The 72,089-nt window shown below is 37.7% G+C and overlaps 1 pseudogene; it reads right to left on the reverse strand.

Moving 5' to 3' along the window:
- Positions 1–5,305: 5,305 nt before the first annotated feature.
- On the reverse strand, positions 5,306–44,821 carry LOC147501833 (putative ubiquitin conjugation factor E4; annotated as a pseudogene).
- Between the last annotated feature and the right edge of the window lie 27,268 nt (positions 44,822–72,089).

Raw genomic sequence — 72,089 nt, forward strand, 5'->3', positions numbered from 1 at the left:
AATTGTTTTCTTCATATCACTATCGGGTAAATCATGTACCACCTGATTCCAGTATCCATTGGAGATTAGAGAACTAACCTTTGCATCTAAGGGTAAATCTATAAGATTTCTGGCCTCTTCTGAATTAATGAGTGAGTCCTCGATGCACCATGGATCATGCCACAATAAAGTTTGGTCTCCGGTTGAAATGCTATATTTGATTAACTTGATGGCATATTTTCTATTCTTGAGAATGCATCTCCAAGTCCAAGAGCAGTCTCTGGGAATAGTCATAGTCCAGAAACATTTGTCTTTGATATGTTCTGCCCATGTCCAAGTGATCCAAAGACCTGAGTCTTTACAAGAAATCTTGTATATGAGACCACCATATGCTGCCCTGTTCCAAATAATAGGACCTTGAATCCCAAGCCCACCTGCCCTCAAGTTTAGGATAGAGAAGGTTCTCTCTACTAGACTGATGCATTTTGTTTTCCATCTGAGGGCCACTCCACAAGAATTTGATGCAAATCTTTGATACCATAAGAAGCACTCCTTTTGGAAGTATAAAGGTCTTGGCCTAATAAATGTGAAAGGTTGCTAAGACTAAGATTATAAGTTGTAACCTTCCAGCATGACTCAGAGCTCTGTTCTTCCAATTTTCAATTCTTGCAGTTGTTCGTTCCACCAAAGGTAGGCAGTCCTTGATACTTATCCTAGCTGAGACAAGAGGCAATCCCAAGTATTTTATGGGTGGAGCTACAAGTTGCATCCTCATGAGCTGAGTGAAGTGCTTTCATCATGTGAGAGTCCTCTTGTTATAAGAGTTGATTTGCTTAGGTTAAGTTTTATCCCTGTTGCCATTGAGAACTCTTGGAGAATAGCTTTTAGTGCAAGAATAGACTGCTCCTTTCCTTTAATGAATATTAAGATATCATCCGCAAAGCATAGATGTGAGACTTGAGTTCTCTTGCATGAGGGATGCGGTTGAATAGCTTTGTTTCTAAGTCCTTTTTGGAGTAAGGAACTTAGAATCTCCATTACCAATACAAAAAGATATGGTGACAAGGGGTAGTGCAGCACATGAGAATCCAGTTCTTTAGCTCTCTTGGGAATCCCAATCTATCCAGCATGTAGGTGATAGCTTCCCAGTTGACAGAATCGAAAGCCTTCTAAAGATCCACTTTTACAGTACATCTAGAAGTTCCATGTTGTCGTGAATAACTTCTTAATAGCTCATGAGCAAGTAAGAGATTGTCTTGAATGGTTCTTCCTGCAGGGACAAAAGCAAATTGGCTAGGAGCCACCAAGTCATGTATAACATGCTTTAGTCTGTTAGTAATAACCTTAGCTATGCATTTATAGATTACATTTGTGCATGCAATAGGTCTATACTCTCCTACTGTAGAAGGGTTTTTCACTTTAGGAATCAGACAATAAAAGTAGAATTTATGCATCTAGCTAGGAATAGTGGAGTGTAAGAACATATACTTGATGGCCTTTGTGAAGTCAGCTCCTACAATACTCCAACACTTTTTGAAGAAAAAAGCATTATACCCATCGGGTCCAGGTGCCTTGTTATCATCTTGTTCAAATAAAACTTCTTTTATCTTTTCTTCTGTAACCTCATCGATTAGGTTATCTTGTTGTACATGAGATAAGGTGCCTGTGACTTCAAGCTGTTGGTAGAAAACTTCTTCAGCTATATTAGTGTCTTGTTGACCCAGGAGAAGTGTATAGTATGCTAGAAATTCTGCCGAGACTTGAGACGAATCACTGAGTCTGTCACCTTGTTCACTTACAATTGACTAAATGCAGTTTCTGCCCTTTCTTTCTTTTATGACATTAAAGAAATAAGCATTGCATCTATCTCCGAACTCCAACGAGTCACAATCAGTCTTCTGTTTAAGATCCACCTGTTCCATCTTAGAAAGCTCTATGTATCTTCCCCCTGCTTCCTTTTCAAACTGTGCAAGTGTTGAGTTGTGTGGATCTGCCTGAATCTGTATCTGTAGATTATACATGTCTTCCCTTGCTTCTTTAACTCTGTCATAAAATCATGAGAATTTGCATTTTGACCATCCTTTAAGAGCCTTCTTCAATTCTGTAAGCTTAGAAAAAAGAATGTATACCGGGGTTCCATAGTGTTGCTTGTCCCATACAGATTTAATCAACTCATGGAAAGAAGGATGCATGAACCAAATGTTGCAAAATCTAAAAGGAAAATGCACTTTCTTGGAATTATACCAGCTTACCAACATGAGAGAGTGATCTGAAATGCCAGGAGGAGAGAATATGGCTTCGGTCATATAGAGATTGTTCCAAGCAGCATTTACAAGTACTCTATCGATCTTCGACATTTTTATGTGAATTCCTGCTGCATTGTTTGTCCATGTGTAGAAAAGCCCAGAAAATTTCATGTCTGCTAAACCTGTAGTGACTAAACAATCCATAAAGTCTTCTACTTCCTTTGGATGAACATCGCCACAACCCACTCTTTCATTAGTGTACAAAACATTATTAAAATCCCCCATTATGCATCATGGCTTTGCAAAAGTGTTCTGCATACTTCTGAGAGTGTTCCAAAGAACCTTCCTTCCATTTGGATCATTGCTAGCATAGATGATTGAGAGCTCAAACACATTGTCTGTAGAAAGGATTTTCACAGATACATGTATATATTGCCTACTCTCGGCTAGCTTTACTACATCCAAAAAACAAGGGTCCCAACATAACCAGACCCTCCCACTAGGATCACTATTGTAGTTATCATGAAATTTCCATCCAGGGCAGCATATATTTCTAATGAAATCAAAATTCTCCTTTTTTACTTTAGTTTCTAAAAGGCCAAAAAGGCATAAATTATTCTCTTTCCTAATCTTATTTACCTCATGTAATTTGGAAGGTAAATTAAGTCCCCTTACATTCCATGCTGCAATTTTATTCATCATTGTCATAAAAGATTAGGAGTGATTCTTACCTGCCCCTTTGGGCTTCCCTTTGGTTCGCTTCTTTTTAGCTTTCTGATTTCCGATGTTCAAACCAGTTAGTTCAGAGAGCTTCTTTGTCTCAACACAAGAACCTTTCACAGGTGGAGTTGCAATCATGCCAGCCATTAATGTTTCTTGTTCTTCATCAGTGCCTGGAATGTGGTCTAAAAAGTATTCCTTTTCAAATTCTTCTTCACTTGCACTGTAGCCCTGCTCCTGCTGGAACTGCCCCCTTTTGATACTGAAAGTGTTTCTCTCCTCAAGTTCTTCTTCTGGCAGATCGTCTTCACCTTCTATGATATAGGGCACCATTTCTTGAGGATCAAAGTCAGTTCGAACTTCCTCGAAAGTATCATCCTGATGCACTTCTATGTCCTTTCATGTGTTCCTCATGTATGGAATTAGTTCCATGTTGTTCAAGTGTGTCTCCTCTGCATCTTGCATTGTGTCATCATCATTGGAGCTTAAAACCTCAAACCTGTTTGCTGCCCGTACTTCCTCATGCACAACTATTTGTGACTCTGTAAGTATTTCTTCAACTGGTTCTAGTGGTCTCTCTTCTACTTCTTGTCTCTGGCCAATTTCACGTCTCTCTTCTATGGGTTCACTTGCTGTCCTGGAAGAGATGTTATTCACAGATTGGGGTCATCTGTTACAAGAACTGGTGAATCTTCACTGTGCCCGTTTGCAATCGGAGCACTAGTGTCATCTCTCGGGCAGCTAGTTTGGCCTTGCTGAACCATTTTCTTTGGAGTTCACCTCTGCTGTTGTGTTTTCTGATGAGGTTTTGCTGGTTTAAATGCTTGAGTGGGCTGTATTTCTACTGCCTTAGCTTTGTTCTTGTGACATTTGGCATCAGAATGTCCAAATATCTTACAAGTAGTACACTGCTCTGGTATCCAATCATAATCAAGACCAATATCAACTATATTTCCCTCACTTAGATCCACTGTTATATGAGTAGGAAAGTTGAATTTAGTATCTACCACTACGCATGCTCGTGCACAAGTGATTCTCGTACGGTTTGAAGTTTCCTCATCCATGCATATAGGCTCACCTAGTATGCTCGATACAAAATCTATCCCAGTTTTAGTTTGGTAGATCCATCTTGACCCAAATGGGTAAGGCAGTGAACCTGTTTCTATGATTTTCTACAGCAGCGGACCAAGCTCTCACTACAAATATCCTACCTGCTAGGAAAAGGGGGCCGTGATCTATCACCAATTGTTTATCATCTCCATTGAAGAATTTGAAATAAAATAGATCCTTGTCGACCATCATGTCGAATCCACCCTTTAATTTCCATTGCTTGTTCACAGCCTCCTTAACAAAAGGATAAGATAATCTCTTTCCGACAAAGAAACCGACAACATAATCTTTCCAAAAATTTACCCCTTCCTCTATTATCTCAAGAGGGACTTATGCAATGTTGTTGTTAAACTTGGGATAAACTTTTTTAAGATTAGGTTGGAGTCTACTGTTCTTACTTGTGCTAAAAAGCGAGCTCCAAGATCTTTCTCCAGAGGAGCTAGGGTGTTGTGGTTGCAAAGCTACCTGATCTGCCACCACCACTTGAGCAGCTTGAGATTCTACTGGGTCTTTGATTCCCATATCTTCCATGTTACTTTCAACTGAGAGTCAACGGCTTTTACCTGCCGGAGGGCATGGGTCAGACTTTGCCAAAAATGGGCAATTCCCTCCAAGAGAGGATTTTCGAACTAAAAATAGTTAAAATATGTGAAAGTTTAGATTTTTAGATTGGAGTAGTAGATTGTCCAATTGCAAGTTATCCTAGTGGAGATTGATTGGTATCGTTTTCCCCAACAGTAAGGAGCTAACAGAGTAACTGCCATATCTCTATATATTAAGAAACTACATGGTTTACTGTGAAGGCATTCTGTGAAGGCATTGCAGAAAGGATTGTGCTACTTGCACCCTTTTGAGAGCATACCTAATTATTTTGAGGGGTAACTTCATATGGCTGCATTGATACCTTAAAAGCGGATACCTTGTTACCATCCCTTGGGATAATGTACATTCAGCCAAAATTTTGAGTTTTGAAATATCTTCCAAACAAAAAACAAAAGAAATGTATCAATTACTTGATCAGTGCTTGGATATAAACTATTTACAACTACAGAATTATATGCTCAATGTAAGTAAACTATCACATGATGAACATTCATTACGAATTCTAATTACAGCCAGAATAGTTGATACAGGCCAACATTATCTTACAACTTCTAGTTTCCTGTATTTATCGCATCATCCAAGCTGAATAACTTCAACAGTACGATAATAACCGTGTGGTAAAGTCATCTTCAAGTTTGCCATCTACATTGCTACCTTCTCAATCTGCAGGGAAATATATAACACCTCGATGCTCCTTCAGTTAACTTCGTGGGACCTAACAAACTCCTCTATTCTGGCTTTCAGTTCAACATCGGGAATAAGCATGTCTGGAGTAAGATAACACCGATTAAACGGATCGGTATTCTAACTTAGAAGATGCCTTTGGATGACAGGCCGGTCTACTGTGACATTTGAAGAAGGTAGAATTACAGGATCCTTCGTAAGTGTAAATTGAATTGGGTCAAGGAATTCGTCTGGTATCTCCCCGAGAGCCTCCTCAACGTACATTGCTGCGGAAGCTGCAGCCTTGGCCTTAGCACCAAGCTCAAAAAGTCCATGTATCACACATTCACACCAACGTCTCCACGTATATTAAGCAGAATGTCTGCTGCAGCAGCAAACACTTGCTCATCGTATGATCTACCGTCTCTAGATATGGCACTGGGAAATATATTTTCTGTCTCCTCTTGCCAAGTGAACATATATGCGGGCAATCTGCTTAATCAATTCTTTTGGCTGAAACTGGTATCTTTCAGGGTGTTTTAGAGCAAGAGAATTGCGTTTGGTCCCCACGAGTTTTAGCATGAAGTAATTGAGCATGTTCGCCACCCTCTCAACCATTTCCGGAAGAAGGAAAGGGGCTGCAATCTTTTCTGATGTGAAGGCCAACATACGTATGTCTTCCATTGCGAGTTTCATGGCAGCACTTATAGTATCTTCCAGAGAGTGGAATTGTCGAGTTCTCTCCTGTTTCTTTCCAGCTGGCCATTGCTCCCATTCTGAAGTATTAGACATCTCAGCTTCTATTTTTTTGAGTTCAAGAATTTTGTTCTGACTCTCATCAAGAAGATATATGCTATCACTGATCAGGAAAGTCAGAAAGTTCAGATACAAGCACTTTTCTTCTTCCTTCGCGATGTGTCTCCACATATGGAAATGGGTTGGGGACTGCCAGAGATACTCTAGGAGTTCTGTAATACTGTGCCGTATCTTGAGTTTATCGTAGAACTGCGCGCATACCAGACTCGACCTCAACATAAATCTTCAAAAGATTTCGAACCAGATATGGCGAAGAGAGTTTGCCTTCAAAGAGGGTAGCCGTTGAAGATGAGCCACCTTTACTAGGCATCCAACAATTCAAAACTTTAACCATCTTTGCATTGCTTTCTAAAGTCGAGATGATCTTCACTAAAACGACTATCAGAAAATACATATCTTGGATCTATTTTGTTTCTTTTGGTCAAATTTGCATCTGATAAGTGTTGGGGTTAAACACCGATACCAATCGATCCCCACTACATAGATAATTTGTATTTGAGCACAATTCAACTCCAATCAATAATATAAATATTCCCTACAACTAAACTAACATGTCCAACTTGCTAAACAACTATTAACAATAGATAACAATGTAAAGCAGTAAAAGCAAACCATAACACAAAGATATACCGTGGTTCGGCCAATGGTGCCTACTTCTACAAGAGCTAGTCTTTTATAAAGTGGGAATGAAGATTACAATCACTCCTTGCAGTCTCTCACCTTACTAGATTACTCATCTCTCTTTATGGGTTATATCTCTATAAAGGTTATCTCTCAATTTTGATAGCTTTCAAGATTGAGTTTCTCTCTTTGTTCTTGTGTATTTTCGTGTCTCTTCTAAGTGTTATAAACTCGCGGTCCACAAAAATAGCTTTCTACTGAAAATAGACTTGGATGCAGGGCGCGCTTGGGGCAAGACCAAGTCGAGCGCGGGTCGCACTCAGGCTTATGCACGCAAGCATAAATCCTTTTTCTCCTCATGTGAGGGATAACGCCAACAATCTCCTCCTCCCGAACAGTGAGGGGGGATACCTCCATGCAATTTTCAAATCAACAGGAGGAGTCTGCTACCATTCCGGCAGTAGCACAGCAAACAACAAACATCAAACTTACTTTTCGGTAAGACTTTGGTCATCATATCCGACCCATTCTTGTCGGTATGGATCTTCTCGATACACAAATGTTTGTTTTCGAGTACTTCTCTAATCCAATGATAATGCACATGTATGTGGTTGGATCTAGAATGAAAACTTGGATTCTTGCTCAAATGGATGGCGCTCTGACTGCCACATAGAACTACAAACTGTTTCTGCTTTAGCCCTAGTTTGTCAAAGAACCTCTTCATCCATAGCATCTATTTGCAACACTCAATGGTTGCAATATACCGCTTCTGTAGTGGAGAGGGCAACACACTTTTGCAACTTTGATTGCCAAGAAACTGCTCCCCCTACAAAAGTAACCAGATAACCGAAGGTGGACTTCATCGAGTCAACATCACCTGCCATGTCTACATCAGTATAGCCTTCAAGTAAGGGCTTACTTCCACCAAAGTACAAACATGATTTGGAAGTGGCCTTGAGATATCTCAATATCCACTTAACACCTTTCAAATGCTCCTTCCTCGGATTTGATAGAAATCGGCTTACAACACCAATGGCGAAAGCCATATCCGTCTTATACACACCATTGCGTACATCAAGGCGCCCAATCACGGATGCATAAGGAATCTTTTCCATCTGACTTTGCTCATGCTCACCCTTTGGACACATCTCTTTGGTCATGCGGAACTGGCCACTAAGCGGACAACTGATTGGCTTCGCTTGATCCATGTTGAATCTCTTCAACACCTTCTCAATGTAGCTTTCTTGAGTAATCCACAACTTCCCACTCTTTTTGTCACGAGTGATCCGCATCCCAAGTATCTGCTTTGCTTGACCCAAATCCTTCATCTCAAAAGACTTACTCGAGTCTTTCTTCAGTTTGGATATCTTATTGATGTTTGGACCAACTATCAACATATAATCCACATACAACAATAGCACTATGAAATCCCCATCTAGAAATCTCTGAACAAACACACAATGATCGGAAGCAGACTTCTTGTATCCTTGTTTCGCCATAAAGGAATCAAACTTTATGTATCACTACCTCGGTGCTTGCTTCAACCTATACAAGCTCTTTATTAGCTTGCATACTAAGTGCTCCTTGCCATTGATCTCAAACCCCTCTGGTTGGTCCATGTAGACATCTTCTTCAAGGTCTCCATGAAGAAAAGTTGTCTTAACATCTAGCTGCTCAACCTCTAGGTTCATACTTGCGGTCATACCCAATACCACCTGAATAGATGTCATCTTCACTACAGGAAAGAAAATCTTATCAAAGTCAATCCCTTTTCTTTGACCGAATCCCTTCACAACAAGGCGAGCTTTGTGCCTTGGGTGAGGATTGTTCTCCTTATGCTTGACTTTGTATATCTACTTATTTTTAAGAATTTTTCGCCCTTGCGGTTTCTCAACTAACTCATAAGTGTGATTCTTATGCAAAGAATCTATCTCGTCATGCATGACCTTCAACCACTTTTCTTTGTCTGTACTTTCAAGTGCCTCTTGATAGTACATAAGTTCTCCACCATCCGATAGTAGCATGTACGTATGTGGTGGATACCTGGTTGAAGCTAGTCTCTATCTATTTGACTTCCTTGCCCCATCTGCTGGTGCCTCAAGAGGATGCACTTTTGCTTGCTCTGGTGGTGGTTCATGCATCTCATCTGCATTTTCTATACCAATAGGTTCTATCCCATCATGAGCAATATGATTCTCATCATGAACTTTAAGCCCATGGTTTTCTGCATTCTCAATGCCTTCTGCATGTTCCACAGTAGGAACTTCTGGTTTTGTTGAATCAACAAGATCATTGGTGAAAGCCTGTAGCTTCTCACCCTCTTCAAAGTCTACTATGGTTTTGTCTTCCAGGAACACAACATCTTGACTTCGGATTACCTTCTTGTTAATCGGATCATAGAGTTTGTAACCAAACTTTTCATCTCCATAACCCAGAAAAATGCACTGCTTGGCTTTGTCATCAAGCTTGGATCTATTGTCTTCGGAATATGCACAAATGCCCTGCACCTAAATACCCTCAAATATCCATAATCAACATCTCTGCCTGACCATACTCTCTCTGGATAGTCACTACTCAGAGGCTTTGACGGCGATAGGTTGATCACATGCACGACTGTACGCATTGCTTCTACCCAGTAGGTTCTAGGTAGCTTAGAGTGAGACATCATGCATCTCATCCTCTCTACAATGGTACGGTTTATTCTCTCTGCTATTCCATTATGTTGCGGTGTCTTGAGAACTGTCTGTTCATGATGAATCCCATGACTCTAGCAATACTCTTCAAACGGCCCAATGTACTCACCCCCATTATCTGAGCGAATACACTTTAACAACTTCCCAGTCTCTCTTTCTACCAAGCTGTGGAATTTCTCAAACACGCCAAGTACTTCATCCTTGGTCTTTAGACTATATGCCCATATCTTTCTTGACGCGTCATCAATGAAGGTCACGAAGTATGAAGCTCCCCTATGGGACTTCACTTTTATAGGACCACATAAGTCTGTGTGCATTAGTTCAAGGACATTGTCCTTTTTGTGAACGGGAATCTTTGGAAAGACACCTTGTGTTGCTTTCCTACTAAACAGTGAGTACATGTATTTAAATGTGTACCTTTGATGTTTGACAATACTTTTTGCTTAGCAAAAACTTCCATTCCTTTTATGCCCATATGACACAGTCTCTTGTGCCACAGTTTGGAGGAAGCTTCTTTTTCTGCCGCATTCACTTCTGCTTTACACAAACTAGCCTGTGTTTTGTAAAGAGAGCAAATTTTCTTCCCTCTGGCTGCTACAATGGAACCTCTGCTAAGTTTCCATACCCCGTTACCAAACGAGTTTACAAAGCCATCGTCATCTAACTTCCCAGCCGAAATTAGGCTTAGCCGAATGTTAGGGACATGTCTTACATCCTTGAGTGTCAAGGTGTAACCGACATTGGTTTCTACATGAACATCACCAATGCCTATAATCTTCGAGACGCCACTGTTACCCATCTTCACTTCACCATATTCACCACAGCTGTAGGTAGTGAAGAATTCCCTGTGAGGTGTGACGTGATAGGATGCTCCTGTATCTATCACCTACTTTGTATCCTGACATGAGGTCTAAGACAACACTCACCATAATCTGACACAATTCCCACTAGGTCGTCGACTAGTGCGGTAGTATCTCTGCCTGTGTTTCCGTTCCTATGCACCATGTCTTCATGTACACAGTTATTCTTCTCATCCATCTTCAGTGTTCTGCACTCATATCTGAAGTGGTCCTTGGTGGCACAATAGTAACATTGCCTCTCTGCCTTAGGAGTTCTAGCTTTACCCCTAGATTTACTTCTGTCATCACCTCTAGAATGAGATGGTTTTCTGCATCTACCTCTCCCCTATTTTTTTGTGACAAAGATCTCTGAGCGAGAGGAGCTGCCTTTTGAACTCCTTCTAGTCTCCTCATTCAACAAAGACGCGGTAGCCATCTCCATGGTAACGATTCCATCCTTGGCTACTTCGTGTAGAGAGACTGCTAATGTCTCCTAACTTTCGGGTAGAGAGCCTAATAGAAACAAAGCCTCAACTTCGTCTCCCAAATTAATCTTCATCAAATGTATCTGATTGATGGTATTCTATAATTCGTTAAGATGGTTAGACATTGAAGAACCTTCTTGGTACTTCGTGTCGGCAAACTTCTTAATGACTAGCACTTTGTTTCCGCTCGACTTCCTCTCATAAAGGCCTTCGAGTTTCTTCCATAAGCCAAAAGCTGTAGTCTCTTGGGATACATGGTGAAAGACACTATCGTCAATCCACTGTCGAATGTACCCAATTGCTTTTCTGTCAAGCTTGCTCCACTCAGCCGCAACAAACGCTTCCGGTTTTTCTCCTCCATTCTCAATGGGTTGTGCCAAGTCCTTGCAATAAAGCAAGTCTTCCATCTTGGCTTTCCAAATGGTGTAGTTCTTCCTATTCAGACTCGTCATGCGAGTGTTCATGGAATGGTCTATTTCCACAATTTATTTAAAATCAAATCTTCTCTCAGGAATTTTGTCAAACACCTTCTAACCAAGATTTGGATAACACCCTACGCTAATCTAACCAAGACTCTGATACCACTTGTTGGGGTTAAACACCGATACCAATCGATCCCCACTACACAGATAACTTGTATTTGAACACAATTCAACTCCAATCAATAATCTAAATATTCCCTACAACCAAACTAACATGCCCAACTCGCTAAACAACTATTAACAACATATAATAATGTAAAGCAGTAAAAGCAAACCATAACACAAAGATATACTGTGGTTTGGCCAATGGTGCCTACTTCCACAAGAGCTAGTTCTTTATAAAGTGGGAAGGAAGATTACAGTCACTCCTTGTAGTTTCTCACCTTACTAGATCACTCTTCTCTCTTTACAGGGTTGTATCTCTATAAAGGTTATCTCTCAATCTTGATAGCTTTCAAGATTAGGTTTGTTCTTGTGTATTTTTGTGTCTCTTCTAAGTGTTAGGTTTTGTTAAAAACCCCAACCCTTATTGCAAACTCGCGGTCCACAAAAATAAATTTCTACTGAAAATAGAATTGGGCGAGGGGCGCGCCTCGGGCAAGACCAAATCGAGCGTGGGTTGTGCTGAAGGTTCTGGAGGTCGACCAAGGCATGAGCGCGGGTCGTGCCTTGGGCAAGCTTATTCTGAGTGCGGGTCGCGCTCAAGCTTATGCACGCAAGCATAAATCCTTTTTCTCCTCATGTGAGGGATAACGCCAACAATAAGAAAGGCTCACAGAGTCAAAGCATGACAACACAGAGATTGACAAACATGCTTGAACTTGCACAAGTTAATGGATCAACCTTTATATAAGCCCTTGACGAGCTTCTCTTAATCTCCTCGGCAAGATATTCAAGTACGCTATCTCGAGTATCTGTGTTTTTAAGTGGAGATAGTACAACATCTCCAAAGATCATTACATAAGTTATTTATGACATTCTCAATTCCTGTATAGGAAGAAAACCTATCGTGTGGTCGAGGAGTTGTTTCTTCTGAGAAATATAGCTGGATGACATCTGGATGACATCGGCTTACTCTCAGTATGATCAGGAAGAGCGCTGACATGAAAGAAAGGACCCAAAATGCTCGTCGTCTCAATTACACGCCCATTCACGTAAGCCCCCTTTGGAATCCACCAAGGATGATTAACAAGAGCTTTTGCACCATTCGGGAAGCTAGATATTAACCTCAACATTCTCAATGGTTGCTGGAAATTTTCTAGTACCGATACGTTCAGCACACTAGCTAATCCCTCAAATCTTCATACAAAATCTTAAACAATGGATCTAAACTATCGATATCTCTAAACAAATCATCTAGGAATCCAAGCGGGCAACTTTGTCCACTGCTTAACCCATAACCATCATCCATCAAAGACAATAAAAGTGAAATTGATGGCTTATTTGTGCCGACAAACAAAGTAGGATCACCAAGATAAATTCTACAATAAGAAACAACCAGTTTCTTGTTGTGCAAAAGAAGCGATAACAATAAGAAACAATGATAACAATTTGAGAGGGGTGATAAATCACAAACAAACAAAGTGAACAAAATATCAACTATGCAAGAAATAACCAACCAAGTAGTAGAGAAACAAAGATTTACGTGGTTCGGCTTACGCGTAATCCACAACCAAATGAAAAACTTCAAATTGAGAGAATCAAATAGTGTTACACACTCACCTTGTTCAATAGAACACCTAAAGTCCCCTTTTAGAAGAACTCACAAATCTCTCGTATACATGATTTAAAACCCTAACTTTGTTTTTATAGTGTAGCTGAAATTTCGATTCATTTTGGCATATGGCTGCCAAAATATCATACTACATTCAACACTGGGATATTGAGATTTCATACTTCTTTCAGCACTGAAATACCGAAAAAAACCATTAGTCAGGTTGTTTTCTCAAATTCGATAACAAGATACCGAAATAACTTAACTTGCTCGGTAACAAGTTACCATCTCCAACTCACTTTATCGGTACCAAGATGCCATCTCCAACTCACTTTATCGGTACCAAGATGCCATCCCAACAATCTCTACCTCGGCGAGAATTTCTCAAATTCGAGCCGACCAATTCGCTACACCTAACCAAACAAACAAATGTCCCAAAGAACCAACAAACAAATGTCCAAAAGGACCAACAACGGTTGTACCACATAATGGTTGCCTACGTACCCTTGAAACGGGATCAAACCAATCGTAGTTCACATATGCTCATAAGAGCCAAATCATCTCAAATGAAGGATACAAATCAAGTCCAAGCAATGGTGGAACTTGACTCCAGAAACCACTTTGGTTAACATATCAGTGGGGCCTTGGTGTCTATCTTAGTAAGTAAGATATCACCCTCTTCCAAAATCTCTCTGACAAAGTGAAACCGCACATCAATGTACTTCATTTGGGCATGATGAACTTGGTTTTTGGCCAAATATATAGCACTCATGCTATCACAATAAATCTCAAGCTGATCCTGCACAATCCCGAAATCATCCAACAAACCCTGCAACCAAATAGCCTCTTTCATAGCCTCGGTCACTGCCTCGATCTGTCGTAGACAATGCAACCGTAGACTGTAAAGTAGACCTCCAACTCATCGGAGCACTAGCTAAAGTAAATACATACCCAGTAGTGGACCGACATTTATCCAAATCACCTGCATAGTCAGAGTCCACATAACCCACACAAAACTGACTAATATCCCTTTCAAACATCAAACCAACATCTACAGTACCAAGAATGTACCGTAGAATCCATTTCACAGCTTGCCAATGTTTCTTCCCAAGATTGTGCATATACCTACTAATAACACTAACAACTTGTGAAATGTCCAGCCTAGTACACACCATCCCATACATCAAACTACCAACAACACTAGCATATGGAACATAAGTCATGTACTCATGCTCCTCATTAGAATTCGAAGACATAGTAGCACTAAGTTTAAAATGAAGGGCAAGAGGTGTACTCACAGACTTAGTGTTCCCATAAATACCAAACTTTTGTAGTACCTTATTCAAATATGTCTTTTGAGACAAACAAACTCTACCATTTGCTCTATCTCTATGAATCTCCATGCTAAGAATCTTCTTAGCTTCACCCAAGTCCTTTATCTCAAACTCTGAGGACAAGAGCTGTTTCAGCTTATCAATCTCAGTTTTGCTTCTTGAGGCTATAAGCATATCATCAACATACAAGAGCAAGTAGATGAAAAAACCATCATGTAGTTTGCGAAAATAGACACAATGATCATAGTGACTTCTTATGTACTTAAGCCCTAGCATAAACCGATCAAATTGCTTGTACCAAATCCATATATCGACTTTTTCAGTTTACACACCAAATTCTCATTTTCTGCAACTTTAAACCCACTCGGCTGAGTCATATAGATCTCCTATTCTAAATCACCATGTAAAAAAATAGTTTTTACATTGAGCTGAGCTAGCTCCAAATTAAATCATACTGAGCTACCATGGCCAAAAGGATACGTATGGAGGAGTGCTTCACAACCGGAGAAAACACCTCATTGTAATCAATCCCCTCCCTCTGAGCATAACATTTAGCTACCCATCTTGCCTTGTAATTTAACTCATCACTTAGAGATCCTTCTTTCAATGCAAACACCCATTTCCCGCCAATCGCCTTCTTACCCTTAGGTAACTTTACAAGCACCCAAGTATCATTCTTATGAAAAGATTGCATCTCCTCATCCATAGCTATCTTCCACCTTTTTTACTGCAAAAATTGGATTGCTAGCTCCATAATATGAGGAAAAAGCATATTCGTCAAGGCTTTCAATAACGGGAAGTGCATATGTAACATAATCGTTTAGCCAATACAATGGGGGAACATTCTTATTAGATTTACCAGTTGCAATTGGCTCATGAACTGGAGCCAAAGGACCAACATTAATATGCTCCTCTAATGCAGCCACATTCTTTGCATCATCATATGTTCCATCACCTATATTTACTACTTCTGTGTCTTCAACTGGAACATCAACTGACTGACTACCCATGGTTGCCAATCTACTAGACCATAACCATTTGGACTAGGTAAAGACACATCAATCTCCACTTATTGCAATACCTCTTTGGCCATACTCTCCACCTATTGAGAGTCAATATATTTCAACATAAAAGCCTCATCAAATGTCACATCTTTGCTCAAGACAAACTTCTCATCTTGCTGATCTTATAACTAATAACCTTTAACTCCACCTTTCAGACCCACAAAGATAGCTTTCTTTGCGCGCTCTAGGATCTAACTTACCATCTTTGACATGAAAGTAAGCAGGACACCCAAACACACGAAGGGAATCATAATCCTCAGCAGGTTTACCAGACCAAACTTCCATAGGAGTTTTACCTCCAGTTGCAGACAAAGGCAACCTATTAACAATGTAGCATGCATAAGTCAAAGCCTCAGCCCAAAATGCTTTTCCTAATCCAGCATTGTACAACATATACACCGCACCTTCTCCATTAGAGTACGGTTCATGCACTTAGCTACCCCATTCTGTTGTGGCGTACCTTTCACTGTGAAGTATTTCTCTATTCTCTCATCCTCACATACTTGCAAGAACAGATCACTCGTGTATTCACCACTATTATCAGTACGAAGTCTTTTGATATTTCTGTCAGTGTGAGTTTCAATCAACTTCTTCCACTTCACAAAGATATCTAAGACTTCATCCTTGTTTCTCATGGTATATACCCACAAACGCCTAGAATAATCATCAACAAAGGTCACATAATAATGCTTGTTCCCTCTAAGAGATGCATTCCTGGAAGGACCCTAAACATCCAAATGAACGTAATCAAGGGTTCCACGTGTACGATGGATAGCGGTGCTGATAAGTGCTCAAAAAGTGCTATTTAACCCTCGATTATGCCACTTGTTTAACCATCTTAGTGGACTAATAATGTTTATAAGTTGTGTTTTAAGATTCTACAGGTGAAAAAGAGAGTTTTGTAGAATATTAGAGAAAAAGGGGTAAAATGGAGCAATTCGGAGCATTAAGAATCACATGGGAAGCCCGTGGACAATCATGGAGAAGGCCAAGGAATTAGAGCTATTAAAGATGCGACTTGGACCTATTTTAAGCCTATTTGGAAGCCCAAGGCCAAAGGATTCGTTGCTTGGACCAAAGCTCGCAAAAGAGGATAGAAGGATAGAGCAGAAGAGAGAAAATAGGCTTATGCGTCTGGGACGCATGGATCGAGCGTCCAGACGCATTGATCAAGTCTGAAACACATAGATCGAGCGTCCAGATGTATTTATTAAGTCTGGGATGCTTAAATAATGCGTCGGATGCATGAATTGACATCTTGTAGCCAATTCCTTCCGGTTTTGAAGGCGAAAGTCGGAACTCGGAAGAAGTCTATTTGTATTAGGAAACAAATGATGGTTTGGAATGCTTCTAGAGCTCATTGTAACCCCTATAAATAGAGGACCTAAGTGCCTCATGTAATTTGCCAATTCACTTATATTCTTGTCTGTAACTTGAGGCAGAGAGAGATTAATAATAAAAGATCGGTTTTAACTAGCTGAGTCTTAATAAATTAGTCTTTCTAGTCTTATATTCTTCGACTCTTCTTCTTCTCGTTCTTCATGTTCTTCCTTCTATATGGAAGGCTAATATTCTCCTTCAAGGGAGGAGATGAAGCCGGTGCTTAAGGTTTAATGATTCTTCCGGTTTATGGTGTTCTTGTCCGGGTTAGTTCTTTATGTTTTTAGTTATTAGTTCCATTGCCCACACCAGGGGATGGAAGTATACATTAAGATTTTTATTTATTACAATTGAATATCATGCTAGTTTAGGGTTTTATTTATTGCAATGGAATATTTGCTAGTAACATGCTTTTATTTATTGCAATTGAATATAATGCTAGAATAGAGTTTTATTTATTGTAATTGAATATTATACTATTATTCTCTACTTTTCTTCTAATTGTGTAGTGTTTTAAAGTAAGGGAAGTATTCCTTGTGTTTGCCTTAGATGGTGATTCATTGAATAGCTGCCCAAGCTCACATAAAAGGAAAAAAGATACTAGTAACATGAACATAGGAACAACCTTAAGTAGAGTTAATTGTTTAACGATGTTTCACCCAAAAAGGCATCAGCACTCGCTCAATTGCCCGATTGTAGTCTACTTGGAGAACAACATGAAGCAAAAAGTCATTGAATCAAAAGCATTGGTGGATTTGAATCTCTTGAATCTATCTCTCTCATATTCTCTCCCTATTTCCAATTCTTAGCTTTAGTATAAGTTTAGTTAGTTTAGTTTAGTTTAGCATTAGAATCTAAAATCTCTACAATTATAGTTTTTAATCCCTCAAACCCCCTTTTCAGTCCTGTCCTTCATATAAACATACACTTAAAAGTGGAACGATACCCTACTCATCCTTTACTTATTGAGGGATAATTAGGTTTTGATAAGCTTCTTTTTGTTCAACGACCATCATCTATCTACATCATCCATATACCACATCTCACACACAAAAAGAGGCTGGTCAAATGGCGCCACTACCGTTTTAAGTTGTTTATGTTTAATGTTTTCTTTCAAGATTAGAATTTTGGATATTGAGGTATAATTAGCCACATCATCCATCCTTTTGAGAAAGAGAGAAGCTTGAAGGGCATCTCGAAGACAAGATCTACCATCCAGGTTAGTTGAATCTTCATTCTTTTTATTTCATTCTTAGTATAGTTGCATCGTAGTTTAGTTTTATTGCTTTCTATTATAATTGCATTTAGGATCTTTTCAACAATTGAAGTTGTAAGCCAACACAGCGAAAAATCAAACTCTAGTGTTTCTTGTCTGAATCTTGACAAACGGACTATCGCCTATCGTGCAATGGTACTTGGTAGCTTAATCAATCCAAGTGATTCACTATAACCCTAGAAGAGACGACTTTAGACAACGGGCGAGATACTAGCTGCAAAGCCCAACCCAAGTTGAAGGAAAGTAGTTTTACATTCTAGTATAATTTAGAATAGTTGCATATTAGTTTAATTGCATTCAAGCATAGTAGGATAGTTTTTGTTATTTTTTCAAGATAGAATTTTCTAGTGTATGCCCGTCGTCCATATCATCGTCCAGTAAGAACACAACAGTGGACAAGGTTTAACAACCGACTCACAAGAATACTAGACGAGATGATATGACAAGAGATTAACACTAGCACCAAGGTCTAAGAGAGCATTACCCGTGAATTTTTCTCCTATCCTGCATGATATTGTAGGACTTCCTGGATCTTTGAGCTTGACTGGAGATTGCTGATGGATAATAGATGTTGTTTGTCCAGCTAGAAATGCTTGCTTTGGAACATGAGTACTTCTCTTTATGTTGCATGCATCCTTCAAGAATTTGGCATATGATGGCAACTGCTTGATCGCTTTGAGAAAGGGGATATTGATGTTATCTTTCTCAAATGCCTCCTTCATCTCTAAAAATTGCTTGTCCTTTTTGCTTTGAGCAAAAAACATAGGAAAATGTGCCTTCAGTACAAACATATCAGCATGTGTTTGCTCTTCTTTCTCTTTGGCTTTCTTGCATATCTTGTCTTGGTCATCTTGACAAATGGGAGTGGAAAGGATTTCCCCCACTTCCTTTTGAACTTCATTTGAAATCTTAACCGATTGCTCTGTAGCAATGTCATCATGAGAAGGTAAGTTAACCTTGTTGTCTATTTTCAATCCTGATCTGAGAGTAGTAACTGAGCTAACATGATCATGGAGGTGATTAATACTAGAAGTTGTCCCAATGTGGCATACATCTTCACTCTTCAATATTGGTTCCAATAAGCTAGGTTGAGTGGCTTGTATCTTTACAGACAAAGCAGTGGTGAGTTGGTCGACCTTAGCCTCTAGAGACTCCATTCTAGAACATTGACTTGCCCGAGATTGCTTTGGAGATTGAGTGAGAGGAGTGCAAGAAGCTCTAGAACACTTTCAAACTTCTGATTTTTACGTAATAGCAAAGTAATTGCATTCTCGAGGGTTGGCGGTCGCGGCATAATTTCTCCTAGGATCGGCACTAACTCTCCACTTGTATTGGAATTTTGTTGAGAGTATAATTATTGTTGAGGGACCAACTGTGAAACTTGACTTGTGCGTGCAATATAACTTTGATCTTGAGAACCTAGGGGTCCAAAGATTCTGTCTCCAATAATTACCTTGAAAGTTATTACCACCTTGGTTGGGCCCTCGAAATGAGTTTATATTGTACTCTCCAACCGATGCATGTTGATAGTAACCGGGACATTCTAGAGTTGCATAGGAAGTGTCAGAACAGACTTCAAGATATTGGCTAGCTTGCATGACCGGGAGAGATTTATCTTGAGACTTGTTGAACTTGGAGGGATTCATAGAGAACCGATTAAATTTCTTACTCGAGTTTCAATCTTTGGTGGCGGTGGCTAATGTAGACTTCAGTTCTTGATCGATTGTTCATGTGCTTGGTAACCAAATTGCTTTGGCTCCCCTCCATGCTAGCGACATCCTTGTTGCTAGTAGTCCATTGTTGTGTTTCTTCACTAAATTCTCGATAAAGTTGTAAGCTTCCTCTCCATCCATTGATGTAAACTTGCCTTTGTGCATTGGTATCATCGCTTGTTCATAGTAGAAAGTCCTCGAAAGAAAAATGAGCAATTGTGCTCTTATCATAACCATGATGTGGACATGAGACTAGCAGATTATTGAATTTCTCCCGGCTTTGATGATATTCTTGATCACCTTCCTTCCCTTTGAAATTGCGATGGCTTCTTTGCATGTCATCCGTCTTCAGGGGGTGGGTAGAACTTGTTCATAAACTTTGTTCTTAACTTCTCCCAGTTGTTGATTGAATTGATCTACTGCGGCGGTTAACCATTCGGATGCTTTACCTTCGGTGAGAGTGGAAAAAGAATTAACTTGATACTCTCATCCCTGATATTCTGGTTCTTGAAAGTTCTGAGGACTGATAGAAATTTGTTCATGTGAACATAAGGTTGAACATTGTCTGAACCATATTGATAAGGAGAATTGCACTGTTGAAGCTTCTTCTACACCATCATTGTCTAAACAAGATAAGTATGTGAACCAGTCTACTGCCCACCCTGAGCGTAGTCAGCCAGACATCCATTATCATCACTGTGGTGGTAAAGGGCACATCAGATACTATTGTCCTGTTAGAAAGAGAGATTTTCGTCAACCTTCTACACAGGGGAACCACAAGGCCTATCACACAATCATCAGACCTGAAATAGTTCAAGGTAGAGAAGCAACTTCACCAACAATCTTTCCAGCATATCAAGGAGTATTTTTGATGACCCACAAGGTGAGACCTCCTCGCCTTCCAAACATTCGTCAGATTTGGGTGAGAAAATCTGATCTCCTCACTCCAAATTGATAATGCATGATATAAAGTCTTGAGAATCGACTTTAAAAGACTCACATTACGCCTTAGGGATCCGACGTAAAAAGACCTAAAAAATTCGCATCAATGGTAACATCTTCCTTTTTCTCATTCATTTCATTTACTTAATTTCTATACATTGAGGACAATGCATATGTTAAATTGGGGGAGGGTGTACTTGAGAAATGAATTTCGAAAATTAGTTTTCACAAACAAAAATATTTTTGTTTCTATATCAACAGCATGAGAAAAATGAATTTTAATGATGAGTCTGGGATATATATTCTATACTGCTTAGTGTTGAGTTTGATAGATAGTTGATATTATTGATTTCATTACCGCTTAGACTATTTATTATGCTCGGACATAATTCTTGTTGATAGAATTCTTTATTAAGGCACCACCATAGTACTTGGTCGGTTTTGTATACTTTTGCTAGAAGAGAGATTTAAACCCCTAGTAAACTGGAAGTAGAGTTTTTAGACTTAGCCTGTGAGACTTGAGCTTTATACCCATTTTTTGGAGAGTTCTAAAGAGAAAAATCCGAGTCTTATTGACTCAACATCTTTCAGTTCTTTATGTCGTTGTAATATAGTCTCATTATTTTGTTGATTTGGTTAATCACGAAGTGACATCAACTGGGGAGATAGCCATTAGGTCTTGTAGTCTATTCGGAACAGAGTATCATACTGATATGTCAAGTAGTAAACCCATTCAGCCTTTATCCCACCTAGTAGGACCATCATGTTAAACCCTTTTGCGCTTTATAATAAGCCATTTTCTTTCATAAAACCCTCTACCCTTTACCCAACTCCAGACAAGGAGTATAGCCAAAATCTTTATCAGCCATACCCATATGTTTCTGAGAATACGAGGGGCACAAGGAGGAAGAAAGAGCACAAAAGGAAGATTACAAGGAAATATCAGAGAGATACAATGAAGACCATCATTCTGTTCAAAGTGAAAGAAGCTAGTGGAAAACAAGTATATCCAGTATTAATCAAGGATATACCACTGAGTAAAAAAAAAAAAAAAGTTGAACAGAATGGATGGAAAAGCTAAGACAAAGGAAGAATTTTCTTTGCAATACAAAATTTAAAGAAATCTTCCAAAGAAAGAAGCAAAACCCTTTGTGTTTTCAGAAACAACCTTATAATCCTTTTTACATTTCTTTCATAAACCAATACCCAAGCCAAGTTACAACCCATGGCTTATCACTACAGTATGGTACAAAGTCTAGAATAGGTGAAAGGATGCTAAAGTGAAGGACCCGACACTTCATATGTGATTGACATTTTTTCCATGAGACTACTTTTATTCAGAAGTTTGTTTTTCAAACTAGTATGTGGGATGTTCATATGCATTATTCTTTTCCCCACATACATGAGGTAAAATAGTAGACCATCTTCTGAGAGATTCTTTTCTGAGAGTATGACCGGTGAGGATTGAAAGTCGAGATTATCTACCTATGGTAAACTAGGGATTCCGTTTCTTGGATAGGAGAGTATAGGAGATTAACTAAGTACACACATAAGCCTTGATTGAGAATTTTGTCAATTTTTACTATCTTCCATCATAATCTATGAGTCTTTGCAGCAATGTAGTTAGCAATGGATACCGCCTGTTGGAGTAAGCACTAAGTGGGTAAGGAATTTCTCTCTCTGAAAAATACTATCATTCTTGAATATGCTATTGATTGATTTTGTGGGTATATCACCTGAAAACCCTCATGAGACCATAACTCGTCCTTTTTGGGAAACTTAAAGGTTTAAAGCCTTGTTGTATATGGTAAATGCAATCGCGATGCCTGCAAAAATGAGTTAGGATTTTATTTTTGTTATTAGGATGTAATTTTGATCACTTATCTATTTTTTATCTTATTTGCTAAGAGACTAGCAAATGGCTAGTTGGGAGTTGTGATAAGTGCTCAAAAAGTGCTATTTAACCCTCGATTATGCCTCTTGTTTAGCCATCTTAGTAGACTAATAATGTGTATAAGTTGTGTTTTAAGATTCTACAGGTGAAAAAGAGAGTTTTGTAGAATATTAGAGAAAAAAGGGTAAAATGGAGCAATTCGGAGCATTAAGAATCACATGGGAAGCCCGTGGACAATCATGGAGAAGGCCAAGGAATTAGAGCTATTAAAGATGAGACTTGGACTTATTTTAAGCCTATTTGGAAGCCCAAGGCCAAAGGATTCGTTGCTTGGACCAAAGCCCGCAAAAGAGGATATAAGGATGAGCAGAAGAGAGAAAATAGGCTTATGCGTCTGGGACGCATGGATCGAGCGTCCAGACGCATTGATCAAGTCTGGGAAGCATAGATCGAGTGTCCAGACACATTTATTAAGTCTGGGACGCATAAATAATGCGTCCAAACGCATGAATTGACACTGTAGCCAATTCCTTCTTAGTTTTGAAGACGAAGTCGGACTCTGGAAGAAGTCTATTTGTATTAGGAAACAAATGACGGTTTGGAATGCTTCTAGAGCTCATTGTAACCCCTATAAATAGAGGACCTAAGTGCCTCATGTAATTTGCCAATTCACTTATATTCTTGTCTCCAGAACTTGAGGCAGAGAGAGATTAATAATAAAAGATCGGTTTTAACTAGCTGAGTCTTAATAAATTAGTCTTTCTAATCTTATGTTCTTTGACTCTTCTTCTCGTTCTTCGTGTTCTTCCTTCTATATGGAAGGCTAATATTCTCCTTCAAGGGAGGAGATGAAGCCGGTGCTTAAGGTTTAATGATTCTTCTGGTTTATGGTGTTCTTTAATCAGGTTAATTCTTTATGTTTTTAGTTATTAGTTCCATTGCCCACACTAGGGGATGGAAGTATAGATTAAGGTTTTTATTTATTACAATTGAATATCATACTAGTTTAGGGTTTTATTTATTGCAATTGAATATTTGCTAGTAACATGCTTTTATTTATTGCAATTGAATATAATGCTAGAATAAAGTTTTATTTATTGTAATTGAATATTATACTATTATTCTCTACTTTTCTTCTAATTATGTAGTGTTTTAGAGTAAGGAAAGTATTCCTTGTGTTTGCCTTAGATGGTGATTCATTAAATAGTTGCCCAAGCTCACATAAAAGGAAAGAAGATACTAGTAACATGAATATAGGAACAACCTTAAGTAGAGTTAATTGTTTAACGATGTTTCACCCAAAAAGGCATAAGAACTCGCTCGATTGCCCGATTGTAGTCTACTTGGAGAACAACATGAAGCAAAAAGTCATTGAATCAAAAGCATTGGTGGATTTGAATATCTTGAATCTATCTCTCTCATATTCTCTCCCTATTTCCAATTCTTAGCTTTAGTATAAGTTTAGTTAGTTTAGTTTAGTTTAGCATTAGAATCTAAAATCTCTACAATTATAGTTTTTAATCCCTCAAACCCCCTTTCCAGTCCTGTCCTTCATAAAAACATACACTTAAAAGTGGAACAATACCCTACTTATCCTTTACTTATTGAGGGATAATTAGGTTTTGATACGCTTCTTTTTGTTCAACGACCATCATCTATCTACATCATCCATATACCACATCTCACACACAAAAAGAGGCTGGTCAGGTGCCAAACTTCACCATTCTCTACTTGCCCAAAACATAATGTTCACAAAAATCTAACTTACAGGTTTTAACACCTTTCAACAGTCCCTGTTTCACTAATACTTGCAAGGACTTCTCACCTTCATATGCAAGGCGCATATGCTATAATTTGGTGGCCTCCTTAGCAACTGCCTTTGAATACTCAGTAACTCACTACTACAGAAAAGCTCATATACTGCTGTTATATACAGTGGTAAAAAGCTTTTAGCCCCTGTTTTCCAACCATGGTAACAACCACTGTGACAAATACTTCTAACATAACCGTGGTAAAAGTACTGTATGTACTAGTGTACTCGTACCCCTACGAACAACCATCATTGGGTACTACTATAAGAGTCGCCCACTAATGAGGCGTGCTTGCTTGCCAACTACTATGGCATTCTCGTTTGCCCGCTATTGTGGTATCGCTTGCCTACTAGTGAGGCGTGCTTGCTTGCCCGCTACTGTGGCATTCCCGCTTGCCTACTAGTGTGGCATTTGGGCATGCCCTCTATTGGAGCAATGCCACTGCCCACTAATATAACACCCAAGTTATATATAGCAGGTCCGGAGATATATCAAGGGATTTTTTTCTATATAAAGTTTTTGGAAAGATTTCATACAAAGAGGGAAATATCTCATCAAATAAGGAAAGAGTATTTTAAGCAATAAGAAGCTTAACATATTCATTTTCCTATAAATAGCCAACAATCATTTCAAACAAAGAACTACGTGAATTTTTGAGATTTGAGAGAACGATTTGGATACGTAGGTAGCCATTGGTGGTACAGTCTCTCTCAGTTCATATCAACCTCTCCAACAAGATCATTGGTGTGTTTGCGTGAGTTCTCACCCAAACATAATTGGCACCGTCCGTGGTCTTTATTGATGGGCCCTTTTCCACGTTACTTCTTCCAAGCACCATTAATGGCAAAAACTACAAGGTCCTAGGCGAACAAGAATGCAAGAACACAACAACAACAAGAAAATCCGGAAGTTCTAGTAAATCAGGAAGTGATAGATCAACCCGCTACAACAGATTTGCAAGATCAGCCTTCACAACTCCAAGTGCCACAACAACCCAAATCTAGATGCTACAAATGCAAATGAAGTAAATCCTGAAAATATGGCGACAAACGATGATTACCTTACGTTAGAAATGATGCGTCAAAAGTCCATAAGAGAGAAGGAATGCAACAAAAACTTGCAAAAACAACTGGACCAAGCGTAGCAAGTACAGAGGGATGACGTCGATGCTGCATCTTCCATATCGGCAAGAGCCCCCAGATCTGGCAAAAACTGGAGTGTATTCAACCGAATACAAGATAATAATGGCAGATCCCATCCATTGGAACCCATCCCCGAACATTGTCAAGATTACTCGAGGTCATGCAGACATTCATCCCATTCAAGAGGGTGATCCAGATCTCTAAATACCAACAACACTAGGCGTAGCAGTGGTCATAACACAGGGCACGAAGAACAACAATACACATTGTTAGGTACTCATCATACCTCCCTTAACAGGACAAGGTCATTAAACGTTGATCATAGCGCGTCAGAAAGGTGGACAAAATCCACAATAAGAGGCAGTGCTGGACGCCAAGATCATGACCTCAGAGCCGAATTGCATCACGACCTTAGACATGGTTTGAATGCGGCAAACCGGTAAAAAAGATTTAATGTAGATTAGCCTAGAATGCAACCACACCAAAGGAACAACTACCCAGAACAACAACCTAGCTTGTCTTACCGACACGGAATCCCATAGTCCAAGACACTATCAAAATCTAGAAGTAAGCAACAATTGGGGGTGACCACATCGTAAGATGCAACATAGTGAAGTTACTCCTCAAGTCGAAAGTCAAGAGGCCGTAGGAGCAACATTTACAGGACAACAAATCAGAGACATTATCAAGAAAACAATGACCAATGCGGGTGTGGTTGAAACTCGATGGAAAGACCTTGCAATAAACGAAGATGTCGTTGGGTAATTTTCTCTGATCATACAAAATGCAAAACATCAAGACGGCTTCAAACAACCATATCTTCCTAAGTTTGATGAAGCAGGAGGTGACCCGAACTATCATGTCATGGAATTTGAAAGCAAACTCATTCTCTGGCGTGGAGATGACCCCTTCTTATGCAAACTTTTTCCGTCAACATTAAAAAGAGAAGCTCTCCATTGGCTCTCCGGCCTGCCAGCTCGTTCTATCACATCATTCCAAGAATTAGCAAGTCACTTCACAGACCGGTTCAATCATAATTGGACACCTCCTAAGGATATTAACATCTTGCTAAATACCAAGCAGCAAAAGGATGAAACTTTGGAAAAGTTTGTAAATTTGTTTCCGCCAAGTGCAAGCAGAGGTTACTGATGTCCCTGATATAATGATCATTCATGCATTCAAGGAAGGAATACATTTTGATAAAAATGGAATTTACAATTCCCTTGTACAAGACCCCGCAATCCAAGTCCGATTTGTTTACACGAGCACAACAGTTCATTAACGTCGAAGAAGATGTTATAGCAAAAGCCTCAAGAGACAAAAATTATTTTCAAAGTAAAGATTCAAGTGATAGTAAAGCCAAACAGAAGCAAAACACTGAAGAAGGACAACAACAAAAATCAGACACGGTCCGCGAAAAAATGAATCTCACTCCATTAAATGCCAAATATGCAACAATATATGAGAAGATTAAAGAACATAACTTATTTTTTCCTCCAATGCCCTTACCTGAAAACACAAAGTCTAGGAGTGACAAAAATCTTTGGTGTCACTTCTATAATGATTTCGGTCATGAAACTGAAGATTGCAGATCCCTCAGGGGAAAGATACAGAGGTTAGTTGAAAAAGGACAGTTAGACTAATTTTTACTTCCAAAGACTATGAAGCAAAATTTAGCAATGACGGGCTACAATGTCATCCTAGCTGGTCATGCCAAAATTAATGACATTTCACAAACAAGGCAGAAGTATGAGCAACAAGCCAAGTTTGGTTTCTTGCGTGAATTTTATCACGTAAATAACATTGATTTTGTAGAATGAATTCGTTCAGAAACTATCAAACCGGTCCCTTATGTTTTAGTGATAAAGACCTAATGGGCGTCCATCATCCTCATTATGATGCGGTCGTCATCTCTGCTTTCATTAGATTATGGTGAGTTCAGCGCATAATGATAGACACGGGGAGTTCTGTCAACGTCATTTTTGTAGGTTGCTACAAGAACATGCAGCTTTCAGAGAATTTGGTGGTTGCAAAAATAATCCAATAGTCAGTTTCAATGGAACAGCAACAACCCCAGTAGGCAAAGTTTCTTTACCAGTCGCACTCATGGACAAGATGGCAGACATTGAATTCCTTCTGATGAATTGCAAATCCCTTTACAATGCAATCTTAGGAAGGGATTAGCTCCACAGTATAGGGGCAGTAGTCTCTACTTTTCATTAGCCAGTCAAATTCCCATCCCTCGGCAAAATTTGTAAGATAAGGGGAGACCAAATGACTTCCCACAGTTGCCACGAAAAATTCTTCGAGGAGTATCGTCAGTCCGATATGCGAGGGAATAGAGTTCTCAGCAATTCGCAGGAGGTGTCTAAGTCAGAATCAGTACCACACAATATTTGTACTGCTAGTTCACAAATTGAAGGGCCGCCAACTATAGACCGCCTCTTAGAAGTGCAGATTGAGAATTCAAGCGGCGAAACAACTTTCATATCGGCAGAACTGTCAGAAAGCGAACAAGCGGAGATGATTGTTGTAACGCCCGTATTTTTAAATACGTATTTTTCTATTTAATTAATTAATTAAATTATTTATTTTAAAAATTCGTCGGATTGGACTCGGGATACGTGGGCCCTGGTTTTGGGCGAAGTGCGTGGTTGGCTTGAAGTTTAGGACCCAAGTATATAAACACATTTTTCTAGAAAATAGGGTTCAGAGAATAATAGAATATTAAAAATGGAGGCAGAGCTTGAAATTTGGTTTCTTTGGAGGGTGGAGCCTATGAATCGGGCTAGGAGGATTCGCCTACGTTCATACAGTGAGTAGCTATTTTGCTATATCACGGATTCTGAGTTTTAGTATATCGGTGTATAGGTTTACATTTTTATATATTGGTAAAACTGTTGGTATTAAACCGCGAGTCAAAATCTGTTGAAACTTCGAATTTGGATGAAGAAGCCTTATGGCCGTTAAAGGCGATTAAGCCCCATTAGAGAAATCGTCGGCTTTTTCCTTATTTTCTGTTTACACTCTTTTTGGTTCAACTGTGGCTTTGTTTGGTAATGGGGATCAAAACCAAATGATTTGTGGATTTAAGCTGTCGGGGGTTGTGAAATTCAAAAGGTCTTTGCCAAAGCTTTTAGAGGGTGTCAATGGCGCACGCCCATCCTCTCGAAATTTTTGGGTGAACCGTTATATTTTTGGTTGGGATGAACTGTTTTGTTGATGGTGGTAGTTGGGTTGATGTTGGAGTGTATGAGAAATCAATCGAATGGGTCTTTGGATAGAGGCGGTGGAAGCTCGAAGCTCCATTAATGGCGTACGCCAGGCGATCCTCGAGTAATTTGATTTTCATTGTTTTTGTTGTTTTGTTGTTGATTGAAGATGGATGAATGAATGTTTGTTGAAGTGAGGTAGTGTAGTAGAGTGAGGGGGCTTTGTTGGAAGCTTGGGGTAAGCCGTTAATGGCGCCATAGATTTCGAGATCTAGTTTGAGAAGATGGTGGGTTAGGAGTTGGGGTTTTAGCTTTTAGTAAAGTTGTAGGGGTTTTGCAAGGATTAAAACCGATTAGGTTAATTGGGTGGTCGATTGGAATAGTGGTGGCGGTTTTGGTGGTGGTGGAGAATTGGAGAAGAGAAGATGATGAGCGATGGCCGAATTTCGGTTTGGGCCTTGGGCCAAAACCTTAAGTTTTGTTTTGGGCGGTTTTGTTTTAGTTGGGCCGACCTTGTTTTGTTTTAGTGGCTAGGCGAAATTTGGTGGTAGTTGGGCGAAATTTCGGTTAAATTTTCGGACCACATTAGTTATGTTGGGCAGTTCTCTTTGTTTTATTTTGGGGCGAACCCATTTGTATTTTGGATGGGTTTAATTAAGTTTTGTTTGGGCCTTCTCCAAATTATGTTTTGGGCGATTCGATTATAAGTTTTGGCCCGTTTTTTAATATTGCTTGGGGCCAGTCCATTGGACTTAAAATAGATCTATTTGGGTTCTTAAACGTTTAGACTTTCGGGTTCTAAGGTTTGGCATGGCCAGTTGGGTCCGAACCATGACCTTGGTCATGAGCCCGTGAGCCATGCACCTTTGACTTTAGCCATGAACCATGGCTATGACCCTGAACTGGTCGAACACGGAAAAAACGGTTTGACTTTGGCGATAGCAGTTTGACTTTGACCATGACACATTGACTTTGACCGGAGCCGGTTTGACTTTGACCAAGACATGTTGACTTTGACTTTGACCATGACATGTTGAGTTTGACCTTGACCATGATGTGTTGAGTTTGACCTTGACGGATGTGTTGACCTTTGTGATTGACTTTGCCCGTTGGCCGATTGACTTTGGACCGTTGACCGATTATTAGGAATGTTGACTTTTCGATTTTCACATATTTGATTATATGGATAAATATAGTAATAAAATATTGTTGAGATTGTATAACTTGGTTTTTGTCATTATCTAATTTAGATTTGGCGTGAGTAGTGTGTAAAAGCATATATATATTGGGCTTTGATTGTGGTGTTTGGGTGGATGTTTAATTGTCTTTGCATTTGATGTTATAAAATTGTATAAATTTGGTGGTCATTATCTAATTAAGATTTGGCGTGGATATTGTAATATTATATAATATGTTGGGATATATATAGAATGCAATAGTTTTGGAGAAATAAAGGTATAACCGCTCTATTATTATATATGTGAGATCTTCTTATGAGGTAGCATAGTATTTGAATGAATATTTTCGGGAGTGTGGTGTAGTGCAATAATATATTAGCGTGAAAGTATGAAAGTGGTTATGAGATATAATCGGATATTTCTAAATATTATGGCTTAGTGCAATAAGGTAATTGGACGTGATATAGTGGAATGTTTATGAGTCATAAATGTATGACAATGAATAAATTACGTAACGAAAATCCTAGAACGACTACCACAACTCAAACAAGGCCCTGTGTGGCGTATTTGATATATAAGATGTTGATATATAAGATGTTGTATATATATGAGATGTTGATTGACCCATGTGTTGAGCAATCGTAGCCGAATAGTGGCTTGATATATAAGATGTTGATATATAAGATGTTGTATATATATGAGATGTTGATTGACCCATGTGTTGGGCAATAAAAATAATGGCTTGATATATAAGATGTTGATATATAAGATGTTGTATATATATGAGATGTTGATTGACCCATGTGTTGGAGATCGTGGCCGAATAGTGGCTTGATATATAAGATGTTGATATATAAGATGTTGTATATATATGAGATGTTGATTGTGTGTTGGGCAATCGAGCAATAGTGGCTTGATTATTCCGGGAGCAAATATTGAAGCGAGACGTAGCGATATTTTATGCGAATAGGGGCATTACTTATATAATGGCTTCCGGTGTGAGGATTTACGGTGTCGCGCGCATCCCGCTTCAGGTGGACGGAGTGGTACATTATATAAGGGGAGGCATGTGGATGTACATGTTCGGCGCTCGCTCGCGATTGTGGTAGCCAGGAAACTAGGTAAGACATAGATCTGACGTGATTTTAGGGACACACAAAGAAAGTCTAAACTAATATAATTATGGTAATATGTTGGTAAACAATATATCTCTAGATAGATGATTGTATATGTTTGGCTGGTTAGTAGTTTAGTTATCTCGTGGAGGAACTAAATGCCTTATTTATGATGTGTATAGTTTGTTGTGTGGTTAGTGGGAAGTTAATTTTGGAGGAACTACTGCCTAGATTATTACTTAAGGATGTTGTATTAGTCGTTAAAAGTTAAAAGCCTCGATTGGAGGAACTAACTGCATTATGGATTATGTATATATTTGTATAAGTATATGTTGTTTTTAGAGCTACTCACAAGTATTTTTATAATGTGACCCGATTTGCATGTTTGTTTATCGGGTATGTTCATTCAATGAACATAGTTGATAAGTTTGATGCCAGTTTAGTGTTGAAGAAGAGTGGTTCTTCGCTTGTGGTTTTCGTTAGCGTTTCATCTCGAGATTTGTTTTGTTTTCCCTTGAGGTGATATAGAATTTTAGTCTATACAATGTTTTTGTATTTTCATTTGTAAATTTTATTAAAGAGTTATTGAAAGGAGAGTTGTAACCTAATCTTATTTGTGAATCTTTGTCATGAAGAAGACTTTTGTTTAAGTTAAAATTTTTATTGGTTTTTATTATCCGCATATTTAAATTGTTTATGGGTTTTTTGGAGTTGAGAGTGCGTCACACCTCGGAGATCGAAGAGTCGGGGACAAATAATATTTTTCCGAATTCTGTCGAAATTCGGGGTGTGACAATTGTCCTCCTAAAAAAAAACAAGACGATATTTGCTTGGTCAGTAGAACAAATGCCTGGACTTAGCCCAGATATTGCATGTCACATGCTTGACATTGATCCTATAACCAAGCAATGCGACAGAAACCTAGGCGTATGACACCAGATAGAAAACTCAAGGTCAAAGAGGAGATCGATCATCTACTCTCAGTCAAGCCTAAGAAAGATGGTAAAATGAGAGTGTGCATCGATTTCACGATCCTTAACAAAGCTTGCCCGATTCATCCCTACCCTCTTCCGCGGATATCAGAACGGGTAGATGCCACATCTGACTACCCGCGATTATCATTTATGGATGTTTCTTCAGGATACCACCAGATTCCGCTATCTATTAACGATCAAGAAGCAACAACATTCATAGCTGATCTGGGAATTTTTTGTTACCAGGTCATGCCTTTTGTTTTAAAAAACACGGGTGACACTTATCAGAGGATGATCAACACCATATTTGGAGATATGTTAGGCAAGATAATGGAGGCATACAATGATGACATGATTGTAAAATCCAAGCATAAGGGAGATCACATATCTGACTTACAATCAGTTTTTGACAGAATTGAAGAATTCAACATGCAGCTCAATCCTTCGAAATGCGCTTTCGAGCTAATCTCCAGAAATGTTCTGGGGTATTTGATGACTCGTTGAGGCATCGAAGCTAACCCAGAGCAGATCCGATCCATTCAAGCCATGCTAGTGCCAAAAACAAAAAAGGAGATTCACCAGCTCACAGGACACTTAGCAGCTCTCAACCGTTTCATCTCTAAGTACTCGGACAGATGTCGTCCTTTCTTTCAGACTTTAAAGGACACAGCAGGGTGGAATGATGATTGTGAAAATGCCTTCCAATCTATCAAGAAATACTTAGTCTCACCACCAATGTTGGCTAGCCCAGCCACAGGGAAACCTGTCGGAGTTTACTTGGCCGCTACAGATACTGCAGTTAGTGAAGTACTGTTCATCGATGGAGAAGACGGTCGTCCAATCCTTTTCATTAGTAAGACCCTAACGGGGGTGGCAACTAGATATGCGAGAGTTGAAAAAATCGCTCTAGCATTGGTTCATGCTGCCAGACGCCTCAAGCCATACTTCCAAGGAAGATTGGTCAAGGTAACACTAAATACCCATTTCACAAAGTTTTCCGCAGTGCTCAGGAATCAAGCAGACTGGCTTAATGGGACATCTATTTAAGCGCTTACAACATTGTCTTTTAACCTCGTGTTTCAGCAAAGGGTCACACCCTTGCATCCCTAATGACAAATTTTCCAATTGACGATTTTGTCCCTGAAATCAACCAAGACGAGGGCATCTCTAATGAAGCGCCAGCAGTTGGGGGCGAGGAAGGCCCAACAAATCTTATGGCCCCATCACTCAATTCATAGATGGTTTACACGAACGTCTAACACAACAAAGCTGGCTCTGGATTAGGATGGGCTTTTATCAAGGTAGACAATTAGTAGTTTGGGCCGACAGTTCCTTAGAACTGGTTCTTGAAGTAATTTTCTTTTGTTTTTTAGATTATCACTTATCAATAAAATGCATTATTCCACATTTCTTTATTTTCATTCAGTTAGTTAGTCAAAAATAATATATATAAATTACTTAATTACCATTCTTAAAGAAAAGCAGTTGATAGGAAAGCTAAACTATAAAAAACATATACAAATTCAAAAGTCATGGAGTTTGCATTTGCAACACGTCTTTCCATGCACCCAAAAGTCGTGGAGTTTGTATTTTCAACACCTCTCTCCACGCACCAAAAAGTCATGGATTTTGTGTTTTCAACACCTCTCTCCATGCACCAAAAAGTCGTGGAGTTTGTGTTTTCAACACCTCTTTCCATACACCAAAAGCCGGGGAGTTTGCGTTTTCAACACCTCTCTCCACGCACCAAAAAGCCGTGGAGTTTGCGTTTTCAATACCTCTCTCCATGCACCAAAAGTCGTGGAGTTTGTATTTTCAACACCTTTCTCCACGCACTAAAAAGTCATGGGGTTTGTGTTTTCAACACTTCTCTCCATGCACCAAAAGTCGTAGAGTTTGTGTTTTCAACACCTCTCTCCACGCACCAAAAAGTCATAGGGTTTGCGTTTTCAACACCTCTCTCCATGCACCAAAAAGTCATGGAGTTTGCGTTTTTAACACCTCTCTCCATGCACCAAAAAGCCGTGGAGGTTGTGTTTTCAACACTTCTCTCCACGCACCAAAAAGCCGTGGAGGTCGTGTTTTCAACACCTCTCTCCATGCACCAAAAAAAAAAAAAAAATCATTAAAGCAGTGGCAACACCAACAAACACTATGCTTAAAGCACAAATATTATTCATGCAAGAAGCGCATGAACCAGCATACCCTAGGTTGCAAAGGCAAAATTATCTTACAATTCACTAAGCTGGAATCTAGTCATAGCCTCAACCCTCAATCAAATAACACGCTTCGCAACATAGCGTATCATAATCAAAGTTTAGTAGTCTTAGCCCACACAAGTGCATCCTATCACAAGTCCTTTTTCATCGACTCATATCCCCATAAACAAACATATAGTTCTTCTGCAACTTGAAACCAATTGTCTTTAAAGTGGGTAGTACAGCAACCACCTACGAATTAAGTCTTGTGGTTTCAACGCAATCATAGTTAAATATGTACATAAAAGCTCTGTACTAACTTCATTATACAAGTTATACAAATGGTTTCTTTATCATAAATTATATCAAACAACAAAACAAGGAGTATATATTTGTATATGTAGTTTTTTTTACTTCTTGCAATTTGTGTATCCCAATAATACACGTCTGAAATATCCTCCACACTTTTCGCATTATTCGAACTCATCTCCGTTACCAATGGATTATTCATATACTCTTCGACCATCTCGGTAGAGAAAACTATATCATCTGTCGGCTTCAGCGCCTCTATCACATCATCATCAAGAAATACAGTGGGAATGTGATCCGTGTTGTGGATTGGTATACCATTTGTGGCATACAAAGAGACACCAGGCACACCATTTTTAGTCCCATCTTCAATAGCACGATTGGGGGCGGCTTGGACCCGTTCAATTTCTGTAAACGGTGGCTGATTCTCCATAGTTTTAACGTCTTTTTCGGAAACAAAAATATCAGTAATCATAGCCTCATGGTTTAAAGCAACACAATGTGGCTGATGCTCAACACCCTGGGTAAATTGCCCTTAACTAGCTCCTTTGGCATCAATACCAACACTGGCATTAACAGATGCCATGTCAAACGGGTGGTTGTTACTATCAGCTTTGTCATGCACTTGCATCGCATATATTTCAATCACACTATTTCATTATTTTGTAGTAATATAATGTTTATTCTTCGCCGCAAGGAACGAATTCCATCCGATGAAGAGGGGGCGGTGTATGTACCAGTATACTCGTACCCCTACGAACAACCATCAGTGGATACTACTATAAAAGCCGCCCACTAATAAGGCGTGCTTGCTTGCCCACTACTATGGCATTCCCGCTTGCCTACTAGTGAGGCGTGCTTGCTTGCCCGCTACTGTGGCATCGCTTGCCTATTAGTGAGGCGTGCTTGCTTGCCCGCTACTGTGGCATTCCCACTTGCCTACTAGTGTGACATTCGGGCATGCCCTATATTAGAGCAATGACACTGCCCACTAATATAGCACCCAAGTTATATATAGCAGGTCCGGAGATATGTCAAGGAATTTTTTCCACATAAAGCTTTTGGAAAGATTTCATACAAAGAGGGAAATATCTCATCAAATAAGAAAAGAGTATTTTAAGCAATAAGAAGCTTAACATATTCATTTTCCTATAAATACCCAACAATCATTTCAAACAAAGAACTACGTGCATTTTTTAGACTTGATTCCAGAGAACGATTTTGATATGTAGACAGCTATTGGTAGTACAGTCTCTCTCAGTTCATATCAACCTCTTCAACAAGATCACTGGTGTGTTTGCGTGAGTTCTCACCCAAACAAGTACCTCTTATATACCATGGTTTTTGCCAATGATAAGAGCCCAAAACTGTAGTTTTAACCCTTTAACAATATTGTTGTTAGACCAATTATGTGATTAATAATATAGGTTTATCACTAATTACATGCTTTTGAGTATTTAAGGCTTTGGAGTTGAATAAATGTAAATTTGTTACTAATTAGGCGCTAAAAGGAGCTAAAGGGATTGCTATGAAAGTTCTATGAAGAAAGCCCAAGTTTCATGGAGAAAAAGCCCTTAAAAAGCCAAAGTCAAAGTTGTTAAGTGAAAGTCAAACCGGATTAGAAAGCTGAAGAAAAGTCAACAGAACTTCAAAATGCCATATCTTTAGATTCAGACCTCGGATTTGGGCCCATTTTATATCAAAATGACCGGCTCAGAAAGCTCTTTCCAATGGTCTAGACCTTGACTCGATCAAAGCAGTATAAGTTGGTGAAAACTTGCACTACAGTAATACGACCAGAATGGGAAGTCTTGGATTCAAAAAATTGGGTTTTAGGCTCGATTTTTCAGCCCAAAACATGCATGACTCCTCAGCCCATGCACGAATTTGGGGATCTAGCTCTTCTATATCAAGAGACAAAAGCTTAGCGCTTAAGCTATCTAGATCTAAACCTAGTTCTAGTTCATAAAATTTAGTTTTGTAATATAGAATTAGTTTTAATTGATTAAATTAGTTTATATATATTAATCTAGTTAGTTGTCAATTTTATTAGTTGTGAGAACAAGTTTTGAATTTTAGAATAAATTACTTAGTTATATTTCAATCTTTAATTTCAAATTCAATCTTGCATTCATAGATTTAGTTGTTTTAAATTGATAATTAGTATTCATATTCTTAGTTCTAAATTAGTTTAAATTTCAATTGTAATCCATTTTTGAATCTTAAATTATTGTTAATTTAGATTAAGAAGGTTTAATTAGTTATTCAATAATGACTTGTTTTTACTGTTATTGGTTTAGAAATGATAGTATGATGATTCAAAGCTAAAACCTCTATTAGAAGGGTTTGAGGAAGCCTTGATGAAAACTTGATTTTGTTAGCTTAGAAATTGTCGTGATAATCTATTCAATTCTAGAAAGTAATTAGTTCACCATGAGAATAGATTTGATTGCTTCACATACTAGTTATTATTTGATAGAGATTGCCATGAATAACTAGAGATTAGAATACCAGTTGTTATGCGAAAGCATTGACATTTTGATTACGACATTTCTTTGTTAGTTGATTAAGTCGAATCAAGGTGGAATCAAATTCCCCTAATTCATTCTCTATTGTCAAGTTAGTATTTGAATTCCATCATTTCGTTATTTGCATATTGTTTTCTAGTTTCCCATCATAGTATAAATTCACATCTATAAATATTGCGCATGCTCTCACTATTGTTCCCTTATGTTGATTAATTGATTTCTTTATGTCTTGGTAGTTTAGGAGTGGAACAATTCCGTACTCTATATATTGCATAAATCTATATGTGAGAATAGAAAATAAATAATTGATACCGTAAGAATAAAATTAGAGTAATCTAATTGAGTTTTTACAGGTTATCAGCCAACACCGTGATATTATGATTTGCAAACCGTGGTTAATAGTCCTTATAGTTTGCTCTATTTGATGTGAACCGTGGGAAATAGTGATGATAAATACGCCGGTTTGATAAAAACCATGGTTTATAATAATCTCCTTATACCTCAGTTATTGTAAAACCGTGGTTTACTAACATTTTAAAAAAAAAAATAAAAACCCCTAATTATTCGATTTTCATCATATTCAACCCTGCAACCTGCCCATTTTCACCATATCCACACTGGATTTAAAAACACTAAAAACACATTGCTCAAATAAATAATTTATAGTGCAACAAACAAAAGAAATAAATTTAGACATGGAATTGCTAAATGAAGTTTGAACTTTTTCGAGTTATCAATAATAAAAGAACCATCCAAATCTACTTGTTCCATCCAAAACATCAAAATAATAATGACCAACTTGTTCCATCAATTAAAAGAGCAATCTACTTGTTCCATCTAAAACATCAAAATAATAGTGAGATCGACAAAGTACCGAACCTTAACTGGAATGGGTCAAAACCCAACTAAGACAACGCTTAGCTCGAACGCTCCATTATGTTGGATGAATCTAAGAATGTCAAGTCAAATAGCATCATGTTCCACTTGTGTGTATGTATCTTTAAGGCTTAGATTTGTCATCTACACGATCAAAGATCAAAAGATATTATAATAACTAAATAATTAATGAAAGAGTAACACAAAATAGAGAATGCTAATGTATGACGACTTATACCTTATTTTCAAAAGAATTATCTGAACAAACAGCTTCTATTATTTCTCTCTTAAACTTCATTACGTAATACCCACACTCTTTATTGCCAAGTTGGTACGGGCCCTAAATACAAACATGGAAATTATTCATAAGTATACATTTTTCCAAACACATAGTATGTATACATAAGAATTTGTTTATTACCATAATCCTCTCCCACTTCATTGGACCTTTCCGTCCGTTCCCTTCAAGTCTTTCTATTGTCATGATCACACTTCAAAAATAAGATCAATGTAAAACTTAATTAGTAAGTAAAAGATAAGCATGTAATGATCTAATTATTTCATATACATACACACTCATGACAAACCTGTTAAAATAGATATCCATATCATTAGATGGTAGATTATGAATTGAATCCAACCAATTAAATGTCATCCGTGATAAATTAATAACAATCAAAACCCAATGTCTACTACAAAAAGATTAGGCATGTGTGGTAAAAAAGAAAAATTAACGATTAAGATACAATGTTAAGTTAATGACAATCAAAACCGAATGTCCACTACAAAGAAGAAATAAAATATTTAACACTATACAACAACCTTAGTACATGGTTATTGAACTAGCCTAGCCATGTAATGGTGCTACTAGTGACACAATTTTGATCAACAATTCTCACTACACATGTCTATTGTTTAAGCCTAGTACATTTTTTATGTTTATTGTTTGGGGTATGAGCTTCAATTCTTCTTACATTACCTAGATACAAGCCTACAAGCCTTACTTGGCTTGTGCCTCATATAATTTTTAAATTAACAAGCAAAAAGAAACTACACTCCTCATTAACTTTCTTCAATTTAACTTTTAACTTAACAAGTAAAAGAAAATTAACAATTTGAAAACACGTGTAGTCTTGTACAACCAATCATCTACAAATAATTAACTTTCTGCCTGTCCGTCTAGCCACTTAAACCTATGGTCTCTTCTTTTTTCACTAAAATCTTAAACCTATGGTCTCAATAGGCAAGAATTATGAGAATCAGGTGAATCATACACTATCAATAAAATTGAATAAATATCCTTGCCTTCAAAGTTTAGAAACCATTAAGACACAAGCTTTTGAGACCATTTTACCAACTCTTTATTTTGCCCACCCCCTTTTCTTTCTTTTCCCCAGAGAACCAAACCCAAGATACAAATTAAAATCATACAAGCCTACTAAAATAGAATAGGAACCAAACCAGCATATGCACCTTCAGTGAGGAGAGATGAAATAAAATATGGAGGCAAACCTGGATTGGAAAAGTAAGTGGCGTCCCCTTCTTTTGGCTTGCATCTATCTATATCACTACACATGCATGTGATTAGATTTGCAAATAAAGGGGATTGAAATTCAAAACCTAATACTCACTAAAGATACAAAAATTAAGTCAGGAAGTTATAGGATTGCAATTAAAAGCTTCTCAACCATAAAGTTCTCTTGGACCGCCTACCATATATGGAACATAAAATATCATGGCAAGATGATATCAGCACATATATGGCACACTAGTTCGAGAAAAAATTAACCATGTCTAAGTTCATACTTACAACTAACTATTTGAAATATAGTAGGAACACCAAAACTAAACAAGTAGAGTAATGGGGGCTATCAAAGACTGCCACAAACAGTCCATTTAATTTACAGATAAATCTTCAATTTTGAGCATTCGAAGTTCATCCTTCTGAATATGTATTGGTGTACATGATGTAGCAGTCCACAAAACCCCAATTGACCCACAAACCACATAATAGCTCATTAATTGTACATGTCAAGGACCTCCCTTTGCCATCTTATGTAACCAGAAACATTTCAGACTTTATACGTGTATATAAATCCACTCTTTCACAATGAAATACGAAACCCATAACATATATGACACATACGGTTCCTAAGTATAAGTGACAATATATAATACCTCCAAAGAGCTGAAACAACTGGAGGAAATCCTCAAAAACCCCAATACCAGCAAACAGAAAATTGAAAACTAAGACGATAACAAAGTCATCATACACATACATATGAATTGTGCATACTACACCCTACAACGAGAAATCCAACACCTTTATAATAGGTAATTTTTGTCAGCATTGTTTCTTCAACATTGCCTAAAAGAGAAGAACTAGCCAATCACAAGACATTTATATTAAACCCTTACTAATGCATACCTTCAAAGAACAAAAAAAGTAGGTTGAAACAGTTGAGGTGCACCTTGTTAGAAAACACAGATTGACAAGAATCTGTTATACAGGTACAAAAAAACAAAGCTTAAGACTATGGTATTTGTACATGGAATTAATAATGGATACTACTCTATATAAGCACTGTTACGAATGGTGTCGAGAAAAAATAAAATAAAAAAGGGCTTGCGGTTGAACAATCACACCCCTGCTTAACCATCCCTAAGGCAACTGGTAAATCATTCCATCATTTAAAGATAAAAAAATCCAGGCAACAGAGCATGAAATTAAAGAAACCCATAAGCCAAAAACACACACACACACACACACTCAGAAGCAAGCAAGACTATTCTTCAAAGTCTCGCATTTCTTCATTCAATAATTCTGATTCAAACGATGTTCATCTCTTAAAAAATGGCGAAGGACTTGATGAGCTGGTTTAGCAAAGACTAATGTTAATGGAAAAAGAGATGATGGATTCATTTCTTCTGGTTAATTCTCTTTTTCCACCCACTAACAACCATTTACACTAATTATCACAATACGATCATCATTAGTCATATTTAGAGCTGTGATCAATAAAAACAAACTTGAATCATGCAAAATATAGAAACATACCTCAATGTTTAACCCCCAATCTGAACCAATCAGCATATCACTAAGCTAGTTGCCCTCTCAACACAAGCTGCAGTAGTATTAGCCATACTTATCCCCCTCTTTCCTTCACCAATATTACTTCCCATAAACCAATGATCATAATTATGAATTAGTCAAAAGGGTAGATCTTTATACAAAAACATAAGCTAGTACGCACTACTAATCAATTAATCTGACAAATTTGTCTCAAAATCCAATAATTTAATAATTTGAAAGACACCCAAGTCACCAGTTCAGCTAAAAAGCATAAAATTCAACCAAATCTATTGAATTAAACGTCCCAACATATAAACATGATGATAGAATAAAAACAATTGCAGGTTTGGGTTTTGGTGGTTTTTATTAGTTGTTGTATTATATTTTGATCTGAAGAAATGAAAGAGAAAGATTTTGGACATTTTGATCTATTGTTCTTTTTTTTCAACAAAAAAGTCTAAAGTTTTTACCCTAACATTGAAAATCTAAAAAACTAACCATTTTTTTTTGGAGAAGAGAGGTTGATAGAGGGGTTGGCCGAGTGATAACCAGAGAGTGGTGGAGGGAAAACTAGCATAAAAAGAGAAAGAGAGGCTGAGGAACCCTTTTTCCCGTTACTCAGCACAAAAGTAAAATTTGGTGGGGGACTTGGAAAGATGTAGAGTCTAATCCAATGGAAGTTGCAGAGAAAAAGAGCGGCAAGGCTTTAGTCAAAACATAAGATTTTATCGCCACGGCCCATAACTTTAGTCAAAACATAAGCCATTGTTTTATATAAATAGTGGGATATCGCTTGTAGCCTTGTAGTGTTGTGGTATATGGGAATATGGCAGATTAGATGCCAAGGTTTTCACAAACCAGTGCATAAACCCATATAAAAAATGTTAAACTAATTTCTACCGTGGTATATAGATATTGGCCTGTTTTTACAAAAACAGTGGTACACACATTCTAACATACTGTGATATATATATATATATATTTGTGTATTTTTGTAGTAGTGACTGCTACTTTTTCTGTAATTGTACTACCTTTCAAATAGTACAAGTTATTCCGTCGTATGCCTTTCATGAAAACCATTGCTCCTGAGACTAACTTCATAACACCATTTGCAATAGCTACCTTGTAGGCCTTAGCTTCCAAAAACCAACAGAGATAAGATTCTTCTTTAATGGGGGAACATATCTAACATCGTCCAATTCCCAAACCATTCCATCATACATCTTGAGACGACATCTCCACTATCAAGCTCTTTAAAGCTTGAAAACCACTCCCGTATGGGACAAACATGATAAGTAGCACCTGTATCCAAAATCCATTCACTAGAGTCAATGAAACAAACACTAGATGTAACGGCAAAAGAAAATTTGGAACCATATGAATAATTACCTTCTTGAGCAATGTTGGCATTGGGTTGTTTCTGCTCAGTATCTTTCTTCTTGTGTGTCAACTTTTTGCAGTCCTTTTTCCAATGTCTAATCTCGTGACAAAATGCACACTCATCACGTCCTAAAGTTGTCCCTCTCGACTTGGAACGAGATTTGCCTCTACCTCCACCAGAATTCGGGCGGTCATTTGACCTCCCCTCTTACCACAAAAGCAGTGCTCGTCAACTCTCCCGACTCTCTTTCATTATTGTTCATCATATCCCAACTAGTCAATACAGTCTGCACCTCAAAATAGTTCAAAGCTTTCTTCCCAAACATAATGGTGGTTTTGATATGCCCATACTCCTCCTTAGAAAGGTATCTCAACAAATGGAAAACTTTGTCCTCATCCTTCGTTTCTTCTTCAATGTTCAACAAATCGGTAAGTAATTTGTTAAACTTATTCATATATTGGGCTAGTGGAATACCTTCTTTCTTTCTTATATCATACAACTTTGATTTCATAAAGACACGACCTTCCATTGTCTTATCCAAATACTTCTCTTCAAGGATTCGATCTCCATATTTCCTTGGCCGAAGTCTTATTGAGAACAAAGAGCTTCACATTCCTAGCCAAACACGATCTTATGATACCACAAACTCGCCAATTTTTCTTAGACCAAACACTATCCTCTATATCCGATAGCTTTTCATCTAACACATCATCCAAGTCTTGTTGGCATAGTGCATCTATAACTTCATAACGCCACACACTAAAATTGTTAGATCCATCGAATTTCTCCACATAAATTCTCGCATGATTGATATTCAAAGTCGTAGGAGATTTCTCCTTAGACGTGGAAGTAGAAGTCGTAGGAGTAATGGTAGACTCCATCGACATACTATTCTTAAACTTTCACACACCCTAAACAATCCATAATAACCAAAGAAACACCCTTTTAGGAATTTCAACAAATATTTGATAGTCACAAAAGAACCCAAGTACCACAACCACAATAATCAACTAAGAAACTCATTTGGTAATTTCTTCAAACACTTGGACTCCTCAAATAACCACAAGTACAAACCATAGGTAGAACCTTAGGCTCCGATACCAATTTGTTGTGCAACAGAAGCGATAACAATAACAAACGACGATAATAACTTGAGAGGGGTGATGAATCACAAACAAACAAAGTATCAACTATGCAAAAAATAACTAACCAAATAGTAGAGACACAAAGATTTACGTGGTTCAACTTATGCCTAATATACACCTAAATGAGAAGCTTCAAATTGAGAGAATCAAATAGTATTACACACTCACCTTGTTCAATAGAACACCCAAAATCCCTTTTTAGAAGAACTCACAAATCTCTCATACACATGGGTTAAAACCCTAACTTTGTTTTTATAGTGTAGTTGAAATTTCAGTGGAATATGAAATTTTATTTTATTTCAACATATGGTTGCCAAAATATCATACTACATTCAGCATTGGGATACCGAGATGTCATACTTCTTTCATCACTGAGATACCCAAAAAAAACCGTTAGTTAGGTTGTTTTCTCAAATTCGGTAACAAGATAACGAAATAGCTTCACTTGCTCGGTAACAAGTTGCCATCTCCAACTCACTTTATCAGTACCAAGATGCCATCCCAACATTTTTTACTGTAAAATCTAAACTTTGATTCAAACACACAAAATTAAATAATACGCATAGAAGACAAACTTGAACTAAATAAACTTTATTATATCAATTCAACCACTTATATTAAACTTCATAAACAAAAGAGCTTACCACTTCATAAATTTCATATCGATGCATCTCTTTTCTACAATGCGTGTCTCTTATTATTCTCTCATTTCTTCTTATGCTAAAGTCTAGGCACTCACACACATATATAGCTTCTCCAATTACTAATTCCTACTAAGCTACTAATTAGAAAATTTCTAATACCAACCAAATTCTAATCTTATTTGTATTGTCAATATCAACTTGGTTCCTAATAGCAGCTCATATATGCTAATCACACCACTTTCTAATTAATTAACCTGCAACTCTAATTTAACTAAAATAGCTAGATCTAAAATTACTAATTCCAACACTTATTCTTCCTAAGAACCGATTGTTGTTCTGATTTAACGCTAACATCCTGTATACAACTTACTTTCTTTTCTTCTTAATTCACATAACGCTTATAACACTCTACAAAATAGTTAAAAACTTGTGCCTCAGAACCAGAAAACTTACTTGGAACGGCTTCGACAAGATCCATTAATTAACTCAACTTTTAACATCAATGACTTATCTTCACTTAAAATTTCAGCTGCAGTATTCTCTAAATATATACGTCTAGGATCTCTATCCATCGGAGCAATTAATGACACTAGAAATATCTTCTGAAGAATAATACCATCTTCCCTTTCTGCTAAACTCTTTTGAGTTTTCTGACTTGCCATTACTTATCAATGAACGAACACGCTTTTCAAAATTACAAAAAGTGCATGTATATATTGCACATATTTATCCAAACATGAATACATGAGAATATTATATGAAGAAAGGCCCTAGACTGAACAATACGGAAGCTTCATTAAAGGGGAAACACACTTGGACTAGAAGTCTAAAACTAGCATGGAAGAAACATTACCTTTTTCCTTGGATAATTTTTTACTAATCTACTATCTATCTATACTCTAAGAGAGATTTTTCTTTCTTAGGTGGCATTCTAATATGAGAGATAACTTTTTCTCTCTCCTACGTGGCTTTCTACAATGCTTTCTACCATGCCACGTGGACTCTTTAGAGAGTTTGATTCAATTTCCATTTTCCAAAATAGTGCCTACTTACGATTAATATAACTCTACCACATTGTTTCCTATTTTAGTACAACTCTCCCAACTTAAGTGCAATTCAAATTAGTCTCCACAAATTCTGCAAACATAATTATGTTTAACTAACAATTATTTCCTCAAAAATAGGAAAGAAATGACCACACAAATTCCGCATGTATAAAGAATATATAAATTATTTCCTAAAATATAGGAAACATGATCTTATTACCCCCACAAATTATGCACGTATAGATTTTTCTTCAATGTTGGAATTAAAGATCAACATAAGCCATTTAACAAGATGTACTCTTTTAGTACAACTCTCCCAATTTAAGTGCAATTTAAATTAGTATGTATAATTATTTCCTAAAACATAATTATTTTTAACTAGCTATTATTTCCTAAAAAATAGGAAAAAAATTACTCCACAAATTCCACAAAAATAATTATGTTTAACTAGCAATTATTTCCTCAAAAATACATAAATCTGAAGCTCTCTCTCCTAAAAATCTTAAAAATAATTAGAAGTTTCAGAGGGAATAGATAATAGGCAATGAAGCCATGAAAGCACAGTAGAAAATAATACAAATTGACTGGAAACTAGCATAACACGGTGATCATGGAAAGAACAATATTAAATATGTCTTGATTTCCATTCTCAACAACATAAATGGACTTCCTATTATTATTCTAAGACTATCTATTATATTTGCAGCATAGACCGCGTGTATAGATATGTCACATACATATTATCTTACCCCCAATGGTATTAGCAATTTAGCTATAGGTAAAAATTATAAAATATGAGTGAGAGAATGTCATCATAAAATTGTAGGCAATGACACCACCGAAATAAATGTGCATAATGGGATTTGAAATGAAACACACTCATTAAATTCAAAGTTATAAAAGAATGACCATTACATTGAATTAAGCAAGACTTGGCACCAAGACATCTCCATCCGCCCCTGTGAATAGATTTTAATCTTTCATGTTGGAATCAAAGAAAAGAAGATCATTATTGTTGTGGCCAAGTAACCTCATTGCCAGTTAAGAAAACACAAAATGAGACTCAATTAGAGAAATTATGTTTTTGTCAAAAAATCATGAAAAAAGTCTAAAAACTATGTTCTGTACGTGTCTAGGTTCCATCTTAACATAGAATCCATTTGACATAGCATCACAAAAACCTTGACTGGAAATGGGGCTTTTGCTTGGACTTCAAAAAGGGGCTTGGGGAATGGGACATATGGGATAGACTGATGATAGGCGCATTGGAGCATAGAACACACTTGGTCCAAATAAATACCTATTTTGAAATATTGACAGGTGGCCAGAATACTGTTAGAGATGAGATCGACCTACTGTAACTTGAAAAAAGACCATAATTTATTCAAAATCTATAAGAAGGAAATAAATAAGAAGATAAATTAAGTAGGGCAAATACACAAGGAGACTCTTAATTGTTGAGATGGCCAAAAGTTTTCAAATTAAGCTATCAAGTTTAATATTAAGGGGACTGGGGGAGCTAAAAGAACTTGAATATTTTGTACTTATAACTTATAACTTATAAGTTCTTACTACTATAAGTGCTTGCTATAGTTTGTACCTACATAGATTAATTGTGATGTATTAGTCGGGGTGTTCACGTGCGGTGTCAGGAGTTGCTACCAAATGCGTAGTTAAAACCTTTTGTATATTGAAGGGTTTAACTAAAGCATCACATTTTGTGCTTGAATTAGATCGTAAAAATTTTAAATGTAAAATCTATCAAAATGAAGCATTTCCTATTAGGAAACTCTCAATCTATAGGGGAAGTTTAAATTTTGTTAGCTTTAGGGATAATACAAAAAAAGAAGAAGAATCGACCATTCAAGTAATAAAAAAGTATAGGGAAAAATGAGAGTAAGAGAGGCATATATATATATATGTGGTATATATCCATTTATATTGAATTATAGATACATCAATGATAGAATCATTTTTTATTGGACTAAATACAAATATAGGTCCTCTAATATATGCAATACAATAAAATAGAAAAGAAATCAAACAAGGGAGACAGATGACTAAGGATTTGAGCCCATAGCACATGGTTTCATAAAATCCACACGGTTTCATAAAATCCGTACGATTTTCCTGATCTAAATCGATCAGGTTTTACATGAAAAAGATTTTGCTCAACATGCATGTTCTATTCGATATGGGTAGGAGAAGAACCCGACTCGGTAGTCATACAAATTGGTTGATGATTTTGAAGAACTGGAAACTGAAGAAGAGTCAACCGAGGATCGTGGTTGTAAATGTTATATTTGGTTTTACCCTACAGATTCAAGAAAGTGAGGGAGATGATGTGTAAATTGGGTATTGACCGAGTTCGCATGGACGAACTGCCTACGTATCAAGTTCTCTCTCAGGGGGGGGGGGACTTGAATCAGGTCAGACGAAGTTCCTCATCCTCTTTATATAGGCAATGGGTTCACGCCTCCAACTCTTACACATCAGGTCAAATCCAGATCTTCAGGTCACTCGCGTGCCATGATGACGAGTTAAGGACATTTATGGTGAAGCATGCCTGAAGCTCCAGTCTTGATGATGGTATTCAAGGCTTACGTTACTATCCGTTGGAGTGAGCGAGTATCTTGGAGATCGCTGTTTGATAGAGGTCATTCGGGTGTAGCAGGTCACTGTGGAGCGAGCTCGTGTGACGAAGACTTCAGGTCGGTTGACTATTGTTTAGTCAGATCGATTGCCGTAATTTAGTCGCTATGAAGCGAGCTTTGAGGACGAGGATTGAGGGTCGATCTGCATTCACGTCTGTGCTGGACACGTGTTTATATTCATTGGATGTGAATATTACTCCCTCACATAGCCCCATTTCAGTAGGTCGTTAAGTTGGTGTTATCGATCTGTTGGAAGTTTGGAGTCTACACGTGGTACGTGTGATTTGAACGGTTGCAGGTGAGATGCCTTGGTTTGCGGGAACACGTGGCACACTAGGTTTAAATAAAATGATTGTGTCTTTTTTGAAAAATGAACCGGTGGGTGGCTTGTGATATACGCCTGGAGAGTGAAAAGCTCACATTTGCTTCTCTTGAGATCGAGAGATAAGGTTAGTCTTTGCCATTTTCATTTCTTGCATTTTCCTTCTGTTCGCTTTATTTTGCTCGGTTTCTAGTTCTAGTCTTGGTTTAGTAGTTATTGTGGGTTTGAAGTGAAGAAGAATAATGTCTGATTCTGATGATACCTATTCTGAGGAGGTTAGGGAGGTTGATTTGAGTAAGGAGATAGAGGATGTTGGTTCTGAAACTGTGGTCGCAGTGGCGAGCAGTTCTAGTGCATCATCCTCTAGTGGGTTGCCTCCTAAGGGTAGTAAATAAGCAAACTTTGAAGAGCTTTGGTGATCTGAGGCGTGCTTATGGTATTCTTTATAACGATCTGGAGATTCACGAGCTGGGTGAGGACGCTGACATTTTTAGTAGCGCGTTCGTCCCTCGTGATTATGGTGTGGTTATCTATGAGGGGCAATTGAAGGCGGGATTGAGGTTACCGTTTTCTCGGTTGACCTGTGAGTTTTTAAATTTTTGTGAAAAAGCGCCCTACCAGTTCATTGGGAACATATGGCGCTTGCTTAGGGTATTCAATCTTTTGAATGAGAGTGGGGAATACAACATTGGTGTTGTGGACATCGCTGAGCACTTTGTTGTGAAACGATCTAGTGCCGACAACTTCAGCTTACAGACTTAGACTGGAAAGTCTAGCGTTCTGGATGGAGTTAGTAACGAGCCTTGGGAGAGGAGGCCATTTCTGATAGTTGGGAATTATTGCACCCCTGGGTTTGGTGTGGAGACTAGGGTGTGTAACTTCACTGGTACGTGCTAGGTTGTATGGTTTAGCCCTACCTTTGTTTTGTGTGCTGACGAATTTGTGTTATAACGAACTAACCTTTGACTTTCTTATGTGCAGAGGTCGTTATTGCCAGAAAGAAAGGGCGCAGTGTGATAGAGAGGTTTGCCTGTCTGACTCGTGTTAAGAAGTGAGAAAAGCTACCTGAAGTCGCCAATTATTTTGTTGAAAGGGGCGGTCGTGGAATCAGGGCGAAGAGGAGAGAACAGAAGAAAAGGTCCAGGGGGGAAGACATTGTGAGACTTTCTAGTGATCAAAGCATGAATCATGAAGATAGCGGGATAGTGAGTAGGGAGCAGAGGAAGAAGAATGGTGGTGCTGGTGGTAGTGGTAAGCGACCTGAGGTTGATAGGTCTGTTGCTGGTGGAAGGGGGAAGGGACAGGAGAGCTTCCCTGTTGATAATAAGGTCATCTCCTTCGTTCCTCGTGAGCAAAAGAGTTCGCTAAAGAGGAAGGCTGACGAGCCTATTTCAAAGGCTGCGAAGGTCGCTAAAGCTGCAGAGCTCATCCTTGGCGCTGGTAGTGGTAAGCGATCTGGTGGGAAGTCAACTCGGTCTACTAGATCTAGGATGGATTTTAGCATTCTGGGTCACGGGGATGCTGGTACTACTGCTGAGAAGGTGAAGGAGAAAGCTCCTGTTGTGAAGGCTGGGAAGGGTCATGTTGACGCTGGTGGAGATGACCTCGAGCATACTCTAGTCTATGTTCACGAGCAAACTGGTCAGGAGGTGACTGTGAATAAGTTGGACTGTAGTTATAAGTCTTCATCTATGGCGTCGTGCTTGCTGGAGGGGATTACGCTGGATGGTGATCGGAAGGATCTGGACTCAAAAGATCTGTCTAAAAACCTGCGATCGTTGGACCAGGCTCACTGCTTGTTAAGTGCCACCCCGTGATTTGACGATTAGGCTTTATTTTTGCTACTAACTGTGTTTACTTGGCTGCAGATTATAGCTTGGTACTAGAAGATGAAGACTACTGTTCAGTTTACTAAAACGGGGAGAAGAACGAGCTGGAGAAGCTGAGGGACGAGCTTGCCAGCGTTCGAGATGTGCAGCAGGCTGAACATAAGGAGCTGCTTGATCATCAGGGGTAGGTCACTACCCTGTCCTTGCGGAGCACAATCGCAAAGAATTGAGCGACCGAGCTGGAAGGGAAGTTGACCACAGCGAATGACTTTGCTGATAAGTACAAGAAGGTGGCAGTAGATGCTAAGGAGGCATACGATCGAATGTTCACCAAGCGAGAGGAGCTGGAGGAAATGCATGAGCAGCTAGGGGTAGAGCATGAAACACTCAATGAGGAGTACGCTCATGTGCTTAAGGGCTAGAAAGAGGTCGCTCCCCCTGCAGATGCTAGTGCCGCTCTTGCTACGGTACCCGCTGCTCCTGCTCTTGTTAATGATATGCCTGTGGAGGCTGTTGTGGTAACGAACTTTGAAGTCTTTCCTGACGTGTCCTCGCTACAGGTCGCCTCCGGATATGTGCATGCTTCGCTTCAAGTTGATGAATTTAATTCTCTGTTGTAATAATTGTAAGTTTCTTTGATTGGTCGTGGGCCTGATACATTAGAACCTGGTTTTCCTTTTATTTATTCTCTGTATGGTTCCATTGGGTTTCCTAGGGTTCCGATTCCTTTATTATCTATTTGCTTTAGGAATGAACTGGGTTCCACCTGAGTGGTAGTTCGGTACTTACCAAAAACTGGTTTCCTGAGTCTGTTTATTTTCTTGACTTCTTGGAAGCGTTTTGCTTGATATTGTTGTACTTGTATTGGTTTATATGTTCCAACTGGTGAGAGGTTCTGAGGCTATGTAGCCTGTTAGCTCTAGTGAGTGTCCTGCCAAATGTAGAGAGCGTTTTTCAGCCCTAGAGCATACTGTTTAGAGAGGACCTTAGCACGTGTGTGGCACGTGTGAGGATGTGAACTGTTTGGGGGCCAGAAAAGGTAACCTCGTTATCTTATGGAATTTTTAAAAAAATGGCGGTCCTTTGGCACGTCGGTTAGGGTTTCAGGATATTTATGGTATGTCTTGGGGAGTGGAACGGTTGCTTTAAAGGCCTTTTGTGTGAGGTTTTAGGTATACTGGTTCATCACTTTGTTCAAGCCTGTTGCCAAGTTCTTGCCAAAGTGTTGCTGAAGCTCTTGCCAACGTATCGTCAAGGCTCTTTCCAAAGTGGTCTAGCGCTTCAGGTTTGCTTCCGACCTCTGTTTCTTTCCCTGCTTCGTGCTATGTAATCTCAGTCTACTTCCTTTTGATGATTTTTGTGTTGTCCATGGAGTGTAGCATGTCGATGACAAATGGTGACGATTTTGACTTGGACCCCCCAATGGGAGGGGTGATGTCTTGTTCTGGAGAAGATTGAAATCTTGCCCTGCCGTGCACATGATGTGGGTAAAAGGAAAGCGGTTGTTTTTTACACGAGGGCCAAGAAGTGTTCTAAAGTGTTGGTCACTCTAATTCAAGTTCGTGGAAGCGAATTGGAACTGTGGTGATCCGGGGCCAAAGTCTTGGGCGTGGGGTCGATATGGGTGCTCGCATCCGTGCTGTGGCTGGTAAAGGAAAAGCTGCTACTGGGGAAAGCTCTGGAACTGATTTATTGGGGGGCAAGACGGCGACCTGGGAAGGTCGTTTGTCTATGCTGGGAAGACGGGGAAAAGGCGAGCTGTAAAACGCTCTAACTGCAGTCTCGGGTCAGCACCCATAGTTAACTGTCTTCTGGAAGGTATTGTCTTGGAGGGCAACAAAGAGATTCTGGAAGATCAAGATTTGGAGAAGACTGTGGAGACCATGGATATGGCTTGCTGTTTGGTGAGCTTTTATTATTCTCTGGCCTATTTTTCTTTGTTGGAGAGAATAACTTGCATGTTTTTGTTGTAGTTTCTGACTGGGTATCATAAGTTGAAACATGAAACATGAAAAATGGGAAAGATAAAGGGAAATGTGGGAAAGATAAAAGAAGGAACTGAAATTTTTGAGGAAAAAGCATCAGGACCCTTGAAAGATCGTTGATGATCAGTTTGATGATCGATTTGCACAAAAAATTGGGCATTGTGACTGAGCATGCCAAGAATTGCAAGTCGGTTGCTTGGATGACTCAGCAGGCATACAACCAAGTGTGCAAAGATTACGCATTGCTGGAGGGGAAGTACTCCGTACTGAAAGAAAAGCGTGGACGTGGGGATCAAGATGTAGGTTTGTTGTACTTGGAGATGCTAGTAATGCTCCGTCTACCAATACTGTCCCTGCTAGTCGAACTCTTGTGCTCATTGAGGATAAACATGCTACTCCTGATGTGTGATTGCTACTACTATATTTCTTTTTCTTCGGTAAGGTTTGTTTTGACGTTCCTTCTAATTCCAGAATTTTCAGCAATTGTAAAACAATAGAACTGGTTTCCTGGGCTTGCCAAGGCAGTTCGCTTTTTGAAATGGTGGGGGCTCGGCCCAGATACATTAAGAGCTGATATCCTGGTGAAACCTGGGCAGTTCAACTTATCTATTGTTTTCTTTCCGAGACCGGGACTAACTGGTTTCCACCTGAGTGGCAGTTCGATAGCTTTTTTTAAAGAACTAGTTTCCTGAGTGCATTCAGGTAGTTCGTATTATATTTTATGAAATGCATGCATGCTTTGAAGTATGTCCATCTTTTGGCTGAATGCTTGCTGCGTATATTTTCGTAGGAATTAAACCTAGAAATATATATCCCGTTGTCTAGGAAGACATAGGGTGCTATGAAGCATTTGAATGTTTGCCCTTAGAGAGCGTTCTGCGCTTAGTTGACGTTTAGAAGTATGGGTCTCCAACTAGCAAGAAGTGTTAATGCTACGAAACCTGTGAGCTATGTAGCTCTGAACTTCAGTGAGTATTTTGAAGTTCAGAACGTTTCAGCTTCGGAGAGCGTTTGAGTTCGTTGAATGTTTTGCCCTTAGAGAGTGTTCTGCGCCTAGTTGACCCTAGAAGTATAGGTCTCCAACTAGCGAGAAGTGTTAAGGCTAAGAAGAATGTGAGCTATGCAGCTCTGAGCTTCAGTGAGCGTTTTGTCATTCATAACGTTTGAGCTTCGAGGCGTTTGAGTTCGTTGAACGTTTTGCCCTTAGAGAGCGTTATGCGCTTAGTTGACCCTAGAAGTATAGATCTCCAACTAGCGAGAAGTGTTAAGGCTAAGAAGCCTATGAGCCATGCAGCTCTGAGCTTCAGTGAGCGTTTTGTCATTCATAACGTTTGAGCTTCGAAAAGCGTTTGAGTTCGTTGAACGTTTTGCCCTTAGAAAGCGTTTTGCGCTTAGTTGACCCTAGAAGTATAGGTCTCCAACTAGCGAGAAGTGTTAAGGCTAAGAAGCCTGTGAGCTATGCAGCTCTGAGCTTCAGTGAGCGTTTTGTCATTCAGAACGTTTGAGCTTCAGAGAGCGTTTGAGTTTGTTGAACGTTTTGCCCTTAGAGAGTGTTCTGCGCTAAGTTGACCCTAGAAGTATAGGTCTCCAACTAGCGAGAAGTGTTAAGGCTAAGAAGCATGTGAGCTATGTAGCTCTGAGCTTCAGTGACCACTTTGTCATCAGAACGTTTGAGCTTCAGAGAGTGTTTAAGTTCAAGTGCGCGTTTTGCTCCTAGAAGGCGAGCTGTGCGCCGATTTGACAATATTGCGAGATTGCCGTGCATTGATGCAAAATAAAAAGTATGAGTATTAATACTATGAGTAAAAATTCATGAAATGGAATTGTTTATTTATAAATTTTTTTTAACAAGAAAGTATTCCAAGGCCGCAGAAATGTCTGTCCCTCTTGGGTCTTGATCCAATATGCTCCATTGCTAATGACTCGTTCCACTATATAAGGGCCTTCCCAAGTTGGTGCTAGCTTCGAGTCGTCCTTAATCTTCTTCAAGACTAGGTCGCTAGGTTGGAAACTTCAAGGATTAACTCTCTTGTTGTACGTCTTCCTCAAGGTTTGTTGGTATGATGCCACTCGAATAGCTACTAAGTCGCGTCGCTCTTTAAGTAGGTCAACCTCTCGAGCTAGGATGGAATCATTCTAACTGGATTCGATGATCTCAGTTCGAGTCATTATAATGGTCAGCTCAGTAGGGATTATGGCTTCAGTACCATAACATAGTGAGAATCGTGACTCGCCCGTACTAGAACGAGCTGTCGTTCTATGAGCCCATAGAATGTTTTTAGCTGCATTGGCCACTGGCTTTTGTTATTTTCAATCTTCTTTTTCAAGTTTTCTAAGATTGCTTTGTTAATAGCTTCTGCTTGCCCATTACTCTGGGTGTACTAGGGAGTGGAGAATGCATGAACGATCTTCCACTTCGCCAAGAATTCTTTCACAATTTTCCTTTTGAACTGAGAACCATTATCCATCACCAACATGTGCGGGAGGCCAAATCTGGTAATGATATTGGTCCAGATGAAGTTTCTGATGTTAACCTCTTTGACATGTGCCAAGGGAACTGCTTTCACCCATTTGGTGAAGTAGTCTGTTGCAGCTAGGACGAACCGTAAGCCTGTGCTCTTCTGTGGAATGAATGGACCCATGATGTCCAAGCCCCACATGTGAAATGGCCAAGGACTGGCAATGTTGATCAGTTTTCGAGTTGGCTGGATGATATTATGGCCAAATGTTTGGCACTTAACACATTTGAGTACATACTTCTTGGCATCGATCTGCATTCGCGGCCAGAAGTATCCTTGTGAGATCGCTTTATGAGCCAGAGAGCGACCTCTTGTGTGGTTACTTCATTCTCCCTCATGAATTTCTGCGAAAATCGCCTGACCTTGCTCTAGGCTTATGCACCTCAGATGGGGTCCTCAGACCGACTTCGGAAAAGTTTGTCGTTGACGAGGTAGTAGTGACCTGACTGATATTGAACCTATTTGGCCTTTATGCGATATTCTGGTGCTCTGCCTAGCTGAATATAATCTATGATGGGTTGCATCCATGTTTGACTCATTGAAGTGTCAGATAGTGGGCATAGGTCGGTGATAAGAGCCCAAAACTGTAGTTTAAACCCTTTATTAGTATTTCTATTTAGCCAATTATGTTATTAATAATATAGGTTTATCACTAATTACGTGCTTTTGAGCATTTCACGCTTCGGAGTTGAATAAATATAAATTCGTTATTAATTAGGCGCTAAAAGGAGCTAAAGTGATTGCTATGAAAGTTCTATGAAGAAAGCCCAAGTTTCATGGAGAAAAAGTTCTTAAAAAGCTCAAGTCAAAGTTGTTAAGTGAAAGTCAAACCTGATTAGAAAGCTGAAGAAAAGTCAACAGAACTTCAAAATGTCATATCTTTGGACTCATACCTCATATTTGGGCCCATTTTATATCAAAATGACCGGCTCAGAAAGCTCTTTCCAATGGTTCAGACATTGACTCGATTAGAGAAGTATAAGTTGGTGAAAACTCGTGCTACAGTAACACGACCAGAATTGGAAGTCTTGGATTCAACAAATTGGGCTTTGGACTTGATTTATGGGTCCATAACCTAGCCTAAAAGCCCATGCATGAAATTATAAACCTAACCCTCTCCTATATAAATAGGTTTAAGGCAAAACAAAACTTGGTTACTCCCCTCTTAGTTTAATTAAATTAGCTCTCTCTCTCTCTCTTTAGTATAACCTAATTTATGTTTTCTTTAGCCTAGCCACTATTACTTTAATCCAATTCAAGGTATTATTATGTCTTTTTTTTTTTTCTTTCTTTAGCTTAATTAATCCAATGATATTAGGCTAATTCCCCCATTAAAGGGAGTGATTATGAAGCCTAATAAGGAATATATTACTTAGTAGAATTATTTAATTGTGTATGTATTTCAATGAGTTTAGTTTATTGTATGTCTTCCAAAATAAGCATATAGTAAATTAAACTAGGGATTATTATAATTAAGTCGAGCGACTTAGTTATAATAATCCTACAAGCTAATAATAATAACTATATAGATGTAGGTTGTTGATAGGGATGATAAAGGTTGAGGCTTTAGGTTGAATCATTGCTTGAAAACCTAAATATGATCTATTTTCAATGAATAATTTGATTCTTGCATGAAACTAGTTATTAGGTAGATTGATTACTCTTCTCTATAACTTTCTATTCCATCAAAACCCTATTTTTGTTAGTTTAGTTAATTTATATTTATTTGAATCTATAGTATAATCGTAGAATAGAAATCTCTCAATATAACATTACTCTAACCATTGTTTCTTTGTGTTAGATTAGTTGGATTCTATTTAGTCTTGATAGATTAAGAGTGGAACGAATCCTGACTCTCTATATTGTATAATGAATTGAGAGTAGGAATATTAATCTAAACACTTATTTATGTGATTGATTATTTGTGTCTACGCATATATAGTTAATTTGCCTAAATTTGTTATTTATCAAATGACGTCGTTGCCATCTTAAACTCTTTCAGGACAAGAATTCAATTGGTTGAATCCAAGGGCAATCCCCCATTCTCAACCCATCAACCCTTTTAATTTTTCTTTCTTATTTCTTACATTTTCGGTACTGTTCACTGTTTTAGGTACAGGGGCGCCCGCCCTCCCTTGTGTCTGCGAGATTCACAGTGAAGAACACTACAGAAAAGGTATTTTTAAATTTCAAAAAATTCTGAAAATTTACAGCCATAATCTTTAAGGTGTTTTTGATTTACTGGAATATTGTCAGATTTTTTTTTAGTTGTTTCACCTAGCGAAATAATATAATCTTTATAGTGCTGCATTTCAGCTTTCAAACCGTAAGTTACGGGAAAAACTGACGATTAAGGTTACTTAGGCATGTCCAAAAAATTTAAGATTTTAACACTAGTATCTATAAGATGTCAGAAGTGTACAGTAAGGGGCTATTTGTTTTTTTGGGTTAAGTTATAATAGGGTCTTATAAGACCATGTGTTATAAGAGGGTCTTATAAGATGGTCTTATAAAGTGGTTTGTTTTTCATTTTAAGTTCCTCTTATAAGCACTTGTAAAAATAGAAAAAACAAATACATGACATCTTATAGATGTTTATTTGACAAATATAACCCTACTTTACATCACATTTAACTTGAATAGATTAATTTGAAACAAACGTATAGTTTGATTTTCGGTTTCAAATCAATTTTGATAATTAGAATATCAATTTTAAAAAACTATCTTAATTGGCGATGGTGGTGGTAGTAGTGGAGGTGATGATATTGGTTTTAATAGCGCGGTGGTGGTGGTGGTGGTGGTGGTAGTAGTAGAAGTGGTGGATGTCTTAATAGCACGGTGGTGGTGGTGGTAGTGGTAGTGGAGGTGATGATATTGGTCTTAATAACACGGTCGTAGTGATGGTGGTGGTGGTGGTGGTAGTGGAAGTGGTGGTGATTTTAATAGCACGGTGGTGGTGGTGGTGATAGTCTTAATAGTACGGTAGTAGTGGTGGTGGAGGTGATGATGGTGGTGGAGGTGATGATGGTGGTGGTAGTGGTGGTGGTGATGGTGGTGGTGGTAGCCCGTGGTGGCTAGGGCAATGAAGTTATTTGGAGAATAAGATAATGAAAAGGGAAGAAGAGATAAATGAGGCTAGGGGTATATGGATGGGGGTGTTTGAGTCATTTTTCAAGTTATAAGACTTATATAATTTAAGTAGATCCAATTTTGGTACTTATAGAATTAGAGCCTCTTATAAGACATTTCTAGTAGAATGCCTCTTATAAGAGGCAAAAAACAAACAAAAAAAATGTCTAAAATCACTGGGCCACATCTTATAAGAGGTTATAAGACCTCAAGGTCTTATAAGAGGCAAAAACAAATGGCCCCTAAAAGTCTGAAGAGTTTTTTATTTGTTTTGACCATCTAACTAGTTGATTGTTTTTAGTGTGTTTCTATAGTTTGGCAACACTTAATTTCTGGAACAACAACCAATAAGGAGGGTTTTTAGAACTCCAATTGCTCTAAAAGTTTTACAGGAACCCGCATGATCTTTCAGAAGTCTCCAGTAAATTTTTGGCGATTTTTGGCTTTGTTTTAATTAGTTATCCATTCAGTTGTTTGTGTTGTGTCCGAAAACTGTTTCACAAACATTGCAGGGAAGTAGAAGGACTTTCATAACTCCGATGGATCTGAAATTTTACAGACAGCTTATTGGACGTCTTAGCAAACTACTGTAAAAATTTCAAATTTTTTGGAGCGCACACCCCTGCCCGTTTTAGCCTAATTCCAAGCGCGCCTGGACTTCGAGTTAGGCAAGAGCGCGCCCCACACTCTTATTAGGCTAATTCCAAGCGCGCCCGCGCCCTCTTCTGAATAAGCCCGATTTAACAGGTTAGTTCAAACTTTCATTTATTCAAGTTATTCAGTGTTTCTATCTTCTTGAATACACTGAGATCACGTATACAAGACGCTATTCAAATGCATAGCAAGGAGGCATTCATGTACTCTTTTTTCACTCTTCCATTTCTTCCATCAGAGAAGTTTAATTCTAGTATAATCAGGCTTGTTTTTTTAGACATAAATACTACACGCCTATCTAGAGTTTCACACACTACACATGCATCAATGGCTAAAGAACTAGAGACTCCTCTTTCTGATTTTTATAAAGCCCTAAACGATGGCCTTAAGTCGTGCATCTTGCACATGTTTTGAGGATAAACTTGATTCCGAGCTTAAAACTCTTATCGATGCCCCCACTAAAAAGGTAGATGTCCTCTCTGTTAAACAATAACTCACTCCAGTCATGAACATTAAATCTACTCGTTGTAATGTTTGTTTTAGTCTTAAGCATTTCGACTTCTATTGTCCTCTTGTCTATGCACAACCACCATCACAACCATCAAACTTCAACCATTTAACTCAACCTTAAGGACAAGGAAACTTAAATGACCAAAATAGAGGTTTAGTGCCCATGACCCAGAACTATCAACATCAAGACATGAACGTTCAACAAGCCTTAATTCCAGTTCAACCATCTACAGACAAAGTAGTAGTGACCTTGTTGGAAAAACAAAATCAAATTATGCAACAAAACTCCAACTTGATGAAAGATCAGCATGATCAAAACTCTAAAATGATGCAACAAACGATGCAAATGATGCAGTATTAGTGCCAAAAGGTTATTGACATGTCTCCTAACCAAACTAATAACCAAACACTCGGAATAAACAGTATTCAATGTAATGGTAATATAACCCCAAGGGACCTACAAGCAGTCACTACCCTTCGTTCAGGGAGAGTAGTTGATAACAAAGTGACTATATATGCCTGCAGATCTCTTGCAAACAGATGTTGAAAATGAAACCATATCGAATACTGTCATAGAAAATGAAGACCCTACAACTGTAGAAGTTCCAGTATGGACACCTAGATGGAAAACGGATAAAAATAACGCAAAGACTAATAATACTTTTGAATCTTATGCTAAATATAGAGATAAACCACCGTATCCCCAGAGACTAGTTGTGTCTAAAAAGGACGAGAATTTTTATGAGATTAAGGAAGTGTTTAAAAATCTGACTATAAACCTACCTTTTCTAGATGCTATAAAAAGTCTACCTGGACACGCTAAGTTTTTAAAAGAGTTGTGCACCAAGAAGAGGAAAACCAACATACACAATGAAGCCTTCTTAACTTAACAATATCCCTCTTTATCTGAACATAACAAAGTTGTTAAGTACACGGACCTTGGTCGTCCTACTGTACAATGCACCTTAGGTGATACCTTCATAACAACTGCTTTATTAGACCTGGGAGCAAGTGTTAACTTACTCCCTTTTTATTTATATAAACAACTAGGTCTAACAAAACTTCAACCAACCAAAATGACTTTGCATTTAGCCGATCGTTCTATTAAGTATCCTAAGGGTGTAGTTGAAAATATTCTCATTAAAGTTCATGATTTTTACTATCCAGCCGACTTTGTTATTCTCGACACAGAAGTTGCTCATGATTCTATTCCCATCATCTTAGGGCATCCTTTCTTGGCAGCCGCCAATGCCCAGATCAATTGTTGGGATGGCTCAATGACTCTTTCTTTTGGGAATCTTTCTGAGGAAGTTAACATGTTTAGACAAAAGCAAGGACAACTAGGTTTGCATGTAGAAGGAGAAGTGAAGTCCATTGAAAGTTTTGTACCTCACATTAGTGCGGCTAACGCTTTAGTCCCCACACTAGTAGATACCCCTCTTATGGACAAGGATCACAATTTCTACTCCATAGACGTAGATAACATCGAGGAAGATTTCCTTCGACTCTTTTGCAACCTTTCTTTGCTACCTCGCGAGTCCCCTCCTATTGACATCCATTCATCTCTTGACGCCATGACGGAAGAAGAATTTTTCACCCTCTATCCCAGTGATTCTTCTTACCCACCTATTGAGGAATGTCTTGTATATCTCAAGGCCTCTGACAATATAGAACTAAGAACATTAGTTGAGCACCATTCACCCACCTCACATCCTCATGCCACTCATTCACCTTCCATCACGAATGTTCTTTACCCTCTACCTTTTTAAAGAGCCATTGAGTTTGTACTTGACCTTCTTGTTTCTCCTATGCTTCATAACTTTCTAAACCCATCTGGTGAAGAAGTAACACCCAAGAACACGCCACCTGACACTTTTTCATTTTTTCCATTCCTTCATTCTCAAAATTATCCACATCCCACGTATCTTCCACAACCATCCATTTTCTCACGTTCATTCACTTGGCCTCCCTTTCGTATGAGAAGAAAAAGAAACTGTATGCTCGATTAGGTTCTATATCCATAAGAATTCCTTCCCATTCCACTAAGCCACGTCATAGAAAATCTTGGGTGCTTGATTCTGTTTGATGGTGCATTCCGTGTTAACTATTTATAGACAAATCCATAATTATTTAGATTATTGATATATAGTAAACTGTATGTTAATATATATATATCACATTAAGTCTAGGGAATCTGACTTTAAAAGACTCAAGTTTTTGTACAATATCACCTTTTTGGAATATAGGCCAAACAAAAATTTCAAACTTATAAAGAGTTTTCCAATTTTGTTTGGGGGTGGTGTATTTTGGTATTTCATTTCAAAACGTTTTGCCACCCATTGTGTCATGTTTACACAAATTTAGTTATTTATTTTCAAAATTAAAGCGGTTTAATTGTTTTGCTTCATGTTATCATATCATCTTTATAATATTTATGTTACAGGTACTCCCAATTTTTACCACATTTCTATGGTAAATTCTTTCCTTATCTCTTTACACTTTGAGGACAAAGCGTTTGATTGTTTGGGGGTGGGATAGATGTCGGGTTTTGTTCTCATTGTCACACCCCAATAGTTTCTTATCATTGCATTCGGAAAACCATTATTTGTTCCCGATGTTCTTCGATCTTCGAGGTGTGACGACTCTCAACCAAAAATCCATAAACAGTGGGGGCTTTAAATAATGCGGATAATTAAAACCTGTTTTGGGTTGGTTTTTAAACTTAAACAAAAGTCATCTTCATTACAAAAATTTACAAATGAAAATGCAAATGGTGGTGTGGATTCGTGTAGTTTGAAAAATCTATATCACCTCAAAGGAAAACAAGGCCTATCTTGAAATGCGACGCTTTAACGCAAAACCACAGTTTGGTGAGAACCAATATTCTTCAACACTTGTCAAGACTTATCAATTGGTGGTGTTCATTTAATGAACACATTGGGGATAAGCAAACATGCAAGCTTGGGTCAAGCATTATAAAAATCTTTGGTGTGGGTAGCCCTAAAATACAACATATACTTATACATATATTTACACAATCTATAAGCAGTTAGTTCCTCCAGTCCGGAGGTTTTAACTTCTAACAACTAATACTTATATTCTTAACTACAATAAATAAGGCCAATGTTTAAACTTTTCGGGGTAGTTCCAATCGAGGCCTTTAACTTCCTACTAACCACACAACAAACCATATGCATAATAAAAGGCATTTAGTTCCTCTTTGATTAGTTTTTTAGGTTCTAACCAAGCTAATAACCGTACCAAGCATATTCTATACTTATCTCATTTCATGCTCAATTACATGTTTGGTCGTCTATAGTAATAAAATATTGTCAAGTAAGTAGTTTGACCCACCCTTTAGATTTGCAAAACCATATACAATCATCCATCTAAAGATATATCATTAACCAACATATTACCATAATTATATTAATTAAAGCTTTCTTTTTGTGTCCATTAAAATCATTTCGTATCTATGTCTTACCTAGTTTGAATATTGGATGTTACCACAATCATTATATTCCTAACGTAACATGTACATCCACATGCCTCCCTTTACATAATGAACCATTTCCGTGGAGCGTAACTACCCTAATTATATATGGGATGCCGCGACACATAGTAACCCTCACACGAAAGCCCATTATGCAAAATAATTGCCACTATTATAAGATAAAATATCGCGAATCTCATTATATTTTAAGACGAACGGAATAATCAAGCCACTATTCGGCTACGATTGCCCAACACATGGGTCAATCAACATCTCATATAAATACACCCTACACAAGGGCCAATCATATCATATACGCCCACACAGGGCAAATCACATGAGTTGTGGTAGTCATGTTCTAGGATTTTTGTTACGTAATTTATTCAGGTGTCATACATTTATGACTCATAATCACTCTACTATATCACGTGCAGGTCAATTACCTTATTGCACTAAGCTACAATATTTAGAAATATCTCAATTATATCTCATAACCACTTTCAATTTTTCACGTGCCAATATATTATTGCACTAAGCCACAATCCCGTGGGCAAATATTCACAAATACTATACTATCTCATAGTAGCATCTCACATATATAATAATGGAGTGTTTATACATTTATTTCTCCAAAACTATTGCATTTAATATATATATCCCAACATATTATATAATGTCACAATATCAACGTCAAATCTTAATTAGATAATGACCACCAAATTTATACAAGCTTCCACAGCATTTTAGCATTTGATTTGTCCATACAATTTATAACATAAAATGCAGCACAATTAAACAGTCCACAATCAAAGCCCAATATATATATGTTTTACACACTACTCACGTCAAATCTTAATTAGATAATGACAAACAACGTTATATAATTTTCGACAATATTTTATTACTATATTTGTCCATATTCTTAAATATGTGAAAAAACTGGAAAAACAACTATCTACAGTCAACGGTCAAATTCAAAGTCAAAGTCAACACGTCATGGTATGGTCAGTCAACGGTCAACGGTCAAAGGCAAAGTCAACACATCATGGTCGAAGTCAACGGTCAACGGTCAAAGTCAAAGTCAACACATCTTGGTCGAAGTCAAACTGTCATTGTCAAAGTCAAACTGTCGTTTCTATGTTCAACATGTTCATGGTCATAGCCATGGTTCATGGCTAAGGTCAAAGGTGCATGGCTCATGGGCTCATGACCAAGGTAATGGTTCGAACCCAACTGGCCAAGCCCAAACCTTAGAACCCGAAAGTCTAAATGTTGAAAGAACCCATTGGACCCATTTTAAGTCATATGGACCGGTCCAACCTTAAAAAAGAAATGAATTCGGTCCAACACAAACTAATAGAATCACGCCCAACCCACTAATATAGAAACCGCCTAAAACTAAACAAAGAGAACCTCCTTTCGGCCCAAAACTTAACTTGGTTGGGCCAAAAAGAAAATCAATTAGATAAAAGGCCCAAACAAAATAAGGTTTTGGTCCCTAAAACCGATTAGGCCCAAGCCCAACCGAAATAGACTTGCACTAATGAGATGGGGAGCACCGATCTCCTCCCTCGTCATCTCCTTCACGGCCACCACGTTCTACCGCCAAAATCGGCCACCACAATCTCACATGGGTCTCCATCTCATATTTCAACCAAGGGCCGGTTTCCTCCTCATCACAAACCAAACAACATTAACTAATCCACCAACCCCTTTCAACGACTGTCAAGATCTATCCCCAATCAAGATCTCGACCACCATTAACAACCTCTCTGAGCTTTGTCATCCCCATCAAATATAGCCCAATACTACACACAATACATTAGTGTTTAGCTACTACAATCATACATCAACAACCAACAACACAACCCACAAAAACAAAACAACATAATAAAAGTAATTAAAAGTTCCAACAGTGAATATGATCCGACATCCAAACCATATTCCTCCCCCATTGATGATGTTCAATAATATCCAATATTTTATTACTATATTTGGTGCTTAAATAGGTGGTGCTCTTGGTTGCACAAAACCAAGTCAAATAGCGGGGTGAGGTTTTTTCCGGAATTACTGAATCAAAGTAGCCTCTCCTTGATGTCAATGAAAGTCAACACAAAGAAGGTTCGAGAAAGAGGGAGCCATCGAATATCATGGTATTGGTGGTATCTAAGGAACTTCATTTCTAGTATCTGAGGGGACGCTTTTTATGAATTAATGCATCGCTGAAACTTCAAGCTTCCAACAAGCATCTAAATGTTGAAATCCCGACGCCCAACCATTTTTAAATTAATCAACCAACAAGATTTAATATCTAACGGTTTCCAATCGTATACAAAGCGGTCAAATCATATACGTATTTGTTGTTGTTTTGGCTCGCCGCCATTAACAAAACTCCAAAGCTTCAACGTTTCTATTAAGTATTCCACATTTTAACACTCCAACCGAATTTACCAAATACACAAAACGCCAAATAAACTTGGTTGACTAAAAGAAAATTTAGTAGTAAAAATAAGGACATAAACCTTGGATAGACGAAAATGTTAATGAGAACTTTGGATCCAATACGTAAAACTATAGATTTAGTGAAATAGTAAAAATAACTACTCACCTTAATCCCAAGCTCCACAAATCCTCCTAAATTTCCAACGCATTTCGAGATCAAACAAATCCATTTTTATTATTTCGAGGCTTTGTCTAAAACCATATTCTCTAAAACAATGTGATTATATAATTGGGTTTGACAACCAAGCCCAACACCAAACTTCAACATAATAAAAAATTAAAAGGCCCATGTGAATATGAAATCCAATCATAGCCAATTTTAAATAAATAATTTAATTAATTAATAAATAGCGGGGTGAGGTTTTTTAATTACTTTATAGCCTCTCCTTGAAACATTTGCAAAAATTATGCACTTTTAGGATATAAATTATGCACTTTTCTTTATAAAATATTAAAAATCATAAATATTGTTTATACTAGGCACTTAATGATAATGGTATTGCTCCCTTCTCCATGATGATGTTAGTATAGAAATCTCATGTAGTACTTGAATTAGGATTTAATTTTTGAAACTTAGATTAATACGTAGCTAATAGTCATTGCATCTTTTCACGAACATCTTGCATGAGCATCTTTGATTGTATTTGGTAGTAATTTTCTGAGACCTAGGTTAGAGTACTTAATACATATATCATGTGAGCATCTATCCTAAAAGCCTTATAAGAGTGAAATATCTGAGTGATGACACAAGGGAGAAATCAAATCCGAGTAGAGAAATCACGCATCCACTTGCTTGATCACCACACCATATCCTAAGCGAGAATTTAGGCTCTCTTTGGATCGATATAGCCAGAAATTCACACCTATCTGTAATTTATTATCTGCTAGTCGCCCCACTGAGCCTTTCATTAGCCTTTTCACAAACCACAAATCCTTTACCCAATAAAACAAAATAAAAAATAAAATCAGCCTACCTATCTGGATAAGTCTGAGAAATAGGATGAGTGAAGAAAAGAGAAGAGAAAAACCTGTGTAAACAAAAATTAGTTAGTTGCTTCATAAAAGAAAAAGAAAAGAAAGTTTCCATCCAAAGAAAAGAAAAGAAAAATAAAATAAAATAAAAACTCCAAAAATAGAATAAAAAGAGTCAAAAAGCCAAAATAAAAAGGCTAAGGATAGAAACAAAGTGTAGAAGGAAAAGAACAAGGTTTTCTCTAGTTACATAATATGAAGACCCTATTTTCTCAAACTTATCTTTTTGAATATCCATTTCTTTTCTTCTTTAACCAACACCTATGCCCCGTATCACCTAATAAAGACCTCTAACTCAATTAGGAATAGGTTGGTGTGATAGTAAGTGGTAGATGTGTTTGATCGACCTCGGCTTCTTTGGATTGTCATTGAGATTGTGAGAAAACATGTGCCCACTGCACACAGGAGTGGAAAAATCAGAGTGTTATATGTTTTGACACATTCCTTGTGAGAACCTACTTGGGCACGCTACCCAAAAGTTTCAAAAACGGACCTGCCATTACATTTCATATCATAGTTCATTGAATAGTTGGTTATCTTAAGAGGATTTGATTATTATGTATGTATTAGTTTAAGTTTTAGAAAGATCATCATTGTTTAAATACTAGTGAGATGTATAGATTCTGAGATAAAATTAAGGAACAATTACTGTTATTTCTTAGTCGTTGTAGTATAAATAAAGTTTGTGAGTACCTTCTCTAGAAAACTCTCACGAGGCTATAACTCGTCCACTAGAGAATTCTTAGTGGTTTAAGGCCTTATTGCATATGGTCAATGCAGTCGCACTCATCTAAACGAGACTAGTTAAAAATACATTTTTAGCCACTTATTTTAATTTCACATATTTGTTTGAGGACAAGCAAAATGCTATTTGGGGGTGGTTTGATAATAGCAAAAAATTGTAGTTTAAACCCTTTAATAGTATTTCTATTTAGCCAATTATGTTATTAATAATATAGGTTTATCACTAATTACGTGTTTTTGAGTATTTCAGGCTTCGAAGTTGAATAAATGTAAATTCGTTACTAATTAGGCGCTAAAAAGAGCTAAAGTGATTGCTATGAAAGTTCTATGAACAAAACCCAAGTTTCATGGAGAAAAAGCCCTTAAAAATCCCAAGTCAAAGTTGTTAAGTGAAAGTCAAACAAGATTAGAAAGCTGAAGAAAAGTCAACAGAACTTCAAAATGCCATATCTTTGGACTCAGACCTCAGATTTGGGCCCATTTTATATCAAAATGACCGGTTCAGAAAGATCTTTCTAATGGTTTAGACATTTACTCGATTAGAGAAGTATAAGTTGGTGAAAAATTATACTATAGTAACACGACCAGAATTGGAAGTCTTGGATTTAACAAATTGGGTTTTGGACTTGATTTATGGGTCCATAACCTAGCCTAAAACCCATGCATGAAATTGTAAACCTAACCCTCTCCTATATAAAGAGGGTTAAGGCAAAACAAAACTTGGCTACTCCCTTCTTAGTTTAATTAAATTAGCTATCTCTCTCTCTCTCTCTTTAGTATAACCTAATTTATGTTTTTTTTAGCCTAACCACCATTACTTCAATCTAATTCAAATTATTATTATGTCTTCTTTTTCTTGCTTTAGTGTAATTAATCCAATAATATTAGGCTAATCCCCCCATTAGAGGGAATGATTATGAAGCCTAATGAGGAATAGATTCCTTAGTAGAATTATGTAATTGTGTATATATTTCAATGAGTTTAGTTTATTATATGATTTCCAAAATAAGCATATAGTAAATTAAACTATGGATTATTATAATTAAGTCGAGAGACTTGGTTGTAATTGATAAACGTAAAATTGAATAATTTACCTACGAAATGAACGATGAAACTCAAAACGCAAGTGAAACTAAACTTAATTACGCGTTGTTATTAAAGATTTCTATACTCTCAATTCTATCGAAATAGAGTGGAGTAAAAAGTTCATTCCACTCTTAGTTCTTTAGCATTCAAGTTTCCTAGATTGACTAATCTATTCAAAGTCTAATGAGAGCAATTGTGGGAATTATACTACAATGTAAATTACAACTAGACGTAATATAAAGATTATAACTTTATTAAATTTAACTAACAATAATTGAATTTTATATTAATAACTAAGAATTGAATAACAACAACTGAAATTAGATCTAACAATTTTAAATGACAAAATCGAAATGAACAAGAAATAACTATTTTATTTATCTAATCAATGAAGAACTATGATTCAAAGAATTAATCTAAAACAATGTATGAAACTAATTAATTTAACTAATTGAATTCAAAACTAGATCTACAAGCTATTTTAATGGCTACCCTCTATTCTAGATTCTCTAACTATATCTTTCTTAAGAGCTAAGTCTTGCTTTATGTAAAGGAGGAGACCAGATCCACAATTTCATGCATGGGCTGAGGTCTCATGTTTTGGGCCGGAAAATCGAGCCCAAAGCCCAATTTCTTCAGTCCACAGAGCCCGTTTCATCTAGCTTTGATTTCAGCAGATTTTTCGTCCACTTTTGCTTCTCTGATTGGGTCAAGGCTTGAACCATTAGAAAGCTCTTTCCGAGTCGGTCGTTTTGACATAAGGTAGGCCCAAATCCAAGCCCTTAGTCCAAAGATATGGTTTTTGGAAGTTCTACTGACTTGTGCACTATTTCTGCCTGTGTTGACTTTTCAGCTTTTGACCGGGCTTCATAAAGACTTTGTCTCCTTGAATCTTAGCCTTTATCACAGAACTTCTTAGCAACCAATCATTTTCTCCTTTATATCGCCAAAGTGGCACATTTCTGCGCATAATTGAATTCCATACCTAAAATACATAAAAGCACGTAATTAGCATTAACTCTTATTTATTACTCGCATAATTGGTCTAAAAGTAGTATTATTAAGAGGTTAAAACTACAGTTCTGGGCTCTTATCAAACCACCCCCAAACAGCATTTTGCTTGTTCTCAAGCAAATATGAGAAATTAACATAAGTGACAAAAAATGGAGTTCTAACTAATCTCGTTTTGCCGAAAGTGCGATTGCATTGACCATATCTACAACAAGGCCTTAAACCACTAGGAATTCCCTAGTGGACGAAGTTATAACCTCGTGAGAGTTTTTCGATGAAGGTACTCACAAACTTCATCTATACTACAACGACTTCGAGAAATAAAACTATTGTTTCTTTATCTATGTCTCAATTATCTATACATCTCACTAGCAATGAATCTGAGAATAATCAAGTTGAAACCTAAGCTAATATATGCATAATAATCTATTATCTACTTAATAAACATATTTGCAATGAGTAATATATGAGATGAACTAGCAGTCCGTTTCTGAAAACTTCGAATAAGCGTTCTTAAGTAGGTCCTCACATAAATGTCAAGACAAAACTACTCTCGATTTTTTCGCTCAAGTTTTATTTACTCCGATTAATGCAGTGGGCACACTTTATCTTACAAACTCAATGACACACAAGGAAGCCGGAGTCGATCAAACACATCTGCTACTTACTATCACACTAACCTATTCCTAATTGAGCTAGAGGTCTTTATTAGGTGTTGCGGGAATTAGGAGATGGTTTTAAGAAGGAAGGAAATGGATATTAAAAAAGAACAAGTCTGAGATAATAGAGTCTTCATATTATATAACTAGAGAAAACCTTATTATTTACTTTTGCTTCTACACTTTGTTTCCATCCTTAGCCATATATTTTTTTTTCTTTTTCTTTGGCTTTTGACTCCTTGATTCTATTTTTGGAGTTCTAACTCTTTATTTTATTTTTTATTTATTTTTTCTTTTATTTGGATGGAAACTTACTTTTCTCTTCTGAAGCGACTAACGAATTCTTGATTTCAAAGGTTATTCTCTTTTCTATTCTTTATCTCTATTCTCAAACTTATTCAAAGAATTGGGTAGGTTGATTTTTTTATTTTGTTTTGTTTTGTAATAGGGTAAAGGATTTGTGGTTTATGAAAGGCTAAAGAAATGCTCAGAGGGGCGACTAGCGGAAAATAATTCATAGGTTGGAATTCCTGGCTATATCGATCCAAAGAGGGCCTAAATTTTCGCTTAGGATATGGTATAGTGATCTAGTAAGTGGACGTGTGATTTCTCTATCCGGATTTAACTTCTCCCTTGTGTCATTTCTCAAATGTGTCACTCATATAAGGCTTTAGGCTATATTCTAACAGGATTTGTAGAATAAGTACTCTAGCCTAGATTTCAGAAACTTACTACCAACAATCATAGATACTCATGTAACATATTTATAGATAGATGCAAAGATTATTACCTACATATTAGCCTAAGTTTCTAAAAACTATTCTAATGCAAAAGCTACGTGAGACTTCTAGATTATTGAGAGCATAGAGAAAGAAAACAATACCAATGTTCCTAAGTATATAATATACTTTTTATTTATATTTTTAAATTTTTTGAATTTTTTAGCTAGAAAACAAGTGCATATTATACATATCTATATCCTAACAGATGTCTTAATTACACTTGTTTCTATGCCCCCCAAACAAGAAGCATGCTTTGTCCTCAAAGTATTTTAAATAAATAGGGTAGGAAAATACCATTGAAACGCTTGAAATTCTGGAACATCTACAAAACAAGGTTATAACATACTAATATAGAAAAGAAAAACTGACGCAACTCTATAAGAGTTCCACCTATTATGGGGTTAATGAGAAATAGATTGCTTGGGACATAAACAGACACTTACTGAAACTAACACTTACTTGTACTCCCGTTTAAACATTGTCCTCCTTATTTCCCTCTTCAAAGAGATGAGGTTCTTTCGCATCCTGCCATGCCATGATAACTTGCCAAGCCCGCCGCCGTGTGTCGTCAACTTGTGCTAACATGTCTAGTGTTACTATGTCTGATGGGGTGTAAGGAGCAACCAAATGAGGTTGCACCTGCCATCCCGGCTAAGTCATTACTCGAAATGAGCGAACCACCCAATTAGTGGCTCATGACTTCAACCCTTTTCTAATTCGTGAACTGGGTACATAATTCTAGCAGACAACTGTGCAAGATGCGACAAACCAAAACAGGCATAAGAAGATACTTATGGCGCATGCTTTGGGCTCTCTTAAGACTAGCCACTAATACTCGGGGAATGTCATATCGGTGACGTCCCTCAGCTAAAGCAAGGAAAACGTCACCAGCGGTACTATTTGCAGAAGTAAACTGAAACTCCCTTAGAATATTCATGAGGATGAATAACATGGTGGTGCCTACATTTAGGGACAGACTACTAAGGGCTGCATGGTCGGTGTAAACTAGGGTCTTAGAATCAACCAAATAAGGACGAAACTTATCTAAAACATAAACAACAGCTAAATATTTTTTTTTTCAGTAGTTGTATAATTTTTTTGAGTATCGTTTAGAGTTTTACTAGCATAATAAATATGATGGATTTATTATCTAGTTTCTATCCTAAAGACGACACCAACCTGCATAATCACTAGCATCACACATGAGTTCGAAAGGTTTATACCAATCGAGGAGAGGTCAGTATAATGGGTGTAGAAGTTAAAGGCGGCTTTTAAAGTTTCAAAAGCCTGTTTACAGATTAAAATTAAAATCAAAGATGGCATCCTTTAAAAGCAGATTAGTTAGCGGCCTAGCTATTTTCGAAAAATCTTTGATAAAAGCCTATAAAACTGCATGGCCTAGAAAGGCTCTAATATCCGCGGGACGGTCCGTGGTATAGGTAGAGTCGCTATCTTATCTAGTTTGGCCTTATCAACTTCTATGCCATCACTAGATACAATGTGACCTAGTACTATGCCCTTTTTTACCATGAAATGACATTTTTCCCAATTTAAAACTAGACTCTTCTCTTCACATTGTGTCAAAACCTTAGATAGGTTAGGACAGCAAAGGTCGATGAAAGAGTCTCCATAGATAGAAAAATTATCCATGAATACTTCCATGAAACGCTTCTACTATGTCACTAAATATATGAAGCATACACATTTGGAAGGTACGGGAGCATTACAAAGGCCAAAAGGCATTCGTTTATAGGCATTATGTTCCAAAAGGACATGTAAAGGTAGTCTTTTCTTGGTCATCAATATCAATAATAATTTGGAAATAGCCGAGTAGCCATCCAAAAACAAAAAAGCATGACCCGACTAGAGGCGTTCTAGCATCGATCTATAAAGGATAATGGAAAATGATCCTTTTCGTGTCATGGCATTTAAACGTCAGAATCAATACAAATCCTCCATTTCATAGGACCATG

The sequence above is a fragment of the Coptis chinensis genome, chromosome 4 (genome assembly GCF_015680905.1).
Source record: "Coptis chinensis isolate HL-2020 chromosome 4, ASM1568090v1, whole genome shotgun sequence".
Lineage (NCBI taxonomy): Eukaryota > Viridiplantae > Streptophyta > Magnoliopsida > Ranunculales > Ranunculaceae > Coptis > Coptis chinensis.